General features: G+C 36.7%; 1 protein-coding gene across 1 annotated transcript; it reads left to right on the top strand.

The window, feature by feature from the left end:
• Positions 1–28,020: 28,020 nt before the first annotated feature.
• LOC145583123 (squamosa promoter-binding-like protein 7) lies at positions 28,021–46,543 on the top strand. The gene is made up of 10 exons (XM_081640278.1): positions 28,021–28,824; positions 34,386–34,558; positions 35,365–35,561; positions 35,645–35,719; positions 35,819–35,926; positions 37,700–37,814; positions 38,260–38,395; positions 39,857–40,016; positions 43,276–43,854; positions 45,888–46,543. Exons 1-10 carry the CDS (start codon positions 28,301–28,303, stop codon positions 46,188–46,190), a joined length of 2,370 nt encoding a protein of 789 aa, XP_081496404.1. The 5' UTR covers positions 28,021–28,300; the 3' UTR covers positions 46,191–46,543.
• Positions 46,544–72,089: the final 25,546 nt, after the last annotated feature.

Genomic DNA, 72,089 nt, shown 5'->3' with positions numbered 1-72,089 from the left:
TGGTTACTTGGTAGATCACAAAAGGAAAAGAACAAAGCTCGGAAGCTGAGTAAGACCATTGTGAAGGACCGCCTAGGGGATAGGAAAAATCCTCCAAAGGAGCATTCAGGTGAAAGAGTTGAATTCAAGACTCCTGTTATGCCTAAGAAGAAAAGTTCTACTAAGGGTAAAGAGAAAAGAAAAGCTGACTCTACAGAAAAGAAAGTATGGGTTGAAAAGAAGCACGGTGTAATGGCTATTGGAGAAACTATCAACACCAAGATTAAGTGTAGATCTTCGAAAGGATGCCTACTAGCAAAAGTGATGGATGATGAAGAAGAAGCGGACAAGAATTGGAAAAGAGCTAGAAAAGTGAAGATAGATTAGAGCATTGCTTTACTTTCAATTTATTAGACAAATTTAATTTTAAGTCAATTTTTATTTTTTAAGCTTTATTTAAAATTCCATCAACAATGTAATTTTTATTTTATTAATGCAATTTCCAGCTCTTTTTTTAAAAAAAAAAATTAAACTGACTTTTTATATTAGAATTCTATTAAAGCAATGAAAATGTCTTGAATTTTCCGAGAATTATTCAATTACGGAAGTCAAAAATTTCTAGAAAACACCAAAATTTTCCCAGATCGACGCAGAACGTCTGGCGCTACGAATTTGAACTTATCGCCATTCAGAGTGATTGCCGTGATACGCTGCTTCCTGTCGCTGTGCGACAGTTGCGACGTATCGCGCTGCACTTAATTCCTCCGCGCCAACTGCTTTGTTGTTGACGAATTGATTTTTGTGAAGATTAAAGTGGCCGCACCCAGTAAAGGGTTGCCTACGTATCCTATCCTAAGGAATCAGGCTAAACGTAGCTCTCTTGAGTGTCCTACTCAAGTAATTATGGGTAATACTTCTTAAGATGGTCAAGATTTGTCATATTTGAGAATTCATTGCCATCCATATCAGTTAGTTTTGCAGCACCTCCTGATAGGATAGTTTTGACAATGTATGGTCCGGACCAATTAGGCCTAAATTTGCCTCTTGGGTCTAGAACATTTTTCCTTAATGCTTTTAACACCAAGTCTCCTACCTTGATGTTTCTTGTCTTGACCTTCTTGTTAAAGTGTCTAGCCATACGAGTTTGGTAGCATTGAGTATGATGTAGAGCTTCTAGTCGTTTTTCATCAAATAGAATTAGCTCTTCATATCTCGCTCTAGTCCATTCGAGTTCATCGAGTTTACTTTCCAACGCAATGCGTAGGGAAGGTATTTCTAGCTCTACAGGTTGTATAACATCCATTCCATAGACTAGGGAGAATGGCGTATTCCCTGTTGATGAGCGCATGGACGTGCGATAACCCCAAAGAGCAAAATGGAGTTTGTCGGGCCAATCCTTGTAATTCTATGTTATTTTCTCGATGATGGTCTTTAAATTCTTATTGGCTGCTTCTACTGCACCATTTGCTTGAGGTCTATATGGGGAATAATGGTGATGTTGAATACCATAATTTTGTAGCAATTCCTCACATTCTGCTTGAAAGTGAGTTTCATTGTCACTTATCATTTCATGTGGGACTCCATATCGACATATAATGTTTCTTTCGATAAAGAGTGCTACATGTTTTGCGGTGAGTTTTGCGTATGATGCTGCTTCGACCCACTTTTTGAAGTAATCGATTCCTACTAGGATGTATTCGTGATCTTCTGTCCCAGGAGGAGTAATCTTTCCAATGATATCTATTCCCCATGTCGAGAATGTCCATGGTGATGTGTAAGTGTAAAGGAGTGACAGAGGAATGTGATGCAAGTTAGCGTATATCTAGCACTTAAAGCATCTTTTTACATAGTGATAACAGTCCCTATTCATGGTAGTCCAATAATATCCTTCGCGTATTATCATTTGAACTAGCATCTTGCCATTCACATGAGTTCCACATACTCCTTCGTGGACTATTCTCATTGCCCTTTGGGCTTCCTTTTTGCCTACACACAAGAGAACTCGACCTTTAGGTACCCTTTTGTGTAGCTCATTGTCTATAAGTACATATTGGGAAGCCAAAAGTCTTAAGGCTCGTTTTTCTCTTTGGTCAGCATGGAGTGGGTATTCTCCTTTGGTGACATAGTTGAGGATGCCTGTATACCAAGGTTCTTCTTCTTCCTCTTCTCCTTGAACTACTTCATAGTCTTCTATGGCTTGAATGTAAGCAGGTTTATGCCTCTTTTCTATTGTCAAAGGCATTTGTTCGATTTCCGTGGGAATTCTAACCATCCAGGCTAGTCTTGCCAAAGCATCAGCAAATTGATTTTCATCTCTTGGTAGATGTGTATTCTACCTTTTCTAACTGATTAGTGAGGGTTTCCAGATATGTTTGGTAAGGAGCCAAGCTTTCGCTCCTTACTTTCCACCTTTTGGAAATTTGATTGATGATTAAAGAAGAATCTCCGAATATTCGAAGTTCCTTCACTTCCAATGCCAAAGCTGTTTCGAGGCCTACCACGCATGCTTCATATTCTGCAGCATTGTTGGTAACGTCAAAATCTACCACGAGGCTAGTCCTACGCCACAACCCTTTTGGTTTGATGCTTCATTGAAGTATAACGTCCAAGTATCATCTTCTGTAAGCATTAGGTTTTCATCTGGAAATCATTTTCATGTATAGGTGTCGAATCTTCTATTGGGAAATCCGCTAAGAAGTCCGAGACCACTGATCCTTTGATAGCCTTTTGTGGCATGAATCTTATATCAAATTGGGCTAAGTTAGCTATCCATCTTGATATTCGCCCATTGAGTGTAGATTTCTCGAAGAGATATTTTAGTGGATCCATCCGAGATACCACATAGACTGTATGAACGACCATGTAGTGTCTTAACTTGGTTGTGGCCCACACTAATGCGAGGCACAATTTCTCAAGTGGTGTGTAGCGTACTTCATACTCGAACATCTTTTTGCTTAAGTAGTAGATGGCATTCTCTTTTCCTTCTACTTCTTGTGCAAGCATAGCCCCCATTGTCTCTTTGGTGACTGTTAAATACAACCTAAGAGGAATTCCCGGGAGCGCAGGTGCTAGTACGGGAGGATTAGCGAGATAGGATTTGATCTTCTCAAAGGCTTTTTGGCACTCGTCGTCCCATATTACTGGCACATTCTTCTTTAGTTTCTTGAATATGGGTTCACATATCGTGGTTAACTTAGATATGAACCTACTTATGTATTGCAACCGGCCAATGAATCCTCAAATTTGTTTCTCGGTTTTGGGCGGTGGCATTGACATGATTTCTTCAATCTTGGTTGGATCTATCTCTATTCCTCTAGAGCTAATGACATATCCCAAAAGTTTTCCTGAGGTGACTCCAAAGGCACACTTAGATGGGTTTAACCTCATGTTGTATTTCCTCAGCCTTTCGAAGAATTTTCTTAAGGCTACTAGATGTCTTGGACGATCTTTTGACTTTACAATCATATCATCCACGTAGACCTTAACTTCTTTGTGCATCATGTCATGTAGTAAGGCAGTCGCTGCTCTTTGGTAAGTGGCACCCGCGTTTTTCAACCCGAATGGCTTTACCGTGTAACAGTAAGTGCCCCATGGCGTTATGAATGTAGTCTTTTTCATATCTTCCTCGGCCATGAGAATCTGGTTGTACCCCGCGTATCCATCCATAAATGAGAGAAGCGCATGATTTGCTGTGTTATCTACCAAATTGTCGATGTGTGGTAAAGGGAAGTCGTCCTTTGGACTTGCCTTATTTAGATCTCTATAGTCGACACACATTCTAACCCTTCCATTTTTCTTTGAAACTGGCACCACATTTGCAATCCATTCGGGGTATTTAGATACCTTGATAAAACCTGCAATAATTTGTTTTTGAACTTCTTCTTTAATTTTAAGAGCTACGTCGGGTTTCATTCGACGTAACTTTTGTTTTACAGGTTTCATTCCTGGAATTAGTGGTATTGTGTGTTGAGCTATTTCTCTATTTATTCTTGGCATATCTTCATATGACCAAGCAAATACATCGATAAATTCCTTTAGTAGATTAATTAAACCAGTTCTTTCTTCTTTAGTAAGAATCAGTCTGATTTTAACTTCTCTTTTAACGTTTAGATCCTTTGAGATATCCACTGTTTTAGTGTCTTCTATTACTGGTGTTTTATTCTCAAGTGTTTCCATTGCTTTAATTATTTCTTTGTCACTTTCATTGTTAGTTAAGCAATGCTCGTCATCTTGGATTAAGGAATGACACGAGGAGTAAGCAAAAGAAGACATATTATTGAATTCGGAAACCATTACATCATATAAAGAAATGTCCGTTGGGACTTGACCTCTAACTATCCTAGGAGTAGGTGCTAAAGTAAAAGAACTAAGGAGAGGTACTATAGCTAAAGATTTTGAAGACTCGATAGGGGAAGACTCAGATTCGGACTCTAACTCGGACGACTCTTCGAACATAGATCCTTATCCTGTTTTTATAGAGATCTTCCGTCCGCTTGGTGTAATCACCTTAACAGTCTTTCGCCATCCCTGGACTAATCCCTCTTCTGAAATGATAAGCTTTGAGGGGTAAAAGCTCTCGCTTTGTAATGCTGTTTGAATGAGCACGGAGTTGTCTTCAACATATTTTGGCTCATTCTTCTCATGCCCAAAAGAAGTCCCATGACATTAAAGTCGAAGCATGGAGGTGCTTTCTCCTTATAGATAGGAGTTGGGATGTCATATGAGAAGTGGCAATCTAGGAAGATTTTGAACCCAGGTTGTCTTATTCCATCTTTGACAAAGAGCTTAGGAAATTCATAGCATGGATAATCTTCACCCTCTCTTATGAATTGTCCATTTAGGGTGAGGGGATATTGATCCATTGGGATTGCTTTCTTTTGAGTACGAGCAATTCTCCACGCATTAGCCTTTTCTTGAGCTTGCTTATAGTTTTTCAGAGTCAGTTCAAAACCAAGTCCAAAAGTATCTAATTTAGGAAGGCCAGGCGATTTCGTTTGCATTGCTACTCCTTTCTTCTTTCCTAGAGTCATTTCCAGGAAAGTGTCCCTGTTTTCGGAGTATATCATTATCATATTTAATGGAGGTCGTAGCAAAGAGCGGTCCTTTCATCTTCCTCGATTAAGGAGACCTCTTTTGCGTTGAAGCCCCATAGGTCTTTATCATTGTCATCGTGCTCCACATTTATGAGAGGCTTATCAATTGCTTTGATTCTTATTTGGGAAGCATCGATTATAATAGGAATTCCTCCAACTATGGCCTTCACTTGTTAATGAAGTGATGAAGGGACGGCCTTAAGGTTGTGAAGCCAAGGGCATCCCAACATAAGTTGAAAGAAGCCTTAATATCAACCACTTGGAAAGTTGTAGCATGTTCTATAACTCCTGCGATGACATTCATAGTAATAGTCCTAAGAGTTTGGTGACGAGTGTTGTCATAAGCTCTTATTCCTTGTGTGGATGGAGACAAGTATTCATCTCTTATTCCTAACATTCTCGCAGTTCGTAGTGGGCAAACATTGATTGCTGACCCATTGTCTATAAGAGTCATTGGGACATTGCAGATTACTATGAGGTTTAAGGCCTTATTGTGTTTTTCACCTTCTGAAGGTAAGTCCTTGTCAGAAAAGGTGATTATATTGATGGGACTTGGAAGATCACTCGTGAGAAAATTAGCTAATCCCTCAGGAGTGGTTTCTGAATCTATCCCTACTTTAGCCAAAGCATCCATTACCGCAACTCTATGTTCACGAGATGTGGCTAGTAGTTTCCATACACTCATTTCTACCTTAGTCTTTTTAAGTTGTTTGACAACGTCGTTGTCTTCTATGATTGGTATGGGAACTTGTTGGGTTGTAGGAATGGGTTGTGCAGTGATGGGAGGTTGCACTCTTCTTGATCTTGTGAGAACATCTATGGGTGAATCCTCTTCATCCCAAATGTCGTCTACTGGGTATATTGTGGAAAGTGGGGTTTCTTCCACATCTTTGAGGTAGACATCGTTATCATCACTTTCCCAGACTCTGTTGATGGTATCATCCCTTCCTGGTGGGATTTGGACCAACTTTTTACTGTCAATAAACCCTTGGATTAGATCTTTGAATTTGAAATAGTGTTCTATGTTATGTCCTCCAGCTTGATGATATGGACAGTAGAACCTATATGTCCTCTTCAAAGATTCAAATGGTTTTGCCTCGAGAGGTTTGATCTTCCCACTCTCGAAGAGCATTTTGAACATTTTTGCATAAGAAGTCCCAATTGGGGTGTAAGACTTGTCACTCCTTTTGGGTGCTTCGACTACTTGGAGAGAAAATAGCCTCCTCTTAGTAGTCTCTATAGGTGTCGCCTTTTTAATGTCACGCTTATTTTGAGTCATCTTTACGTGATCAAGAGCCTCGCGACATATGACTATTGTTTCCTTTACCAGTTGTGTGAGGACCCATACTTCTTCTTTTGTAGCAAGTCGTTGCTTTGTAGGAAGATCACTCATGGCATCGAAAAAGGTTTCCTCCTCTTCCTCGGTAGCATGGGTTTCTTTAATTGGTTTAATGAGGGACGATGGGTGAATATCACTTTCCTCATCAGAAATAGCCAAAGAATCTGACAGTGGGGCGTTATTGATGCTTGGCTTCTTACTTGCAGGGGGCAATGGAAGTTTGTTGCTATCAATCAGATCTTAAATAGATTCCTTTAGCTTCCAGCAATTTTCAGTAAGATGGCCCCTACCTTGATGGTAAATACAATGTGCGTTAGGGTTCCAACTAGCCGTCCTCCTTTCGACTGGTGGATCTCCAATGGTCCAATGGGATTTATAAGACCTTTTGCATGAAGGCGATAAATACGGTGTCATAACTCATGCCAATAGGAGTAAAGTTCTTCTTAAATGGCTTCTTTTGTCCCTGATTATTCATAGCAAGGACTTCATTCAAACTAAAAGTACTAACGTTGTTTGAGTGGGTAGTTTTGGAAAAAGAAGGATTGTCGTTCTTCTTTCCTTTCCAGCCACTGTTGGAGTTGTTAGTAGCTTTTTGCTTTGCAAGGTCGTCCTCAATGTTGATCCCTATGTCATAGACAACCTTGAAAGTATTCAAATTACTTTGATACTTGAGATGCTTAGAATATTTTTCTTGGAGCTTCTTAATGAACATCCTTACAGATTCCTTCTCACTCGGCACCTCAACCATTTTAGCAGAAGTTTCCCTCCATTTATTAAATAAGGAAGTAAAACCTTCATTCTCTTTTTGTTTTAACATTTCAAGTTCTCTATGATCAGTTTCAACTTGAATGTTACATTTTTACCTATCAATGAAAGCGTTTACTATCCCATCCCAAGTAGAGATCTTTTATTTGTCAAGGGAAAAGAACCATTGTTGGCAAACGGTTTTAAGAGATAAAGAGAAAAAAGAGTGAAAGACTTTCCTATCAATCCCCTTAATGTTCATTATGGTTTCGAAAGCTCTTAAGTGGAAATAAGGATTGTCAGTAGGTTTGAACCTAGGGATGTCATTGGCATTGAACTACTGCGGAAGAAGCTCCTTGTCCACTGAGACCCCTTGTGAGCTAATTCCCTGGAACTTATAGTCATTGGAGAGCTTGTTCAAGCTTTCCTCCATTCGTTGCATCTGTTGCTGTTTCGCAGGGTCATTGACTTGAGAGCCATAGCCTTCATCATTTCAGTTACATTGGCCAAGTTCTGCCTAAATTCATTGACCTCTTCTTGAGTTGCCATTATCCTCTTAGCTTTTCTCTTTTGACGAATCGGTTTATCAAAAAGTGAGATTTGAACAAAAGCGTTGTCCTTGACTAGCCCCCCTTCTCTTCTTGACCAAGCGCTGTAAATTAAACCTTTTATTTTAATGACTTGACTCAAATTGACTTTAATTTTATTGGTTTTTAAAAGGCAAAAAAGTAAAAATAGGGTGTATATTTTTGGGAATCGGTGTATAGGGTTCAAATGGGAATTAAGTATAGGGTTTTTAAACAAGTATGGTTTAATTGGAGGATTAATATCCGACTTTCCCCCCTAAAAAACATGACGAAAAACACGCGCATACAAGACTCTCTAGACATGGTCAAGGTGAAATATACATGTAAAGTGTTTGCTTTTAATAATGAGTGAGAGTGACATGCTTTGACACTTGTGTAGGACCATGGACTATGTGCTTAGACTCAATTAAGGACTAAATATAGTTTCTGCCGTTTAATAAATTGATTAATTAGACTCAACGTGAGGACTCGAGCAAAAATCTAGACTGTCGCCGAAGCACTAGGACTGTCGCAACACGCCAGGACCAGCGCGATGCGACAATGCTGTCGCATAACGCTGGACACTAGCGTGTCGCACTACAGGCCAAACTTATGTGCCATTACTGAAGCAGTAGTCTAGGCCTGTTTCCAGTGTTTTACTCTAAAAGAACAAGCGTATAGTCGTACTAAATCAGGTTTGATCAATTTATTTAGACTCATATTAATTAATTAATTAATTAAGAAAAGTCCTTTAGTAATTAATTAGTTTATTTAGACTTATTCACAAGTCAAACAAACGGTTAGTGTAAGCACACATAGGTTATGCATAAGCAAAGAATGCACAAGTAATCAAGTAAGCACAATATGATGCAATGAGTTTGCAACCTAACCATGGCTCTAGTTCTCTAAAGTTCAAGGATAAGGGGTTAGTCAAAAGGGTCCATGGTTATGAGTCCGGATGCATAGCGCGGAAGCCTTACCTTTGGAAGGGTTGGCGCGTGTGGATGGGACCCCGCGAGTTAAACTCGCTTCCACGATTTGGTGAATTCAACAAACTCGGATGTACCCTTCGTTGCCATGAGCGTTCAATTGGGTAGACGGAGCGTGGATCCCTAGAGGGTTATGGCCATATGTAGAAAACATATGGGTTCAGAAAAGTGAGAAAAACTCAATCAGGAAGTAAAACCGAGCAAACAGTACTAGAATCGGTCGAAACAAAGAAGGTAGATTTCTGGCTCGGTATTGGATGAACAAGGCGCGAGACAACAGGGCCTGTCGCCAAATGACAATGCTGTCGCACGACGAAAGAGCCATCACATAGCGCTGGCACTGTTTTCTCGGCGCCGGTTCCTACATGCCTCAGCAGCTTTCTATTCTTTGAATTTTCCGATTTTTCGTAGCGTTTTTTTATTCTAGTTGTGAAAAATATTTCCCAAATTTCCTACGTGTAAAAATTCTATATTTTTGACGCATTACAAATGGTCTATCCAATGCGGACCTTTTTTATGCATATGTCAATAATGTTAATCAAAATTACGCACATGAATACTTAGAACGTTCCAAGTCTCATCCACTCATTCTAAATCATTGCCAAAATAAGTATTAGGAGTAAAAATAGAAATCTTCCCCAGTGGAGTCGCCAAAAAACTGTATGGAATATTTCAAGCATCCCACACTTGAGCCCCACTATGATCATACACTTAAACATGGTGGCGTCCAAAGGGAAGGAAGCTAGAGTAAAAGAGTCGCCAACAAGTTTTAGGAACTTGTAAACTGTTCACAGGGTGAAGGTTACACCCCTTCACGATCCATGAGATCGCTAACTCCATAGTGGTCTGGAACCATGACTGGATATTCGGGGACGAAGGTACAAATCCAACCTAAAAGAGATTGAACCTGCCCTAAAAATAGGCCTCTACTTTATTCTTCTCATATTCATGTGCGCTTTCTGACTAACATACAATCAATATATTAATCCTAAACCTGTTTATCTATGTTGGTTGAATATTAATGCACAAACAAAACTATTATTGGCGATCACTTGAATTATTATCATATTAGCCTAAACAAGATTATTAATTATCTTATTAAGCGTGAGTACAAGTACAAATTCCCTTTAAACCTACAAGAGAGGGTGTGATCAAGCAATAACGATAAATCAAGCAACAATAACAACAATCATCATCATAATCTCAATCTCATCAAAGCATAATAATAATAGCAAGATCCTAGGCATGATACTAACAAGATTAATAACAAATCCTAGCATGTCACTAAATAATGAAGATCAAAGCTTTATCCCTAACACGATACTAACATGATAGAAGAAAATAGGAAGCAACCTAAACATGATACTAGAAAGCAATAGAGACATCCTAACATGATACTAGGAATTAAAATAATTTAATCATGATTTCTATATCTAAAGAATAGTTAAGCAATTAAATTACTTACATTGAGGCCTCGTATCTCTTTCTAATAACAAAATACACACGTTAGTAACTTCAAGGAAAATATTAAATTAAACAATTAATTCAAATAATTGAAATAAGTTTTGGGACCAAACCCTCAGAAATTATCAACCTTTCACGTCTAGGGCAAAGGCAACTTCGAACTTGGCTAGGTGTGTCTAGAACTTGTGAATGCGGAATGTATTTGGGAAAGGTTTGAAAGAGGGAAAAGAATAAGCTATTGCTTGAGAGAATTAAGGATGATTGATGATTGTTGAATGATTCTGCGTGAATCTCCGTGAATGAAAACGGGGAAATACGACCCTATTTATAAAGAAAATAGCCCAGATTCGATAGAAAAGAACCAGAATTTGAATTGGAATAAAACTGACCCTTCTCGCCAGTGACAGAGCCCAGCGCGAAACTACAAGCATCACGCATGGCGACAGGCTCTGTCGTTTGGCGCTAGTTAAAAGATAAAACGCGCTTTTGTACGGAATCCTTTTCTTAATAAAATTAAGCAATTAAACTTTGTGTTTATCAATTTTAAAACAAATTTTATCAAAATAAAACACTTGTTTATTTCAAACCAAATTCATTATTTTTCGAAAGATAATTATGAATCCTAACGACATTAGAACTCAAAATAACCTTCTAGACTACTCTAGAAAATTAGAATTAATCCTAATAATTTTAGGCATAATAATTAATGGGCCCTCCACTAGATCATTGAGCTATAAAACCATTTCAGACCCAATTTAGTACTTTGGCCATAACTTCCTTATTATTCATCGGAATTGGGCTTATAATATATCATTGGAAAGCTCTTTGTGAGCTCGACCCAACTACATTATTATTGGACCCTCGTCACGGACCAAGCTAAATTGGACTAGTTATTTTCATAAATAGAGAAGATTTTCGAAAACAGAAAGAAAAATTTTCATTAAAACTAACCGCATCACAAAACTTTTCACACTTTAACCTTATTCGATAAACAAGCGACGTGAAAAGTACTCATCAATAGGTTCGGTTTTTGGGGAGACACATTTAGGTGTCTACTGATTATGCATTTGGTTCTTTCCTTTATGCTTTTGCAATTTTAGACCACTTTTGAGCATAATTACTTGGTAGTAATTAGTGCTTATTAGTTGGCTCAAATTTTCACATAATTGCAAATAAATTGCTTTAAGTGTGAAAAGTTTGTATCTTGAGGCTCATAAGTACCAAAGATTCAATCTTTAATAATTTTAAGTGATTGGAACTTTGTGTTACTAAATTCCATGTAAGTTTGTTGAACTTTTTTTATTTAATCATTTATTAAGTTGATTGGAATCATAAAGTTTCTAACTTGTGATAGAATTTTAATTAATCTTCATATTTGAAGAAGTAATTTTTCCAGGATTCACAAGTTAAAGTTGGAATCTTTATTTGAATATTTGTGTTCATAATTCCAACTCTCTCTTTAATTTTGTCAAATCTCATAATTAATTTATGTTGGTTAAATTAATAGTGAGAATAGCCCTTATTCATTTTGTTGCATCAAGTTGAACCAATTTTATTAAAGAATAGTTCTTGAAAATAATTTTGGTTTTGTGCACTTGAATGAATTTATTAAGTTGGACTTGTTATATTTTTCATTTTTGCTCATTAAATTAATTCTAAAATTAATTTAGAATTTATTACATAAGTCACACAAAATTCGGAATTAATCCCGAGAGTATAGCACGCAAACCAAGGTAAAAGCCACCCTTGGCTAACCGGGCTGTACAGAAGCCCACATGTGGCTGCCAAGGGCTGGTTGTGCTTGGTGCGTGCGCCAGCTGGTTGTGCTTGGTGCGTGCGCCAATGTGTGGCTGATGCTCGCAATGTAGCAGCATGGCACAACAACAGCCGCATGTTGTGCACGCCATGCGTGCTGCGTGTGTGTGCGTTGCTTGGTGTGGCTGGGTGGCTGTGTGTGTGTGCGGTGTGCTGCTGGCTGGCGGCATGGTGCACACACAGCAGCAAGCTCAAGTGTCCTTTGTGGCCACATGTCGTAAGCACGCCCCGTAGGGAGCATAACGCGTAAGCGATGCTTTAGGCTATGGGTGTGATGCTTGGCACGGGCCATGGCTGTGCGCGCAACCCCTCACTAGGAACCCCTGCCTCGGTGCCTAGCACACCAAGCCGAAAGGCTTGATGTTAGGCACTTTAGGGTTTTAGGGCTATGTTAATTTTGCGTTTTGCCAATTTTAATTATTTTAATTATGTTTAATTATTTTAATTAAATTTTGGAGGCTAGGCCTCGGTTTTGAGCGGCACTTACAAAATTTTATTTTGGCAAAATTTTGGGTTTACCGGCTTAATTAATTAGATTAATTAAGTTGGATGCGGAATTTAGTGGGAGCTTCAATTTTTTTAATTGCGCTTAATCACATAGTTGGTTAAACAACTTTGACTAGTTTTAGTTAGGCACATTAATCGGATTAACCACCTAAATTAGTTACTAGTTTACGTGTGCTTGTGCATTGTTACTTGTTTATCATTGTAAAATGCTTGGGCCATTCACATATAGTGAATGGATGAATGGAATGTATATTCTCTCACAGGTTTTATGAAATGGCAACTAGTGGGGGCCGATTAGAATAGAAAATACAGACTGTGTTCCATCATATATTTTTGTAAATCTAAATACGGTCTGCGAACCGTTGCGTATTTTTGTACCTTAATATTTAGATTATTCCTAATCGTAGATACTAGTATTTGCATTATTTTGGTTATGTCTTGAAAACGGAAGTTCTTGGAAGACGAAACCATGAAGTTGCAAGAAAAGACCCTTGAAGATATGAAGACTCAAGGGGTCATGCTAGTTGCCAAATGCATCATTTACTTATGTTTTCGATATATATTTATGCTTATATATATGAATGATATGTTAGATGCATGTTTAGGATTTCGAATGTTGTGATGATTAATTAAGTTCACTTAAATAAACCAACATAGAAACCCTAGGTCCCTAAAATATTGAGTAAAAATTTGTCATTTCAAAACAGCACTTACCGACCTATTGAGAGTAGTGATGGGCTACGCCAAAGCAAGGCATCACTATTACTCCTAGGAAACGTAAGGCATACCGGGTATGCATGTTGGTTTTGGTTATACTCAACGATATGAGTGATGAAGTCCTAACATGTCGTGGCGAAGTGGATAAGTTGTTAAGAGAGCATTAGATGCGACGATTTATCTAACCAAGAGTGGCTTGGAGTCATTAGCAAAGAGTTTCTTACCTTATAATATTAAGTGTTAAGACAAGCCAAAGCATGCTTAACTACTCATTGATTAGATCTTGGAATCGTCTTATTCTCACCAAATGGGGGACAAATTTTTAATGTGTGAATAAGACGTTTAAATAAGGTTTATGAATATGCATGAATTCAATCTTATTTAAGTATTATGAATGGTTTTTCATTGAAAATTCTTTCTATTGTAGAATCATGTCTTCAACTAACAATGACAACAACCTAATGTGCCCGGAACTTCCCGAAAAGTTACCATTTTCCTTGAACTTGGTGAACTTTAAGGAGTGGGAAGAATAACTCCGAAAGACCCTCCGAAATTGCTACTTAGAGCACATTCTCGACATAACCTTCCCGAGTTTTTACTCAAAAGGGGTTATGAGCGATAAGGCTCATGAGTAATGGAGTTGGGATTGCAAAAGAGTCTCACGACTTATGGCAAACTCCATCCCGAAACAATGGAAGGGGAAGTTCTCCAACTATTTTCCGGACATGCTCCTCAAAGCTCTAGAGGATATAGTCAATTTGAGGGTCACCAAGAGAATCAAAGGCAACTACTATAGTCTCGTGGAGGAAGTGACTAGGTCACTCTCCAACATGAAGATCAAGCCACCGCACGAGGGGTGCCTTGCCAAGGAAAGGCAAGAGGTATGGACACAAGTCTACAATGCTAGACTAAGACCCGGAATGCCACTTCGAGCCCACGTGCTCCGAATGACAAGGCTCTTCACTCACTTGCAGCTCATTGGCAAGCCAGTAGAGGATGAGCAAGTATCTCACATGCTATTAAGTTCTCTCCACTCGGGCTATGTTGCATTGAAGATGCGGCTAACCGCCAATCAGAACAAACTCTCTTTGATGGAGGTTGTCCATGAGCTTCAAAGGGCCGATTCTTGCGGAAGTACTAAGCTCAAACTTGCTCTAAGGGCAAAGAAGAAGGAGTTCAAGAACAAGGCAAAGATGCGATGCTTCTACTGTAGTAGGCAGGGGCACTATAAGAGAGAATGTAGCATGTACCTAGAAGATGAGGCAAAGGGAAGAGAAATCTCTACCTCAAGTATCTTCTTTATAAACTTACACTTGAATACAAGCAATTCATAAGGTATTAGATACCGTTAATGACTCACTATATGCTCCTATTTTAGGAACCAAGTGAGAAGAGCTTACCAAGTGGATGTGGATATACAAGCGGAAGAAGAAAACAATCTTTCCGGAAAGGCTTGTAATCACATAGTTTGTCTTGACATAGAACTTGCTTAAGTTTTGTTATAAACCATATATTGATCTTTCGACGTTGGACGTCGTTTTGTTTTGATCACAAGACTATTGTTTCAAAAGTCTTGCTTATATGTTTATGGCATGACACGTTTTATCTAAAATGTGTGCTTTTATTAGAAAAACAAGTTTATAATGTTAATAATGCCACCAAGAAAGCTAAGACCATTGAGTCAAATGAGACGTACTTGTGGCATTGTCGTCTTGGCCACATTTACATCAAACTCATCAAGAAATTTCTACAAGAAGGTGTTCTTGACTCATTCGATTTACAATCGTTTGAGAATTGCGAAGGATGTTTATTAGGCAAGATGATAAAGTAGTCATTCTCCAAGTTGGGAGAAAGGGCAAGTGACTTATTGGGCCTAATACACACCGATGTATGTGGACCAATGAGCACAACCATAAGAAACAACCATCGATATTTTATCACCTTCACAGAAGACTATAGTAGATATGGATATGTCTACCTTATGTCGCACAAATCTGAATCGTTTGAAAAGTTCAAAGAATTTCAGAGTGAAGTTGAAAATCAGCTTGGCAAGAAAATCAAAGCCCTTCATCGAATCGAGGTGGTGAATACTTGATCCAAGAATTCGATGACCATCTCAAAGAAAAGGGTATACTTTCAGAATTGACACCTCCAGGAACTCCACAATGGAACGGAGTATCCGAAAGGAGAAATTGAACCTTGCTAGACATGGTACGATCAACAATGGGTCTTAGTGATCTTCCTATCTCTTTCTGGGGACACGCACTTCTAACCGCGGAGCTAACACTTAACCGTGCTCCATTAAAAGCTGTGGAAAAGACTCCACACAAACTATGGATGAAGAAACCTCCAAGGTTGTCTTTTCTCAAGATATGAGGATGCGAAGCATATGTCAAGAAATTAATTTCTGACAAACTTCACCCCAAATCTGACAAGGTTTTCTTTGAGGGCTACTAAAACAAACAAAAGGGTATTATTTCTAATACAAATCCGAGAACAAAGTGTTTGTTCTCGCGATGGTGTCCTTTTGGAGAAGGAACACCTTTCCAAAATGAAAAGTGGGAGGAAAATCTAACTCGATAAAGTTCGAGAGGACGAGCAACAAAATCAAATTGACAGTCAAAGTGCTCAGACAGCATCTGTTGACGCTGATCAAAATGTGCAAAGTCAAACCGACAATGCGAATGCTCAGTCCGTTACCCTACGTAGGTCGTAGAGACCAAGGTCTCAACCTAATATGTATCTTGGTGTCGTATTAACCGAGAATCATGACATCCTGTTAGTGGATGGAGACGAACCGACAACCTACAAGCAAGCGATGGCGAGCACCGACTCTGCTAAATGCTAAGAGGCCATGAGATCTGAAATGGATTCCATGTTTGAAAATCAAGTATGGGACTTGGTAGACTTACCTGAAGTTTACACACCTATCGGATGTAAGTGGATTTTCAAATTGAAAACCGACAAAGATGGAAATGTATTCATTTACAAAGCTAGAATAGTAGCAAAAGGTTACAGGCAAATTCATGGTATTGATTATTGAAACCTTTAATCCGGTCGCAATGCTTAAATTCGTTCGGATCATCCTAGCGATTACTGCATATTACAATTATGAAATATGGCAGATAGACGTCAAAACCGCCTTCCTCAATGGAATTTTGGAAGAAATTATGTATACGACACAGCCTGAAGGTTTTGTCGACCAAAACAATGCTGAGAAAGAATGCAAGCTTAAAAAGTCCATTTATGGGCTAAAGCAAGCTAGAAGAAGTTGGAATCTGCAATTCGATGAAGCCATCAGTAAGTTTGGTTTTGTCAAGAATATAAATGAATCTTGTGTTTACAAGAAGGTCAATGGGAGTAACATCGCCTTCCTAGTCTTATATGTTGATGACATATTGCTCATTGGAAACAGTATTCCGATGTTAGAATCTGTAAAGGCTTGGCTTGGAAAATGTTTTTCAATGAAAGACTTGGGAGAGGCTCAATACATATTGGGCATTAAGATCTATAGGGATAGATCTAAGAGGATGATTGGATTGAGCCAGAGTACTTACATTGATAAGGTACTGGCTCGATTCAACATGCAAGAGGCCAAGAGAGGTCACCTACCCACGTCACATGGAATAACCCTAAGCAAGAAGCAGTGTCCAAAGACACCTGATGAACGGGAAAGGATGAATCAGATTCCATATGATTCGCTTATTGGATCGATCATGTATGCCATGATATGTACAAGGCCAAATGTATCGTATGCCTTGAGTGCTACGAGCCGATACCAATCAGACTCAGGAGAGGCACATTGGACTGCGGCCAAGAATATCCTAAAGTACCTGAAAAGGAACAAGGATAAATTCCTGGTATAGGTGGCTCAGATGAATTAGTTGTTGAAGGTTATACCGACGCAAGCTTCCAAACAAACAGAGACGATTTCAAATCACAGTCTGGATATGTGTTTTGTCTAAATGGAGGAGCGTTTAATTGGAAAAGTGCCAAGTAGAGCACAACTGCAGATTCTACAACTAGAGTCGAATACTTGGCAGCTGATGAAGCGGCTAAGGAGGCAGTTTGGATTCGTAAGTTCATTAGTGAACTTGATGTTGTACCCTCCATCAAGGGTCCAATAGCCCTCTATTGTGACAATAATGGAGCTATTGCTCAGGCTAGAGAGCCAAGGGAACATCAGAAGGTCAAACATGTCAAGCGGCGATTTCACATGATAAGGAAATGGAAGTCAGAAGGTGAAATCAGGATTTGTAAAGTTGGAACGGATGTAGCTGATCCACTTACTAAACCTCTTCCTCAAGTGAAGCACAACAAGCACGTTGAGGCAATGGGAATCAGGCGCGTTGGAGATTGGCTTTGATTTCCCTGTTTAGTGTTTTAATTAATTTTGAACATTTTAATGTAAGACACTAAGATGAACCATTCAAGGTTTGGAGTAATTTAATTTCATGCAATTTTATCACTCCGTTTCTATTTAATTGTGGTTTAGAATTAAATATTGAGTCCACTCGATTCTGAGAATATTCAAAATAGGGTATCAAGACCAGTCTTGGATAAAGAAACGCCTATTAAGTGAACATTGAATATTATAATCGAAAATAATCCCTAATCAAGGTCATTTAAATGATGGACGATTAATGACCACTTGAGATTAGTGTGTAGTTTGATTTATAGCACCGTTTCTTGTGCTATAAGGACATGATTGTCATAAATCATTTGCACATGTATTGGTTTAGAACCATACTGGATCGACCTATGAGAATACTTTAAGAGACTTAAAAATCGTCATAAGTATACTTCTCATTATGGCTATCGAAACCTCTTTCCTCGACCATGAGTATTGTGAGTTCTCTTGTTTGAGTACTAGTCCGTTTTGATGTTAGTCCAACGTCTGCCGTATGTGGAGATTATAACGGCAAAACTCGGGTGACTAGGTCCTCGTAGTAAGAGAAGCTAACAGTACAAGACTGGGAATGTCCCCCTATCATCAATAGGGAAAATGTCTTTGTTGTTTACAAGGCCTCTCGAAGAGCGAGACTGTGAAAATGCATGGCCATGCTCAGATGGATTTTAGAAATCATCTGTTTATTGGCAGTCAAACTCAGATTTCGAGAAACACTTCTAGACGTAATAAGGATGACGAATAATCTTACCTTATAGTTCATGAAGAGACATTAAGTGACATAGGAAATAGGCTATACACAAAACCGCAATTGTCCGGAAGGACAAGTGGGAGATTGATAGAAATGGTGTCATTCGAACAAGTGTATTATTCCGATATAGGGTTCGGAATTATTAGAAGGCTAATTATTCAGTAAGGTCTAGTGATCGGAATGCCTAGTTGGAGGCCGCTTTCGATCAGTGATATTAATGTATAATTAATATCACAGCTTAATCTTGACTGAACCCTTCGGGTCACACGCAAGCAACTAACGATCAAATATGACGAATTAATCCGGAAGGAATTAATGAGTCGCTCGAGTATTATATATTTTGACGTCAAAAATCGAGCTAGGAGCATCGAAACCGAGCTTCGCAAGTCGAGTCGAATTAATAAAAGACGAGACGGTAAAATCTATAATTAATCAACAATTACAGAAATACCCATAGCATCGGAATGCCCCAAGCGAACCGAGTGCTAGGGGCAAGTGGTGCTAGCAAGCGCACCGCACCAAGCCGAGGGTGCTGGATACGCATAGCTAGGCAGCTGGCGCATCGCTAGCTAAGCTAGCAGCACCAACCGCACACAAGTGCACCAGCAGCCCGCATAGCATGTGAGGCTTACTATGCGTGTGTGCGTGCTAGCGCGCTGGCCAGCTAGCATGAGAGCAGCGCCATAGCGCGCCACGCCCAGCAGCAAGCAGCAAGCAGCAAGCAATGCTTGCTCGACTGGCACGCGAGAGTGCTGGCAACAGCGCCCAGCAGCCCGCATAAATGGAGGCATGTGCGCTCACTGCAGGCCAGCCAAGGGGCCAGGCAGCCAGTTGGGCAGCCTTGGCGCCCACGGCTGGCAGAGCTTGCTGGTGCACCATGGTTGGCTCCATGTGGGTGGTTGGGGATCCTTGGGGGGCAAGGCTTTTGGTCCCCCCCTTCTTGTGGTCCTCGCCTACCCTCTCCCTCTATGTGACACTTGTTGATTAATTATTGTCTAGTGTTTTCTTTTTATTTTTTATTTAAAAATAAAATGAGAAAATTGATTTTACCAACTCTCCCACATTGATGGGAAAGTGGAATTCTCACATGACATTCTCTATAAATACCCACCTTGGGAGTTGGAGAAAGTCACTTGAGTAGGAACTCAATAAGGCATCTCCACTTGAGAGAAAACCTTTAAGTTCATATAATACTCGAGTAGTGTTTTGGTCCGACTCGGCTAAACTCCGAGTAAGAGACCGATAGGGTCGAGTTGCGGGTGGATACCGTAGGAGGTCTCTGCACTTGCAAGACTTGGCTTTAAAGTAAGAGCTCTGAGTGTGAGTGAAGCACGCGGCAAGGGTAAGATCGTCTTTTCTCTCTTTCTTATTAATTATGTCATTTAGTTATATTAATTGTGAGTGGGTCTTGGGGTCGGATTTTGTTCTGTAGTGAGTTAGACTTACCGAAACCCAACACTATGCACATCAGCAAACCAAACTTAGACCATAAATCCATGCACCATATAGTAGAACAACACTAAAACAGTACTAACACAATAAGTTTATTATAGCAAAACACAACAGAAAACAACAAACAAACTACATGCAACAAGCACTATTCCATGAACATATGACACAGACAACACTAAACATTATTAACATCCTCTAAACACAAAATAAATTTATAACAAAACATAACAGCAAACAACTTACAACAAAATTTGGGGCAACATCTTTTGAAACAGGATCAACCTGCCAAAAAATGCGAACAAATACTTGTGAATATCTTCCTTGGCAAGTAATTATTTCATTGAGCTAACAACAGCATCAATCTTAAGCCATAAACCATAACCATCAACTTAACAAAAGGGTATAAAACATGCAACCACAACTAAGCTAAAGCAACATGCCACTACAATCTCCATAAACCCTTTTTAAGGACTATAAATTTTTTTTATATTAACAGTAAGTAGCATACATTTCTGACTAAGTTATGTGTAATTAATGATGATACTAAATTAAACAGCAATTTAACAAGTAGTTTGTCGTTGGTTTAATGTCTAGAAATTAGAGGAATCAGTTTCTTGCTCAAAGAGATTCAATGCAAAAGTCAAGCACATTAAGGAGTGTATATTAATAAGTTGTCCTGAGTATATAGTTGCCAAAAGCAAGTTATCCAAACATAAGTCAAGAAATTCCATGGTTCTAACAAGAAGTAAAGCTACCATAAGAGCAATCTCATCACCAAAACAATTAACTCAACTGTAATTCCCATTTTACTCAGTTATCTGAAGCTTACATACAAAGAAAATAGATTTCAACCCCTCCATATATATATATATATATATATATATATATATATATATATATATATATATGCTAAGCAAAGACAGCACATCGGATAATAAAAGCATCAAAGCACCCCCCAATGAAGAGCACACATAAATACACAAAGGAAATACAGCAGAAACACAATGAATAATATAGTGCATCAAACCACTTTCCAAGAAACTAAGCATGCACTATTATCTTTGCAAATCAGTCATTAAGGCATGTTATGTGAGGCCAAAACAGGATAAAAAAAAAAGAAAAAAAAATTGTCCCCATTTCCCTAAGCCAAAGCAAACACCTCCCAATGAATAGCAAACATAATTACACAAAGGAAATACGGCCTAAACACAATGGATAATAGAATGCATCACAACACTTTCTAAGAAACTAAACATGCATCACTATCCTTGTAAATCAAGTATTTTAATCATCTAAATGTAAAGCTAAAAGAGGGTAACAACAGATGAAAAACCCATTAAGTGCATAAAAAAGCATACCTATTATTATACATATTCATGTACCGCTGGGTAATAGAACGCCTTATCAACCTTAGCCTATCACTAAACATATAATTAGCTTAGAATATAAATTAGCACACTTACATTACCAGGGAAATTTCCAAACATTATTAAGGGAAAATTATTAAGGGGAAGTTAGACGACTACCAAATATAGCAAACAATTTCACAAAATTCCTACAAAATGGCTCTCCCCTGAAAACTGACAAACTTAATTAAGCCAAAAATCCCTAATAATTATTCACAAGAACATAATTAACCAATCAAATCCTCAATTTCATAAACCCAAAAAATGCCACAATTGAACTTAGCAAACAACTTAACAAAATTGTACGATAATTAGCCCTCTCCAAAAAAATTGACAAAGAACAAATGAATTCCTAACTAATTCAGAACTCCCTAATAATTATTCACAAATATATAACAAACCAATTAAAGCCTCAATTTCATAATCCCAAAAAATGCCACAATTGAACTTAGCAAACAACTTAACAAAATCGAACGATAATTGGCCCTCTCTAAAAAATTGACAAAGAACAAAAAAATCCCTAAATAATTATTCAGGAAAACATAATTAACTAACTAAATCCCTGATAGTAATTCAGAACTCCCAAAAATGCTACAATTTAAACAAACAGCTACCCAAAAAAAAAAAAAAAAAAAAAAAAGTAAAATGGTCCCAAAATCATAAAGCATGGCACGTGGAGGACAATGGCCAGCAAAACATGTGCATATTTTTAGGGCAAAAGAGGGAAAACACTGTAGATAAGGAAAGTAGAGAGTAATTATGGGGGTAAGATGGTCATGACACTGTAGATAAACATTGTCCTTTTGTGGCACTTCTTATTTGTAAGTTGGGGCTTTTAGAGGTTAGGGATACGTATAAAAATACGGGGTATTACATTCACACCCATGGGGCCGATTCTTGGGCTTTGTTGGCCGTTTGAAGGGAGTTTTCTACTGGGATAATTACTGGGACAAAGGATGAGATTATGTCGATGGAATGGATAAAATTTGGGCCTGTTGATTTTGCTATTCTGTTTCAGGAAAACCAAATTAAATGCAACGAGTTTATGGCCACCATGTATGCTATGAATAGAGTAAGCATCACTGACCACCTAGAATTAATCAACCGTCCACCATATTCTGAGGAAGGGTTTCCTCCTGTGTACGTGGATAATACGGCCAATTCTATTCTAACTTACACCAAGAAGGTTACGGACAATTTGCCAATTCTATTCAAGCAATGATGATGATGATTGGTGGGTTTTTTATGTCAACTTCTGATGTTAGGGGTTTTCGTTTCAGCTAAGTGGTGTAACTTAGTTTGTAGGCCTTTTTTCTTTTAGACTTAGATTATTGTGTTGCAATGTTTAATTAGGGAGGTGTTTAAATTTTAATTATTATGTTAAGATGTTTAATGTATTATTATGTTAAGTATTTTGTTTCAGCTAAGTTATATTATGTTGTAAATGTTGGATTATTCGCAATCCAAAAGTCCAAACCATGTAGTCCAATTCACCTCATTAAATTGATCTGAGAAATTATGGAAGTTTATACCTTGATTAAATGTAGTAGAGGGAACCTTTAAGAATGTGAAATAGATGAAATGATGAAATATAGTGGATTCAAAGGTTGAATTTGATGATGATGTTCAATGAGTTGCTGGATTACAATGGTGGTAAGGAAGTGGATTTACTGTGAATTATGATTTACTGTGAATTATGATTTACAGAATGTGATAGAAATGCATAACTACTTGACTAGTGTGTATGAAGAAGGTGATGCTAGATCAGCACTTATTCAAATGGTGCAGTCATTGCACCATGCTAAGAATGGAGTCGATATAGTGTGTGAAAGTCGGGTATATATAACTTCTGTCATCAATATAGATTGATTTTCTTATTATTGATTACTCTGCAAGCTAGAGCCTCTAACATGAAATATGCACAGATAAGAACACATTTTGCAAGACCTAACTGGAGGAAGGTGTTTACACAACTAGGTGCCTCACATGAATCACAGAGAATAGGTAAAAAAAAAAAAAAAAAAAAAAAAAAGGAGTTCAGCATCTGAATAATAGAATTTCTTTTTAAGACATGTAAATATTATAAGATTTCAGAAGTTTATTGTCTGATGTATAGTAAGTTGTGTAATGAACACATATAGTAAGTACTGATTTTATTGTGCTGGACTACTAATGCTCAAATTTGTTGCATGATTATGCTGCAGGTGTTTTCTATTATGGAAGCCCGAATCTGACAAAACTGTTGTGGCAACTGTGCCAAGAGTTCGGCCTTAGTAGTTCCATCCTTAAACTCTAGCACTCTATGATTGGATACCACCCTTAAACTTTTAGGTGTAGCACTAAGGGAAGGAGGGGAAAGGATAGCTCAACTCTAGCACTCTAGATTTGCAAAATAATGACGATGAGTACTGATAGAGTCCCATCTAGACAAAAGGATTAACATTATAACCTATCCCTTAATGTTGATATGATTAATTATTTTCCAAATGATTGCTGATGTTTCTTACTATAATTAATTTTGATATGATTAACATTTTAGGCTCATATGCTTCATAACCTCTCCCTTAAACTCGATACTTAAATTGGATAATAATTAAATTATTTATCCTATTTTCTCCCCAAACCTTTTTATTGTTGCACTTATGACATGAATAGTATGAGTAATTAATTTAGAGATTAAGAGTGACAAGATATATGACATTTATTCTGTTTGCATACCTAAAGACTTACTCCATCCAAAATACCCAGGTCCTTCTCTTGGACGCTTTTTCACACCTTGAGTGGATATAAGTTCATCCACTACATCCTCCTCTTCTACATCAACAACTTTCATTAACACTTCAACAACCGGTTATCAAAAATAGTATTTCAAATTACAATGTACCACCAACTCCAAACAACATACATGCAATCAAACACAACTCATCTCTCACCTCTGCAACCACAGCACTTCTTTTCACTGGCATACAGTCCAATGCAGCCCTTTCATGTGGCCTCCCATACGCTGCATAAATAGACTACACACATTTTAAAAAACCACCACAAGATGATATACAACAACAACAAAATAATAAAAAATAAAAAAATAAAAAAAATAAATAAACAAAAATAAAAAAAAAGGTTTTACAACCACTTAACTTTACTTTACTTACCCCCAATTTCCCAAAATCACCATCCATAATACGATTAGCCTTCTTAGCCTTATTTATCTCAGCTTCTATCCACACCTTCAACTAAGGAAACACGCCCCATTTGACAGGGGCCTTCTCAACCGATCAAGATACATCATCTACAACACACAAGGTTTCATTAGTTTCATAAAAAAACATAATTACAGAAAAACCAAATTAAATTACCCCCATAGGCTAGAACTAATCGCAAGAAATATTGTACATCATCCACAACCCTTGGAATACCCCGTAGGGTAGAAGCTCCTTTAAAAGCTTGAAATAGAATGCATAAGTTTTTCCAGCACTAAGGAACACCAATCATATGACTCAGGGTCCACTGCTGCAATTGTTGTTGGAAGTAACTTAGGGCACAACCTATGGGATGTTGTAGGACACAGAACATCCACTAGGGCTAGCAGCAAGAACGCAACCTTAAACTCAAACACATCTTCAAGTGGAGCTTCAATGGCTTGTACTAAGTTTTTCCTCAGAATCCCATTCACATTGCTCGGGGTAGTCGTACTGAATCGAGAAAGGACACCTTCAAGAAACTGCTTCGTGGCATCATCTATAGCTTCTTTCGGAACCGGCAAATGCCCCTTAGAAATCCCAAGAACCCAATGGACTTGAACAGGGTCAACTGTAAACTCTAGCCCATCAGGATTTATTAAGCAATATGACGGAACATCAACCCTCGTAGCAAGCCAATAACACAACTCCCTAGGAAGTTGCCTGTCAACTAAACCAAACAGTCCGGCAAATCCCATCTCCTTCACTATCTTCCTTTTCTTTTCAAAAAACTCATTAAGAATCATACCAAAATACTCCACCCGACAATTTACATTTTCAGGCTACATATAACAAAAAAACACATATCAATGCACACATGTCATGGATGTAACTAATTATTGAATTAACACCACTAAAGGCTTTTTACCCTTGTGACCTCCGCCTTGCAACGTTCAATGACTTTACCAATTTCCTTCATCTTTCCGCCTTCACTAAGTTTATTGTCCTAAACAAAACCAAAAAAAACAAAAATAAATTCACCTACAATGGCAATACAATAACAAAACCTGGACAATACAACGAAAAACTCACCCGGTACACAGCTTCATCAAGTTTCTTACACACTTAAAAGAAAAAAGCAATTAATTATCATCGCCCTCCAAACAATTAAAGATCAACTTCTACATTTGTGTATGTTACCGATAAATGTGATACCCTTACCTTTTGCTTCCTGCTAGAAGATTCTACTTCAGACTTTACTTCTCCACCATCCTTCAAATTGAGTACATAAACAATATTATAACCAAAATATACAAATGCACGTAAATTTTTCACAAAATGCAACCAAAATATACAAATGCACGCAACTTTTTCACAAAATATACAAATGCACGTAACTTTTTCACAAAATAAAATCCACCCCACGAACTTACGCATGTAAGTTAGAAAAAGGTATGATGACTCAATAACATACAACTATCAAGTATGCCCACACCACTTATAAATGAAAACCCCACCAAATAAACTATCACAAACTTCTTAAATAGGACCAGACATTGACATCATGAGAATGAGGGCCACCATTCTGAATAATCCTTCAACTCTAATCAGATCAAACTTTCAGTATCATACCCCTCTTCGAAATGCCCACAACCAATATGCCATTGATTTTATATGCCATTTTAATACATACCAATCATCATGTCCAAAAGAATATAAGACTTTAAAGTACTCAAAATCTTTTCAATATACTATATAAATAAATATTCAATAATAATTACAGTAATAAACTTTATTCAACAACTCACCATTAAATCTTTTCAATATACTGCATAAACAAAGTTTATTCAAGAACCACCATTAAATAGAAATGACAAAAGGGGATAACAAATCAACTACGGATGCCAGGCACTTAGTTAAAGTGAAATCACCAAACTTAGAAAAATTGAAGGGTGGTAGCCACTATGCCAATCAACACCATTTTCGAATATTCAAAGTTAACAAATCAAATTACTAACTGAACAACTCACAAAAGCAAATTATCTGATATTTATTTCACTGAACATGTCTAAGTATTCCTAGATATTATTCATACTTTTATACAAAGAACAACAATACATTTTACTCAATTACTAAATTCCCTGAATACAACTTCTTAAATTCACCGCGTGTACCTTTTCGACTACACCACCGCGCATACGTCCACCTCTTCTTGCACCCCTACGACCACCCCTTCCACCCCTTATACCACCTGCTACAATTAACCCCTTAGTAACATAAACCCTACAATTCTTATGAATCCTTTATATAAAAATAAATAACTTGTATTACCTGACATGCCTCCATTGTTACGAGAATGAACACCGTCTACACCGCCCACCTTCGAATTACATCAAACACAGATCTCTTCAACAAAAACCTCGAATTTCACGACAAACCTTGTCACGAGACAACCTAGACTAAATTTGGCACTTTTGAGGCCATTTTCTGACGCTAGGTTTTGGCAATTTTTAGCTTATTTAGGCTAGGTTTCCGATGAAGTTTTCTGGTGAGGAGAGTTTTAGAGAGAGAGAGAGGAAATTTTTTTTTACAGCACAGTGAATTTTAGAGAGAGGAGAGAGATTGTTTTTTACAGTCAGTTTTTTTTTTTTTTTTTTTTTTTTTTTTTTTTTTTTTTGGGATGTTTAGAGAGCCACAAGGGCGGGGGTGAGAATCGATCCCAAGATCTCTTGGAATCGAGAGGGAACTCTAACTACTTGAGCTATCCCTCAGCGCAGTGAATTTTAGAGAGAGGAGAGAGATTGTTTTTACAGAGATTGTTTTTTACAATCAGTTAAACCATGAGTTACTGTCCTTCTTTTATGGCACTTTGACGGATTTGCCCCTGGTAAAGGACACACGTGTCCATAACGGGTAGTGGTCCATCACAGCTCCTTGTTTGAGTACTCTACTTGCAACTCTCCAAATGTTAGTACTCTAACTCCAACTTTTCTCAAACACCAATAGTCTCCATTTTAGTTTACTCCAACAACATTAGATAATAATACCAACCTAAACACTAAATCTATAAATACACTAAAATAACAACCACTGACATCATCACTTTTTAAAATTGTACACATGTCAAGCTGTTGTTAAAATTTTCCCGCCTAAATCAATTGCTGACATCATATTTTTATTTATTTTTTTTACTTTAAATTATTACAATATTTGTTTTGAAGACAATTATTATTATTATTATTATTATTATTATTATTATTATTATTATTATTATTATACTCCATATTTTATATTCTGAGTTTATGAGTGACTATCTGACTTCAAAATATAATTACTCTCGGTTAAAGAGTACTCCATAATACATAATTTGCTTAAATTTTTACTCTTCTTTAAAATTAATAAAATCTAAATATCATCATTACAAATGACAATTAATGATTATGTTTTTATAATTTATTTCCTATAAGATACTTATCTAGTTTGCTAATATTTTCACTTATTAGGGTCCTACAGAACGCGCGTTTTAAAAGGTTGAGAAATTCTCGTTGGTGTGTTGGGCGTTAACACCACGCATAGTCTAGGATAGAAAGGGAATCAATCCATCAATTTATGAAATCAAATCAAAGAAACAAAAATGTCGTCATAATTTTAGCTAAATTGATTACTTTTTACACCAAACAGATAAAATAAAATTCAGAAATTCAAAAGCCAATCATATTTTCAGACCAACAAAACCACCTAATCGCTGACTTCTCACCTACAACTTCACCTGCTGCTCATTCCTGCCTTCCACCCTTTCCAATTTTCTCCACCTAATTCCCTCATTTTCAATTTCCCCCAAATCTCCTATTATTCGATTAGGGTTAGGGTTAGGGTTTGTGTTATTCCGCCATGGATTTACCTCCGTTGACTGGCGGAGGTGAAGAATCGGTTGCGCCATTTGAGTGGAGTGATCTCTTTGACTTTACAATCGACGATCAATTACTGCTTAATCTGGATGTTTCCGATCACCCGAAGGAGCAGCCACCGGTGCTACTACCGCCGGTAACGAACGCGGAGGATAATGGAAAGACCGTTGCGGTAAATGGAGGTGAATCAGGGTCGTCTGATCGGGTGCGAAAGCGAGACCCGAGGATGATTTGCGAGAATTTTTTGGCGGGGCGGGTGCCGTGCGCTTGTCCAGAGTTGGATGCATTGATGGCGGAGGAGGAGGAAGAAGAGGCCGGTCCTGGAAAGAAGCGGCCGAGGATGGGGCGGACACCGGGTGTAGCGAAGTGTCAGGTGCCCGGGTGTGAGGTCGATATTCGTGAGCTCAAAGGGTATCACCGGCGACATCGGGTTTGTTTGGTGTGTGCTAATGCTTCCTCGGTTGTGATTGAGGGTGAGAGTAAAAGATATTGTCAGCAGTGTGGCAAGTAAGTTAATTTTTAAGTGTTGGGTTTATTCAATTTGTTTATTTACTTTTGTTTTGAGGATTTAGTTTAATTGTTCATTGGTTGTTTAAAAGCTGTTTAGTTGTCAGGGTTATGATTTTCGAAATTCTTAAGGATAGGTGATGAGAATTTTGAGTCAGTTGAATGGTGGAGGAATTCAAAATTTCGCAATTGAAACCCAAAATGTAGAAATTTAGAGTAATTATATTGCTACAGTGGTTGGTGGATGTTGATATTAGTTGCTAATAAGTTTTGATATTAGTTTAACCGTTAAAGAATTGTTGGTGAATGAATTTATATTTTGTACTTTGTATTTTGTAATCAAGCCAATGTATTTGGTAAGGCTGCACCGAATAACTAAGCTGTCAATACGTAGTGCTTTATGTTTTCTGTTTTTTTCTTTTTGTTTTCTTAAAACAGAATTGAATCTTTTTCGGTGGCTCAGTTGCAAAAAACAACTTTTATGTAATTTTTCCCACCTTTCTTGTTAGATTGTTTGTAATTTTAGTTGCAATAACCTTCTCCATATTGCAAAAAAATTGCCAAAACTCCTTAAAAGTTCTGCCTCCACTGCCATGGGATTGTGATTGATGACTTAAGATTATGATTGTGTTTCATGGATAATTCAATCAAACTTCTCTCTGTCCAAAATTGATTGTCATTGTTCAGAATTTGTGCTCAAAATGAACTCGCTGCCAACAACCGTTGACAGCTATCCCTGACTCTTCTAATATGTGTAGCTTGTTCTTGTGATAAAAAAATTTAGCTTTGTTTTGATTCCTACCAGAATTGTTGTGATCCAAGTGATGTTTATATGAGAATAATGGATGTGGCTGTCGGAAAGGGAGAAAGGGTGGGTATGGTCTTGGTTGTGTAGTAAGGGGAGGGGGGGTGGGGGAGTATAATACTGGTCTAAATTCTTCATTTTTTAGAGTTAAAATCATGACCCATCGGTTGAAATAGGTTTTGTAACAATTTTGAAAATTTTGAAATTATGAGCATTTGGCATCGCTGTGGTTTTTTGTTTTTGTTTTTTTTTTTTTTTCAAAAGCATATGATATATGTAATATAATGAATAAAAAATTAGTCAAACTTATTAAAATCATAATAATTTTGAAAACTGACAATAGAAAAGTGAAAACACATTTTTCTTTTTTCCTTTTTTTTTAAAGAAAAAAAAACAGAAAACAAAAAACGATGCAAAATAAAACAGAAAATAAAAAACGATGCCAAACAATAATAAAAAAAAGAAGCTTAAAACAGGAAATTATACCGCAAGCCCAAAATCTAACCAAATACATCTTATAACGTAAATACCTCAATTTCTACAAGTGTAAAAATTGTTAAAACTTGATATTAATAAAATATGCAATGAGTCCGCTTAACTAAATTATCTCTTATAGATTAATAGATATTTATGGTCAAAGTTTTAAAAGTTGACCCAATTATTAGCAATGGGGCTAAAAAAATAGGGAGAGAGGTAGTATGTGAACATACATGAAAATTAATTCTACTCAATAACTAATATCTAAATTGGATCACCTTAGAGATATGAAAATATTGTTACCACTTACCATTACAACAACATCCCAACCAGCTATATCATTACTATCATCTAACCGCTGCTGGCTTTTGCAAGTTTACACTACCATAGTGACTGACTTGATTATTTGAAATTTCTCTCTAATATGTGCTTTTGGAAGATTTGTATCTTGCATTTAATGGCTGCAATGCCTGGGGGAGGGTGTTGGAGAGAAGGATAAAAGTTTTGAGGTAGGAGTCTGCAAAGGAAGAAAGGTTAGGCTATAGGTGTAGCCATGTAGGATTTTGGATACTCCATAGTAAAGAGGGCAAGGTCGAGGAGAAGAGAAGAAAAGCGGAAGGTAATCAGTTGGGGAAGGAGAGAGGGCTTTGCCTCGCTAGAAAGCGAGGGAGACTAGATGAAGTGAGGGAATGGGATTTTAATTCTAGGAATCATTATTGATGTACATGTGGGTTTATCTTCTCACCTGATGGTGAAGTATTGCACAAAAGGCCCCCTTAATTATTCTTAAAACATTGTTAGTTTCTATAATTAAATACTAGATTATAAGTTGGAAGACAAAGATGTGATGTTTCAGTCATGTTTATAAATTTGTAGGATCCATTCAATTTTGTTTCTTCACGATACGAAGTAATTGTTTGTCATCCCAAATGCTTTGTAACTTATATAACTATTGGGTTATGATGGTGATGTAGGTGGAGACTAAGTCGACTCAAGAAGTTAACTTTGGATGATCTAATTTAGTGTTGAAGTCAATGTACTCCTTCCTCTTTTATTTATTTATTTTTTATTTATTTATTTTTCCAAGTGTTACAATTTGATTGACACATTCTTAGGCAATGTAAATGATTTTTATATAATAAATGTAAATAAGGTAGTTAGGTGATTAAATATTGTACAATATAATTTTTAGGCAATGTAAATGATTTTTATATAATAAGATGTAAATAAGGTAGTTAGGTGATTAAATATTGTAAAAAATGATATTGAAGTTAATAATTTATTGAAGATTAAAGGATATGAGAATGGAGAAATAATAATAAATAAAAGGTATGAATTGGTAGTTGTGGGGACCATAAGAAGAAAAAGATAAGATATATAATTGTACTCATTCTGTTCTTTGATGTTCTACTCGGTTACTATTGATATATGCAAATAAGAAAATATTGGAAAGGTTAAGTATATGTAAGATTAAGTAAGAGAGAGAAAGTAAAAAATTTGATGAGAGAAACAAGAAGCTAAATAAAGTAAGAGAGATTGTGTGGAAAGGTGTAATTGTTGTGGGGTAAAAGGGGTAATATGTTAAATGGAAGATTCCTATAATAGAATAAAACAAAGTAAGTAGAAAAAAAAAAAAGAACAGACCAAAGTGTAAAGTAAGTAAAACAAAAAAGAATGTACAGAGTAGTTGTTTACCAAAAAAGGAACAGCAACACCTAAAATAAAGGCCGATTAAGGGGCAAATGTAACACATGAAATAAAACAAAACAAGGGTGTTGGCGTCTTCCTTTTAGGGGACTTTAATGAGGCTCGCTTAATTAATATTTATTGAAAAAAAGCTGGAGCAAAAGTAAAAGTTGTGAGCCTCATGTGTGGCTCATGCTCCTTAGGTGTGCCTCCTTGAATGTGCTTTGCCTAGCTTAATAGCACTTCAGCAAAAGGCGCACAGAAGAAGTTGTTGAAGACATTGAAGACACAGACATAATAAGCTTGATAGTGTGATAGTATAGTATTAAAGTAATGGGCAAAATTATTAATTTGTGGATTTAATTGATTTTGCAAAAAATCCTATAGCACTATTCTCTCCACCTATACTTGGTTGATACGTTCTACATTTATTATAACTGAATCTCTCGGGCCGACTTACCATGAAAGTACTCTTACGCCAATTTACTACTCCGTAGAAAAAAAAACTATATTATGAGGGATTTTGTTGTGCTTGTCTCCATGTGTGTTTTCCAAAATATCTCATAAAGTTTACTTATTCAAATTTAGAGATATTTGGTCATAAGTAAACAAATGTTGGTTTGGTCACCGTTAAATCTTGCGAGTAATTATGAAAAGAATATCCTTCAAAGCTTGAGGACAATTACATAAGGTTAACCTAACTATCCTTTTTGAAATAGTGTTACCCAATTAAGCAACTTAGATTATGATGGCATGGACGAGGAAGTATTTACACATATGCAGTCATATGGGAAGAGATATGATCAAGATGTAGGTGATAAGTGATAATGAGGGAGTTACTTCACTTTAGTAAAAAAAAGTGCAATCAACAATACTAAAATATTTTAGTTTTGAAGAGGCATTTGATTGCTTCAACTAGGAGGTGCTAAGAGCCTAAGATCCCATCAAGGGGTTGCTAGAGAAGAATTCCTCATTGAATCTACTAGTTAGTTACTACCTCCATTTCATATTATGTGCAACAAAGACATTGACACAGGCTCTTAGGTAAAATTTGCTTATGAGTGTTAAATGAAGAGAGAAATATAAACATGCATGTGATAAGGAGAGAGATAGAAAGAAATGACAACTTAAAAAAGAAAGAAAACATTTGTTGCACATAATGTATAACAACCATTTTTAGTAAATGTTGCACATAATATGAGACAATGGTAGTAAGTGGAATCAGGTTACTAGTTCACACTAGAGTTGCTTTTATGATAAATTATAAAGTTTTATGTACATAGTTATTTTGTGTATGAGTTTTATATATTTTGTTTATGAGTTTTATATATTTTGGCGGAGCTAATACAAATGAGATAGCATACTTCCTCTTTTTTTAAAAAAAATAAAATTTGCAACAATTACCATTTAACGAACATCTCAAATATTGCATTGTTTCTCTTTAAGGAAATCCAATATCTCATTTCACACAACAAATACTCAATGTAACCTTATTATACATTTCTAAGCTACTTATTCACATGTTTTGTGGGTATTTTGTATTAGTTTTGTGGTACCTTATATCTTATACCCACTTTCTCTAATCTTGTGCCTCTTTCCCATATATACTTCCTCCTTTTTTTTAATTGCATCATTTGTGTTGGGCACAAAGTTTAATAACAGATTAAAATAACAAACTTACCCATGTAACTACAAACAAAGGAGAGAGAATAAAAGTGAGGTAACAAGGGTAAATATCAACCGTGAGTAAGGGTAAGATAGGTATTTGGTGTATGAACAGAAACAAAAAGTGTATGAAAGTATACCCAATTATAGATATGATGCAATTAATATGAAACTTCCCTTAAAGGAAAATGGTAAAAAAAAAAAAAAAATGGACGAAGTATTAAATACATAGGATGTACAATTTATTTTAGAAATATAATATTCAAGTGCCAAATAGGTAAATGGTGACAATGCCCTATAAGCAACTATCAATAGCTAAGGAATATGGTCGATTAAAAAATTTAAAGTTATGTAAGTCAATAATATTTTTTTTTCCTTTAGAGCAGATTTCCTCCATTTTTTTTTTAATATAATTGGAAAAAATATTCTCCTTTAATTAATTTATTTTTTTTAAGACAAAAGGACTTAGAACCTAACTGAAGCCAAAAAAAAAAAAGATTACGAGATCGGCACTCAAAGTGTTGTTAAAAAAAAAATCTGATTGCATGGGCATAAGTCTAGTTATATCAATTATATTCAATTAATGGTTCAATAATGACCCTTGAATGATGCTTCATTTTTGGTTGTACATATATCACTTAATTATGGAGTTCAATTTAAAGTTAACTTTGATGAATCTTGATTGACATGTTCATTGATGAACCTCAAATTGCTAGTTAAATCGGGGTCGTTTGCAGATTTGGTAATATAAAGGGTGTTCTCATATGTAAACTTTTATTGATGTTTTGGAGTTAAATGTCAATAAACAAGTGAGATCGTAGAGTTGTGTTAGTTATGGTAAAGTTTTGAAGAATGTGAGGAAGTATATTGTTCGATAGTATAGTGATTGCTTACATGCTAATTAATCATCCTCGGTGCTTTGTGGCAGGTTTCACTTGCTGTCAGATTTTGATGAAGGAAAACGTAGTTGTAGACGTAAATTAGAGCGCCACAACAATAGGCGGCGAAGGAAGTCTGTTGATTACAGAGGAACTGTTGAAAAGGAACCTCAGGGTGATGTGCAGACAGGAGATGTCTTTTCTGATGGAGAAGTAGGGAAAGGTATCATCAAAATCTAATTTGTATTTGTAGTTAAATTTTTTTTCCTAGAGTATTTTCTTCAAACAAAATAGAGCCCAGATACAAGTTTAGGACATCAGCAATCCACAGATCTAAGTTGTCTGAATCAGAAATTTTATGATATATATGCCTGCCAGCAAGTATAAAACATATAAGTCTGCCAGCATTGCTTAAAGTTCTAGGAGTTAAATGTCTGACTAACCCCTTTTTCTTTCGCAATTATATTGTGAAACTAACATTGCAAACGTGGTAACTTATACAGTCTGAGAGACAGGCCAACGTATTAGAAAGTAGATTTTCGCTTCAATACCCATCAACATTTTTCTTTGGTTTTTCCTTCATGTCCTGAGATTCTAGAGAAGTGTATAAAGGCTCCATGAATAATCTTGATCAACATGTTACCATCCTTTCAAATAACCTGTCTTTTGCAAAACACTGATGTGAAAATCCCAGGTTTCTAACATTTTGTTCAATATCAATATCTGGGCTCCTCTTTAAATCAGTTATGCTCCTACTCAGATACTTTACTGCTACACAAACAAAGTTACAACGGGTCTCTCTATCTTAACCTTTCTTTGCACAAAAAGGCATAGAAGGAGGACCAATAAAAAACATTATATTGTATACAATATTATGAAGATTATATCTAGACGATAATATCCTTATAGCTGTTGTCATATGTGAAGATAATCTGATATCTGGATTTAATCAATGATCATCTGTGTGATGAATATGCTTCTCTAGCAACATAATGTAATGTCTTACAAATCACGTGTCTTTGATGACAGGGAATGCATGGTCAGGCGGCCAAATTGAGAAGGAAGATTCTAAAGATAAAACTTTGTCAAACCTTTGCTCTGCTCTGGAATCTCAGAACATTGAGAGTGACAGCAATTTAACTTTTACTCCAGTGGATAAAGTAGTAGATAATTTGGAGCGAGAATATTCCCCACCTTCTGATACTAAGAGTGCTTACTCATCTGCGGTAGGTTCAGTTTAGCCTTTTTCATTGTTGGCTTATTCAATTCTCCCAACTAAAACTTCATTAGTTAATAATATTTGATGTAGTGCCCTACAGGTCGTATCTCTTTTAAACTCTACGACTGGAACCCTGCAGAATTCCCTCGACGTCTACGGCATCAAGTATTTATACTTTTCATTCTGCAGTTTAGAAGTGAAATTGTTGTTTCTTTCTGAATGATACCTATCACATGTAGCTGACTTGGTAGCATATTTCTACAGATATTCCAATGGTTGGCCAGCATGCCTGTTGAGTTGGAGGGCTATATCCGTCCTGGTTGTACAATATTGACTGTCTTTGTTTCAATGCCACAATATATGTGGGTAAAGGTAAGGTTTAAATGATATGATGTAATGCTTTGCATTATACTTTGCATTGTTCATATAAGAGGTAGATTTTGATGAATATATAATTTTCTTAAGTAGTAGAATAGAAGATACTTCCTCCGTTTTTTAATAGTTGCAACACACATTTTTTCACGGTATTTAAGAAAAGTGGGGTTCACATGTTGTAATACACTTTAAAATGGGGTGAGAGGTTGTTAAGAGTATAATTTAGTGAGACATGTGCTTTAAATAAGGGAAATAGTACAACATTTCCCCAAAATAACTTTCCAATTATAGTGTGTTGCAAGTATTGTGACATTTTCATTTTAGGGAAGTGTTGCAACTATTAAAAAACAGAGGAAGTAATATTCAACAAAAAATACTACGTCGGTTTTTTTTTTCAACTCACTTCTATTTATAGTTTTTTTTTTTTTTTTTTTTTGTTATACTCACTTTTACTTTATCTTAAAGGCAAACCCCTTTTACTTTCTTACCTCTCTTACCCCATATATTTATACCTTTCCATACACTCTTGTACTTTGTCTGCCTTTTTCTTACACCCACCTAGCTTTTTACTCCATATCTCATTATTTGTCCATGTTGTTCTTGTATTCAAATTTGCTTTTTCGATTTTTATCTGTGACAACTAAGTCGAACCAAAAAAAAGTTCAAAAAGTTTTGTGAAATCAAGTCATTGGATCCTGTTTGATTTAAAATTGTTTGGTATGGTTCAGGGTGAGCTTTAGTATAAATGAAAGTAATGTAGGCATGAAGGTGAACAAAACATACGCACTGAGAGTAAAAGGTTTATTTGGGACCTCAGTACAATATTTAATTTATAATTCTTATTATCATTATAATCATTTTCGTTATTATCTATTAAGGAAGGATTTAATATTACTCCCTCCGTCTTGAAAATTTTGGGTACTCTCTTTGTTTGTCTGGTTCAGATTAGTTTAAACAGTTCCAATTTAGGAAAAAACCCACTATTATTTTGATACATCTCTCTTTCCTCTACCAAAAAGTTATAGCCCAAACCTCTCTAACATTCAAATAAAAAAGGCCATCTATCTTCTCTCACATCTAAATAATACCCCACTCTCTTTTATCACATCTACTTTCCTGTAAGTAATAATTAATAACGCCAAAACAACTTTATACTTGAACTCTATGCCCTCAAAAGTTTTGGGATGGTGGTTGACTGCGTGTGCTAGTAATTACTTAATTTCTTTGGAATGGTTCATTTGTAATATATTTGTTTGGTTTTTCTGGCTGAAATAGATTGTTTGCACCTTATAAAACCGCTAAGGAGTATTCTTTCATAAAATCCAACTCTACTGCCTTGTGAAGTAAATTTTATTTCCTCTGTTTTTTTTTTTTTTTTTTTATTATTAATTTGCAAATCACTACTTTGGCACGCACTATAAGATATTAGACTAGGTTTACAGACAAATTAACTGAAATAACTTTACCAACGATAAGAAGAAAGTGTTAAGATCTTGCAGTTTAAATTTTATAGTTTAATCCATCCGTTTACCTTTTCAAATCACTCTCTCAATAGTGTGCCAAGAAGGTGTGTTGCAAGTAAAAATAGTATGACTTTTTGAAGACTTAGTTCAAATGTATATAAAATAAATTTTTATTTGATGTGCCTTGGTTGCTCCAAATCTTTCCTATAAAAAACTCTGTATTCTCTGATATTGCCAAATTATTTTTACACTAGATTCACCTATTCATCTTGACTTGTTATTAATAAAAAAATATATCCTTGTGCAGCTGTTTGAAGACCCTGTTTCTTATGTACAAAACTTTGTTGGACATGGAGGAATACTGTCTGGGAGAGGCGCTGCCTTGGTTTACTTGAACGATTTGAGTTTTCGTGTTATGAGAGGTTAGTTGATGCTTTGCTATTACAGGACCTATAATTGTTTCTTCTAATAATATTGGTTTGTGATCCTTGCACTTGGGATTATGTATAGGCTTCCTGCAAAATTTCAGAACATCATAGTCACAATTATCTGCTGTTGAAGATTGAAAAAATAATTTTCCAAGATGGTTTTGTAATTTTTTATGCATGTCTATGCTTTTGGGAAACCTCAGCTGAACCTGTAAATTGTTAGACTTGCTGAAGGGTAGTTTTTTGTTGATAACTAGATATGGATAGAAACAAATAATTTTGTTACAGATTGTTGCTTATAATGTCTCTCAATGTTCTGTTAGTATTTTAGGAAACTAAGTGTCAGATTTTAGAATTGTTCCATCACCTCTTATTTTCCCAATAGAAACTGGTGGTATAGCCTTTGAATTTTCAAGCATATGCATTTTCTCATGTACAGAAGGAGCTTCAGTGATGAAAGTGAAGGTTGCTGTTCGGGCCCCAAGACTTCACTACGTCTATCCTCCTTGTTTTGAGGCTGGAAAACCAATGGATTTTGTTGCCTGTGGAAGCAATTTACTTCAGCCAAAATTTCGGTACGATGAATATTTTAGTGCTTTTTTTCTTTATTTAATTAGTTGTTATTCGTCATTCTAGATTTTCTATATGAATAATTGCAATAAATTGGTGGTTGTGCTTAATTTTTTGTCCATTATTTGCGTCAATGTTTGTCTCTTTTCTTTTACACTTCATTCTCTTGCACATGACTTATCTGAATTGGGCCAGGGGTTGCTGTTGCATCACCTGGATCTATAAATACTACGTATGTTTTATTTTATTTCTAAGCCTTTACTGGTATTAGAAATCTTAACCATTGCTTTGAATGTCTGTCTTTTGTTTCCAAATTTTCTCTTTTTCCCCTTCTCACTTATCGTTTCAACTAATTTACTACAAAATGCAACTCTGCACATGAATATTATGTAATTTACAACTTTTGCATGGCGATTTGCAACACTTTTTATTGGTCCTCCAAAGGATGCTAATTTTGTTACTAATTGTTTGAAATTTGTTTTACTACTTGAACAAGGGAAGGGAAGGTAGTTTACTGCATAGCTGATTATGTAGGTGGTATTTGAGGGTGTATAATTTGATGTATATTTTGGTATGGGTTAAGAAAATAGCTGGATAATCATTGAATCCAAAAAGGCATTAATTGCGTTTAGACTGTTTTATTCAGTTTTTTTAATTCAAAATTATGTGGACTTTATCTGAACTTGTCTTGTCATAAGAAGTTTATATCGTTGAAAATAAACTTATTTGTGTATGAAGCTGGTAAAACCATATTATGTCTTAAGTTCTTAATAAAGCAGAACAGTACATGGCCATAGAGTTATTAGTTTGTGTTTGTTGAAATAGTGTTCTGAACATTGGCTGGTGGTAAAATTAAAAGAAAGTAAGGCAAACTTAGTCCTAAAGGCTATGTATTAAAAGCTAAAGTTGCAGTAAACACATATCAAGCATTGAATAAGATTGAATGACTTGTATTTTTTCTTACGTATGACATTAATACATTTTTTTGACATTTGATTAATGCTTATGTATAGTCCTTAGGGCTACGAACGGTACAGAAAATCCCTTCATTAAGTTTTGTGAAAGACTGAAAGTTAATAAAGCCTATTTATGGTTTTGAAAGAGATCATTATTTCTGATTGTTTATATATTATATGTCCAACATTTATCGGTCTTCCTAGATTTGGATGCTTATATATGATCCGTACATGTTATAAAAAGATTTTCGTGATGACTGTCTTGTTAATGGCATGTACTCAGTCTGTTTTCTTTTGATGAATAAATACCTATATTTAGAATATATAAATAAAAACAACTCAAAACGGAATATGGGTAAACCTTTCGAAATGGAGGAACTGCTCTAGATATGTGAAATTTAATATTTGAGTCATTTAGCGTCTTTATGAATGTACTTTAAAAAAAATCATCTGGTACACATAGTTTATTTGTTAAGGGATTACTTTTGACCAAAGTGGTTTTGCTAATAGGTCTCTCGTATCGTTTGCGGGAAAGTATCTGGCTCATGATTACTATGTCGCTTTTCCACGTGGAAAAGAAGACAAGCCTGCCATTGATTATGATTATCAGTTCTGCAGAATATATGTGCCACACACTGAACCAAGTTACTTTGGTCCTGCGTTTGTTGAGGTTAGTAACAAATGAAGCTCATCTCTTCTTTGAAATTGTATGCACTGTTTATTTGGGAGCTGTCTATCACTTGGTTTTGTACTTTCTTGTTTAGTTTTCAGTCCAAGTATTAATAGCTGTGTAGCATGAAGACGGATACAAATGCGTGGATGGGGACGAAAATTGCAAAATCAAAATTTATAACATGAGTTCAGTGTGCATATTGCCAGCAAAATAAAAAATTCAAGAATTTGTAAATTCAAAACATCATACAAAAGTCACTACAACAAATTACAAGTGAGTTGCATATTTAAGAGAGAGTAATTAGAAGATAAAATCTTGGAAACGTAAAGGGAGAAGACAAATGAGTAGAGTAGCAAGAAAAGTGACGAAGTGAAACTACAACTTTCAACTATTGGTCATGGTTGCCTGCCTTGTAGCTGTTCGAGAGAGAAAGTAGGCGATGTGACTAGGTACCCTAGTTCAATTTTCAATCCTTTTTTTTTAATTTTTATTTTTACAAGCCAAGTAAAGAAACCCTAAGTGCAAGCTTGGTTCCACTCCTTGTCTCACTTTAAAGAAGTGAGGGCAAAGGATGAAGAAAAACAGACTGGGGGGGTGGGGTGGGGGGTGGAGGGTAAGGGCTTGTAGGAGACATGACAAGTGAAAAAAAACGAGGAAAAAAATCTCAGAGACAGTTTTATCAAGTGTCAACCTATTTATGAACCTATTTATATTTTATTTATATTTTTTTTATATATTTTTTGTATTTTATTTATTTATTTATTTATTTATGCTACCTCTATTGAAGGAAAGGCATAGACAAATTATTAACGGAGTAAAAGCATAAAGTATTTTCTCATGTAGAAGGAGCCTTAATTTCCTAGTAATTCTTACAAATAAACAACAATAACAACATTAATTCCAATATGGTGAACTTTAAAATCTAGGCTCTAAACAAATTTTCCTATTTTGAAGTTATAGAATTGGAGAATGCTCAATCGTCAAAGCTCTGTATAAAACATTTAATCCCAATATTTTTTAGGAAAATTGGAAACTAATAATCTCACCTTTGCCATTTCTACTCAAAACAATCCTACCTTTTCGAATTCCCAGAATAATCCCACCTTTGACTTCCATCTTCTCAAAATGAGCCTTTTACTAGTTTGTGAAATTGGTAACTTATTTTAGAAGGTGACTTGCCACATGTCACCTTCAGATTGGTACAATTTTAATTTTTGCAATTAAAAAAAACAAAAAATTTTAAAAAAACCCAACCCAGTCTGGCCTCGTCGGACCCCACGCAACCACCACCCTAGTCGCCGCCAGCCACCAGCCTCGTCGAACCCCTAAGCAACCACCACCCTAGTCACCGCTTAGGTCGCTACCATCTAAACCGCCATCCCCTCTCCCCGAAACCCTCACGCAACCACCAATTCCACCCCAAAAATCATCGCCCTGCCGCTAATTCCCCCTCCCCCTACGCCGCTAATTCCCCTCCCTACAATGTAATTGCTTGAAAATCGTTGCGAAATTGGGGTTGCGGTTTTGGTTGATTTGTATTTTTCGATTGAAATAGAGATTGTTTAGTAGTTTCGTGGTCGGTGGCTGCAGTAGGGGTGGCTGCGGATGGGATGGCTGGGGTGGGTGGGTTTCGTGGGTTGGCTGCGTGGGTTGGCTGGGGTTCGTGGTGGGTTTTGTGGGTTGGTGGGTTTCGTGGGTTGGCTGGGGTTCGTGGTGGTGGGTTTCGTGGGGTGGTGGGTTCGTGGTGGTGGGTTTCGTGGGTTGGTGGGTTTCGTGGGTTGGCTGGAGTTCGTGGGTTGGTGGGTTTCGTGGGTTGGCTGGGGTTCGTGGTGGCAGGGGTTCGTGGGTTGGCTGGGGTTAGGTGGTGATGTGGTGGTTAAGGGTGGTGGTGGTTATGGTGGGTAGCTAAGGTGGGAGATGAGAGATTGAAAAAAAAAGAGTAAAAAAAAAAAATTTAACTATTAAACAAGTTGTGGGTTAAAAGGCTCATTTTGAGAAGATGGGGGGTCAAAGGTGGGATTATCCTGGGAATTCGAAAAGGTGGGATTGTTTTGAGCAGAAATGACAAAGGTGGGATTATTAGTTTTCAATTTTCCTATTTTTTATTATAATAAGATTTACTGTCTCTGCTCTTTAATGTTGCCTATCTGACTTTTTCACAGCTTTTAATTCTTATCTTTGTATATATATATATATAAATTAATTATCGTGAAAATTTATTTTTAACTACACATGAGCTAAATTTAACAAGATTCAACATGAGTGTGGCTTAATTTATCGCATGATCAGCTCTTACCAGTGCCCGTGTGGCCGCACAAGGCTCAATTCTAATTGGAGCCTTAAATCAATATATAAATACTATATACAGCAATAAATATGCATACAAAGGCACAATTCTAATTGTGGTATAGTGGTTTAGTGTTTATGGATACATAGCAGAGGTTTGAGCTTTTCCCTATCGATTGCCTTATTTTTTCCTTTTTTCCAAAAACAATTAATGCCTATGTAATTTGCTATTTATTATTTTTTTCTACCACCATTTATGCATTTTTTTTTTCTGCCATAGTAAATAACTAATGCCTTCATATATCATTTTTGCAATAATATATTTGTTCTTCTGGGCGGGGGTAAAACAATGATTTTGTTTCTTTGTTAGTAATATAAAAATAAGTCGGGAGTATAGGAGGCTCATTTGCCAAATTTTATACTCCTTATTTGCACAGGGCCTCTGAAAAGGCTGTGACAACCCTGAATATATCCTAAAACAATAGCCTTAAAATTGTACAATTGAACTTTGGGTCTTAATCCCATAGCTGTCGAGGAGTTACGTTTTATATGCTCTAAGCATTCTCATTTCAAAACTTCATGTATTAAGAGAAATTGTGTGATCTTACAGGGAGTTATTGTTTGTCTTGTTATAAGAGCACTTCTTGCTACTTTTTGGTTTTTGTTGAGTATGACTTTATCTACTTCCGTTTTTTATTAAGTGTAACATTTCCCTTTTTCGAAAGTTGAATAATAAGTGCAACATCAATACTTATGGAAATGAGCTCTCTCTCTCCTCACCACTTGGGACCACTTTATCTCTATCTCTCTCTCCAAAAAGATTGTGCTTCCCCTACATGTTTTGCACTTAAAAAAAATAGAGAAAGTATATTAAAATAACTTGTAATACTTTGGTCTTAATTTTAAATTGCTTTTGAGTAACTATGATTCGCATGTTTATTGACTAGTGTTTTGTAAATAATCCATGCAGGTCGAGAATGAGTGTGGTCTATCCAATTTCATACCTATACTCATTGGAGATGAGCATGTCTGTTCTGAAATAAAGATGATACATCAGAAGTATGATTGTTCGAATTGTAGAAAAAAGTCGCAATGTATACCAAGTGGTTCTTCGTATGGAACTTGTGAAGTTTCATGTTCAAGACAAGCTGCATTGTCTGAATTTATGCTGGATGTTGCATGGTTGCTTAAGCAGCCTTGTTCTGAGAAGCTTCACTGCATATTAACATCTTCTCAGATTCAGAGATACAATTGCTTGTTAAAGTTCTTAATAAGCAACAAATCCACTTCTATCTTGGAAAAAATTCTACAATCTCTGCAGATTGTGTTTGATGGGATGAATTCCTGTGATGTGATTAATAATGATACTGATAAGGATAGAAGGTTGCTGAAGGAATATATTGCTCAGGCTAATGATTTTCTTCGCCAAAGCGCTCACAACAAAGAATTGATCTTGAAGCAGGGTGGGGAATGTGTCTCAAATGTTGACACATGTTTGGGAAGTTTCTCTCGTGACGACATGCTGTCTGTTGATCATACTGCTTGTCAGGTAATGTTCACCACTTTATCAGATGATCCAATAAACTTCTTTATGAAGAATTTAAAACTACATCATTATTGCAATGTTAACTTGTAGTTATGGTTCATTCTGAACTAGTCAAGATCTTATCTCATTGCATGTAGCCATCTGTCTCGACCTCCATCTCATCCTCCTCTCCGTCATTTTTCCAGCCACCACCTTAATATTACTAGTAATTGGAAACTAAGGTGGTACATTCTGAACTTGATCAGATCTTATATCGTTGCATGTAGTCATCTGTCTCCACCTCCATCTCATCCTCCCCATCATTTTTCCTGTCACCACCTTGATATTACTAGTAATTGGAAAACTAAGGCTGGTTGCAGAGGGTTAATTTTTTTGTAGAATGATGAGAACCGAGTGCATGAGGTGAACTATGGGTAAAAAAGTGATATTTGGGAAGTGAGGGTGAAATGAGAGGAAACTGAAAGGTAATTTATGTGTTAGATGGTTTGTTGATTCATGCACAGGCCAACTGTTTGATAGTCTTGTTTCTTCAGTTTTTAATGGGCCACATTAAACAGCACAATTTTATGTTTGGCTCGTCATGAACTCATGATCCTTCTAATAGTATTAAATGGCCAGGCCTTGGCCTCCCGTTAGGTGACGGTTTAGATATTTGGTCTCAAGTTGGTATGTCCCTTGTTTAGCATGCCAAATTTAACAGATTGTCCCATCCTGATGAGTGGCTTATTGCTTATGTATTTTTTAGGGGGTTTATAATTAAATTAATATTGGCTCCATCTTGTTGCCATAGCTTAAGCCGAGTGCAGTGCCTTTAGTTTCTGAGCTTCGGACTGAGGTAAGCAGAGCAACCCATGCTTGCCTCGGCTCATTATCTACCCTTAAAGTTGTCTTTGTATTAAAAATACCTATGTTTCTTGTTTTGAGTTTTTGACCATTGTGACCCTGCCTTAATTGCAGTTCTTGCCAAACCCCAATCTGAAAGAATTTATCTTTGTTTATCGGAATTAGGGTAGTTTTTTAGGCCTGTATTTCTTATACTCAAAAGGAGGGTAGTGCGTTACTCAGCCCCGCTCACCCTCCACCCCTCTCTCAGGAGTAAGTATTCATAGGTACAAGTATTCATTTTTCAACTCTCTCATGTACCGGCATTGACACGCCCTGTCTCTCTCTTTGAAATTTCTCCTTTGATAGTGGCTTTGATATGAAGTTTCCTCGTAATAATTGAAAGTGAATATCTGGCTATATTCTACAATGTTTATCAGTTTTTAGTTCTTGGATCTGCATTAGATTTGCTCGTTTGTTATTGAACTTTGTTTCATTTTTTTTAAAAGATTTTGCTTTTCTTGGTTTTGATAATCAAATTTGATTATTTAGCTTCGTGATCTTTTTATACTCCCTCAGTCCACATTAGTTTGAACTCATAGCACTACACAAATTTTAAGGAGATTAGTTATTGTAAAATTAATAGAAAGATATAAAGGGGGTGTTTATGAGGGGGGTGTTTGTATTTTAATTTTAAATGGAAGAGTAAGTGTGAAAAAGAGATAGTAGGTCCAAAATAAAGGCAAAAATCAATACACAATTTGTGAGACCATATTAAATTTAAAAAAAAAAAAAAAAAAAAAAAAAAAAAAAAAAAAAAAAAAAAAAAAAAAAAAAGGTGTTTAAAATATTGTTGGACAGATGAATTAACTGTTCTCTTTTGGTTATCAAAAGAACTTTTATCATAAAATTTGTTTTGCTCTTGGCAAACCTTGTCTAAATTACTCTGAGACTCCCATGGATTCTCTCCCTCACTCTAATTTGTCTCCTGGTATCAATTGCCCCTATACAATGTACCCTTTTAATGAATCTGCCCGTAAGCCGACTCTCGTTCTTTGGACTAACCTATGACTGAAATGGGTACTAGGCAAGGTAAGTTTAACTGCTTGGTGGATTTTTTGACATCAAGATCTCTTATAATTTGGTGTATATAAGTTAAAGCTGCAATGCTTGTTCATGAATTTGCTGACCTAAAATTTTTAATCATTTCACAGGTTACAAAATTGAGAGCAGAGATGAACCGCACATTTTTGGAGCATTCAGATTCTCAGGGTGAAGGGGAATCTGTTTCACTTATAAACAGGGAAGTTGCAATGAATGTTAATGACAGCAGAGATTGGCCAAAGAAGTCATGTCACAGCGTAATTTCAAAGAAATTCACCAGTACTCGGCCTTTCATTTATGCTATTGCTGTAGTTGCTGTTTGCTTTGGTGTATGTGCAGTTGTATTGCACCCTTACAAAGTTACCAAATTTGCAGTAACTATCAGAAGGTGTGTATTTGACAATTCTTCATAGTTGTTTGGCTAAAATGGTCATCAACCTGACCATCTCTGAAGAATTAGCCTGGATGAATATAGTCAACAGAGCCCCGATGTGATTATATTAATACCACAATTCCATTGTAGAAATCAATTAGACGATTTCACATTGTTGTGGTTATAACTGCAAACGAGCTCCGAAATGTTGTATATCATGCAGAAGCTATTATTTTGTATGAAAGTCGCTGGCCAGCCTGGTGTTGTACATATATATAACACTCTATATATATAAGCATGTCAAATGAAGTTAGGGTATTTAAATTTTGACATCTTTAGTTTTATGTATCATATACTTGCCAAATGAAATGAGTAACAAATATTTTGCCCCAATGCAGTTGATGTTGTAACTCATAACAAAAATTCATTGGAACGATAAGATCAATTGCATTCTGTCTTCACATTATGAATGTAAATTAAATTACTTAGGGAAATTCTATGTTATGGCCCTTTACTGTTGACTTTTTCAAGTTGTGTTCCTTCTTTTTGAAAGATATACATTGTTACTCTCAAGTGTGTCTGGCGCAACATCACAAGTGAAGATGTCTTTAAACTCTTTTAGCAAGTCATTAAGAGGCGCGCCAAACTGCTCAGATGTTGCCACACCGCTTTGATTGTCCGCTTCGGCCAAGAGCATCTAATTCCAAATTTATGTGCTTTCCTGCCGCCTAAGGCCTCAGTGCCTCAAGCCCTCAAGCCATCATTTAGTTGCTATTGTGGTTATTGCTTAAATTTTCTCTTTTTGCCGACCAATTGTTGAGGGATGGCTTTACAAGCGTCATATAACAGTCCCTGTACATCTATTGGTCATTGTACATTGAGTTAATCCTGCCATCACTGCATTCAAACTTCATTAACATAAGGTAAGGGACTATAAGTATAACTGCTCTAGCCACATTCAGTGTGGATCAACCGAGTATGATGTTATAGGTAGTTAGGTCCTTCGTTCACCACCAAAAATTATTTTACCATGTTTCTGCTCATACTCGTCACCCAACCGGACGGAAAGATCTATCCGACCAATAGGATGAATTATCCTTCCCTCAAAACTAACTAGGGGTAGAAAACATTCCCGCAACGTGCTCTCATCAACATTCAAATTCTTCAAAACAAGGTATATTGAGTATGTCACATGAGCTAGCCGTATCAACGAGTATCCATCTTACTTTCATATTGGCCACCTCCAGCTCGACCAACATCGGATCATCATGCAGGGTTTGGACTCGACCCTTGTCCGACTTGCATATTATGACTTTGGGGATTGGGGAATGACTCTTCCTTAGTGCGACCAAACAACATGACCTGCTCCAAACTCTAGCGTGATCCTTTGCACCTTCAATCATCAGCCGCCAGCAAAGCCACTCGAGATTACAACCACGTATCCTAAGTCAGGGTTGTACCCATCATCTGAGTTTTCTTTTTACTTTTCCTTCTTAGACTTCTTGTCTGTACGAGAGTATGTAAACTTAGATTTCAAGACATATGGATTGAGCAGGCCATTCTCCATAAGCTTGTCCAGCAACGCTTCAAATTTTCGTAGTCATTCGTGTCATGTCCCACATATTGACAATACTTGTTCTTGTTTTTAAATTGGGTCGGCCCCCTCATAGGCTGTGTAGGATCAAACTGGAACTTTTTCTTAGTCTACATGAGAATTGAATCGTAATCCTGTTGAATTCATATGCTGGCTCGTATTCTTTCTCTATCTTTTATGTTCAACATCACCTCCCGACCCGTCCTGACCTCTTTCCTCTTCTTGTCCTCCTTCGTCGATTGCTTTGGCTGACCATCTTGGTTTTTACCAAGTTTGTTTTCCTTTACCATCGGCTCTCTTGTGGCCGAATAGATCTCAGTAGCGTGTATTAACGCCTCATCTTTCTTCAACGTCTCATAGATGTAGTGCCCGAATCCCTTTCTTCACCAACTTGAACTTGAATCGACTTCTCCGCAAACCACGTACCAGGTAGCCGTATATTTTCGAAGTTAAAACACTGCACATAGGACTGAAACCCTTCATCCTTCCCTAAATTGATGTTTGCCAAGTGCATAGTTGCCATCCTAGCTGTCATGTTCATTACAAAGTTGCTACATAACAAAGTGCCGAGCTAGAAGAAGTAACTGATACACTCAGCTAGCGGTAGACATGATAATCACGTCTGCGCTATGCCTTTCAGGGTAGCTAAGAAGTATCTACACCAAATACCGTCGTATACTCCTTGCAAATACATCAATTTGTATATGCTGCCAAGTGCTACTCTAGATTGCTTGTGTTGTCATAAGCATCGACCAGCACATTCTTTATTCTTAATCGACAATTTCCACCATCGTTGATCTAAGAAGGAAAAACAATTAAGAAATAGGCTATTAATATACGCAGAAAGAGGAAGAAAACAACAAAAACCCAACGAACAAAGTAAAATAATAAACAAAAATATTCATTACGGGTTATTGTAGCATCAGCAGTGAATTTTAGCTGAAACCAAATGTGCACCTTTAATTCAAATAACCAGTAAAAGGAAGGACTAAAACATCCTAACTATGCAAAACCATTTGCATAACTATTATCCCCTTGAAGTGCCTTGTATTAATAAGTATTCCATCCGTCCTTTTCATTTGCTCCCAAGGGTGAAATTACTTTTTTTTTAATTTCAGGTTGAAATAAGTTGACGAGAGAGAAAGAAATGGGAATTAGATATTGTTTTGGATAAAAATACCCTTGCTACGTGGCCCAATAAGAAAGGGACACACGTGGGCTACTCACGTCCTGACATGTGGCATCCCTAATCAGCAAGGGAAATGGCGGCCTTCAGGGCCCAATTAGGTCGGAATGACCTAGGGGGCGCATATTCCAATTACCCTATAAATAGGGAGATTTTCCCCATTTCTGGGGCATATTCATTTATTACAATATACCTGAATTCTCTTACATCAGAGAAAACACCTGATCTCGGAATCCGAGAATATCTCACTTTTACCTTTTCCGCAACTTTTTATATTCTCCGTAGACGTACTTACTTGATCGTCGGAGGCGGAAATCCAACCACCCGGAGTCTCCGTTGTTTTGTAGGTATAGACATCGGTTTCCAGACTTAGTGACGTAACACTCCCGAGGGACCAGAAAAACCCAGAAACATTTGGTGTCGTCTGTGGGGAGAGTGCCTCTAAGATGGTTTAAGAGTCTGTACCGAATTCTGATCCTAGCCGGCCTCCAGTTGATGGGGAGGTCTTTTCAGACCATGACACTGATAACGATGTTGAAGTCGAAACCCATGTGGTCCCTGATGGGTCACTCAACTCTAAACACATCCGTCCCAAGGATAGTTTGGAATGGGACGAAAACCAAGCGGGTCCAAGTAAATCCTCTGGACAACCGGCAGGGGAAACCAGGCGGCAAGAGGGGCGGCTCCCATCACAGAGACAAACTCATGAAATTCATAACTAGTTTCAAGGGGGAGATCAAAGCCCTCATCAACAAGAGGACGGCTAGCTCTAGCAAGGGTCAGTCGCCCAAGAAATCTCCTCATGCCGAGAGGAGAAAGCCAGTCTGTAACACCCTAGAAATTCCTTTCTTTTAAAATACCTGTTTTGCTCTATTTAAAACTCAAAATAGGAAAATCTAAGACATTACCGCCACCGTGAAAACGACTAAGGCAACTATCAAAGACACATAGCGGAAGACTATCTTTAAAAACATTTAAAACGACTCAACTTAAAAAGTCAACCGACGAAAGTAAAGTCAAACCAAAGTAAAACAAAGTCAACCTACAACTTGGAACCTATAGGTGTTGCTCGAAGTGCGCCTACTTTAAAGCATGTTGTGAATATGCTTGGCACTCATAGGAAGTGGGAATTGACATAATACGATTAGGGACAAATAAAGTAGGGAGCCGCCAACAAGTTTTTAAGGAACTTGTAAACCGTTCACGGATCATAAAAGGCAACCACGAATAAGGGACAACGATAGGCAACAACGATTAACCCGTGAAAGTTACACCCCATTTATAATCCATGAGATTACTAACTCCATATGGTTCGGAACCACGAAAGGAGGATCGGGGATGATGGTACGAAGTGAGTCATGGAAACACATTCGCCCGTATTGGCCTCTACTCGATTCTTATAGTGAAAAGTGATTCCTGCGATCTCAAAGACATACAAACAAAAATTCAATTTGCTCCAAACTATTATTAAGCTAAATTGGTTGAATATTAATGCAACATATAATTCTAAAACATTGTGATCACTTGATTTAATAACAAGATTAAAAAGGAACCTAAACCGATTGTCCAAATTATCTTATTAGGCGTGATTTTCAATTACATATTCCCTTTAAACATGCAATGTGGTGATCATAAATAGTAATTAAACAAACATTAATATTGGAAGCAATTTAACAATAATAGCGTTAGTCAAATCGAATATAAAATAACCTAATCATGATACTAGCAATAATAAAATGAGAGTAACTAAATTAATTAATTACTCACATTCCGCGCGTTCCTTTAAATTGCTACATCATGAATAAACTGTTAGTAACTTCAATAAATAATAAATCAAATGGAAATTAAATTAAATAAATGTAGATTTGAATTGGTCCAAACCCTCAGTTATTTGTACCTTTCACGCCTTGGTTTAAGGACGGAACCTCGGGTTAATTATGGACTCCTTGGAGTGCTTAAGGGAAGAATGGTGTAATTAGGAATATGGGTTTAAGGTTTAGAATATGGGAGAGAGAGAAGAGAATGATTTTTGGTGTAAAAGAGAGAAAGAGAGAAGGATTCAATGATCAAGCCTGTTGATGATTGAAAAATGGTAGATATGACCTCTATTTATAAGGAAAAAAGAGGGTCGAAAAATCAAGAAAAGATAAGAATTCGAATTGAAATAATACTCTTGCAATAGACAACAATTTTTACGGTTTTTGTTTTTATCATATGTTTTGATCCAGAAATTGGAATAAGATAAATAATACATCGTTGGAAAGCTGTTGAAGTCTACTTTCTAACCCATTTGGAATCAGATTAAAATCCTTTGTAGAATAAAAGATATGGCCGAAATAGTGAGACGGTGTTAGTTTTGGATAGAGTTTGATATTTCATTCATATCTTTTCCGTTATAGCTCGGAATTGATATTATAATACATCATTGGAAAGATAATTTCAAGGGCTATCCAACCATCTAATATTTGGATAAAAACTATAAGGCACGAAAATAATATCCGTCTATCTTTGAACGTCTTTCAATTCGGATAGAATTAGGACTTTCAAAAAGAAAAGTATTATTAATTTCAAACTCTTTAATCTTATCTTTTCAAAAAGGATAATTAAGATATTTTAGAAACTTATAGAAGCTTCTAATTAATCCTAATTGGTTTTTGAAATGGGATTAAATTATTTAGACCCTCCACATGATCATTGGGTCGTAGGTAAGGTGGGCTTAGGTTCGCTTTGGGCTTAGTTTAATATTTTGGTCATAACTTATTCATTATAACTCGGATTTGGGCTTATAATATATCGTTGGAAAGCTATTTTCAAGCCCCATCCAATTATTAAATCATTGGACCCAGATTATGGACCAAAATAAACTGGATTAAACGTTTTTATAAAAAGGACACGAAATGAATGATTTTAAAGGACACGAAATGAATTATTTTGGGTTTAAAGGCATGAAAAGAGGAAAATAAGTAATGGTTTGGGGAAATGGGTTAGGAGTTGGGTTGGTTTATGAAATGGAAATATGGATTTAAGCACTCCAAGATTAAATACGCAACCCGACCAATAATGGCGGTGAAAGGTTGTTCATCATCGGGTTTGGTTTTGGGGAGACATTTTTAGGTGTCTACAGAACCATTGTAGGCCCTTAAAAAAACCGAACCAATTCAAAACCTTTGCGTTAGTCTCACAAATATAATATAATAAAATAATTAAAGCAATAAACATATCATAAACTTATGGAAACTAGCATAATTCGCTCTTCACTCACGCCCATCATGAATATGCTTCATCACTTGAAAAACTTCTCTCTACTTGTTTCCACTACTATCCATTAAAAATGGGTCATCATAGAGCCAAGGTAAAGGCAAGGCCAACAAACACACAAACACACAATCAACAAAGCTGAGTACATGCGTAATTAAACACACTAATATGCTTTCACCTATCAACACACAACTTACCTCGTTGCAACCTGTTTACAAGCACACAACATACAACAAGACTTCTCAACTAAGTAACTAAATGATTCATTTAGCATTGCTTACGCATCGAACGGGTTTCTCCCCTAACCTGCCCCAATAAAGGGGTACTAACACGGGAGCTAACCGTGCCAGTATAAAATAACCACTCGTAAGTAGCGGAATTCCTGCGTATAATAATAAAAGGAAAATACAGCGTCCTGTACTCCCAATAGAAGTTATGGTTAAATATAAAACCCCATAACTCCCCCCATATGTTCATACTCAAGGTATATATGTTCCAAGCGTTTTGGTGCATAATCTCTTTTACTTTACGTTATTTACATATTATAAAACTTGGTGATAACTCTCAAACCATAACACAATCAAGCATTATAATTATCCAAACAATTAAACATTTCAATTTAATTCTTGAATAATTAGTGACCACATAAAATTTAATGTTGAACCCTTTTTAAATCTACCTCGATGTCAAAGATACCTTAAACGCGTAATGCGCCACAATTCCTATCCCTCGGTGTTAGAAACACCTTAAGTGCACTAAGGCACCAACATATAATTTATTCCTCGTGTACATAGACACGTATATAGCTCCTTTCTCATGCTTATAGCATCAATACAAATTATATGAACCATAATAAAATTCCTTTTTAATATTCCAAACCAAATTAAACATTTAGTTTAATTAAACATGCTCTCTGTCATGCCAATAATAAAATTGTGGTTCATATATAACATGCCAAAATAATTATTTCTATTCAATCATCCATCACAAATAATCCATGCTTCATAATTCAATCACCAACATCAACCAAATAATAAATTCGAACCAAAAACCATCATAGTTCTATTTGGAATCAATTATTCAAAGCCTAGCATGATCCTATATCACCAAATAAATACCAAGTACGCGAACATACCTTGAATACGATCTTAAAATCACCACGACTAATAGAAATCACTCACTTCAAAGTCTCCTACAATCAAAAATCATAATATGGCATTAAAATCTACTCCACACAAATTTCCAGCTATATATACTCTTATTAAACCACTCATAATTTAATTAAAATAAGCTGAAAATTAATTTAAAACCACTTACTTTAATCCAATTAAAGGGTAGTCAAAATTTCTTCAAGAAACTTAATTTTTAGCTTACTAACAAAAATTCCAGCAATATTTATTCATGAAAACTTGTTGTAATTATACTTTAAAACCCTCAAATTAAAGGTTTAAACCACCCTAAATCATATTCCTTCAATAATCAATTATTTATAAATCTAGGGTTTCAAAATTGGGGCTTTTTAATTAAATTTAAAATCTAAAAATTAATTTGCATCATACTTAAAATCAATCATCATAAAACCATCACAAAACTCATAATTTATAATTAGATCTAGGATTAAACAAAAGAAAAATAAAAAAGAATAAATTTTTTTTTCGAAGGGGGTGGCCGGACAGCAGCCACGGCACCATTGCTGGTGGCGCCGCCACTGCTGCTGGTGGTGGCCGGCAGTGGTGCGTGCAAAGGGGAAGGGGAAAAGAAAGAAAAAGAAAAGAAATAAAGGAGAAGGGGGAGAAAGTTTACCTTAGGTATTCTCCACTGTAGGCAAAGTTTAATTTTCCCAAGTGTTGAATATTTATACTAAAGGAATTATGTTTTCGATAAGTGCAATTACTAAATATATCAAGGATCACTATTATGGAGATAATTAGTTCATTCTATAGGGTCGTCATTGTCTGGTGCTAGATATGGCAAATGATCTTTGGGCTAGTTAAATAGTCTAAAGCCCAATAAAATGGATCCTACAAGGTCACACAACAAAGGTATTGGGTCAAACAAGTAAGAGGCCCATCAATAAGCCTCATGAGATCATGATATACCATAAGGAGTGTTGGGCTAGAGTAGTTTAATTAGGAAAAGGAGTTTGGGCTTGACATGGACTCTTATTTAGAGATGTGATCTATAAATAAGATCCATGACTTAGATTGACAGTAAAATTCACAAGTTAGTTAATTCTAATTCAAGCAACCAAGTCCCAAACCCTAATCCCTCTCTCTCTCCCTCAGACACGGCCCTCCCCTCTCTCTCCCTATCCGTACGGCCGGCCACCCCCCTTGGTGGCTCGTGGTGTTCGTGGTGGTGGATCGTGGTTAGTTCGTGTCTCACTTCTCCGTTGAAGGTCGATTAAAAGGGTTTAATCACAACTAACTAGCATTAGTGGAGGTTTGATCTGTGCCTGTGGACTAAGTAGAGGAATCACACTTGGGGTTCTTTATCTCCCGTTGTTCTTGCTTGATTGCACGTGGATTCATGCTTTAAAGGTATTATTATTTGTTCTTTATGTGTTATGCATTGATCTTGGTGTTTAGATGCTTATGAATAAGATTCATGCAATTTCGTTTATTAGTATCTAAAGTCCTACAGTGGTATCAGTTAGCCTATGCATGTACACATATTGAATTATTAATTCTTTGAATGTCCACAATTTTAATTCAATTAGGAGGGAGAATAATTTAATTATTATTTTAAATGTGATTTAACATATGGAATTATTAAAAGTTGTTTAATTTTCTCAAAATTAGCCATCAAAAATCCGAAATTTTGCCCTAGAAACTCAAAAAAAATTCGAACCCCTATACCCAAATTTTCGAAACCCTAAACCCTAAATTGTGATTTTTTTGTTTTGGTTTTGATTTAATTTGAATGCTATGTGATTTATGATTTTAATCTATTTGATTTCATGTTAAATTATGAATTTTTCATGATCAAATTATTTAATTTAAGAGTTAAATTGAATTGGGGATTAATTTCAAGATTGAATATAATTTAATTTTGAAATTAATTGGACCACATTAAAATTAATTTATTTTTTAACAAAAGATTTGTTTTTATTTAAATTAAAATAAAAAAAGAGGGTGTTTTTGGGTACGGCAGCCGCGGCTGGGTGCGCAGCCACGGCGTGTATTACCCCGTATTTTTATGTACTTTTTATAAAGTATTTAAGTATTAATAAAATGTATTGTTAAGGGCTCAAGTATTTTAATTAAATATTTTAAAGGGTTAAAGTATTTTAAGTATAAGGTTTTATAAAAGTAAAATATATTTTGGACCAAACGTTTATTAATTATTGGGCAATGTAAATTATTCCTACATACTCTTATTGGAATAACCCATTCCAAAACCCACAACTTAAGCCCTATCCCATAACTTAAGCCCACATTTTTATAAGCCCAAATTTAACCCTACACTCCCTTATCTATAAATACACCATGAATCCCCAAAAATTTCCCACACAAAAAGGTTAGTCTTATTTTCTTTCTCCTTTATTTTATTAATTTGTGGTTTTGATTTTATTGTTTGAAATTAATTTAATTAGTATCAAATTGTATTTTGATGATTAAACTTTGTAATTTCAGATTTTATAAATGTCATAATTTTCAGATTTTGTAAATTTTATAGCCAAGGGTTTTTAATTATTGAAAATCATGATTTTAGGCTTTTTATGAACAATTGATTTAGTGCTTTTATAGTAATGATGTTTTGAAATTTTGGTGATTATAACTAATGATTAGATTAACTTAATTCCAGATTATTTTGAACACGTAAATTCGTGTTTTAATTTTTAGATTTCCGTTCGTTAATATTAATCCCGTTTTAATCCCGATCAGGTTCTGAACTCATCCGATTTTGATAAAAAAAAGTAGTGTTTTCCATGTGGCCAAATTCAGCCTCTAAATATGATTTTCGGGCAGTTTTTTATTTTTAACGAAGTTTTTTTTATGCTTCTAAACCTATAAAATAATTATGGTGAGTATTTTGTGATTGAAAAAGCTTTGAACTTTATATTCTAACTTTAAAAATAATTTTCAGATTTCATACCTTTTATTTTGAAGCCTCTAATTGCATTGAATTGATATATTTTTGGGTTTTTAACACACTAACTTGCTATATAATGACTATTTCAAGTAATTATGCTTATGGGGTTATTTTATATACTTAAAACAAATTTCCAGATTTATTTACCCACTTTAAAGTTGCTGTACTTTGATATAAAACACTATATTTTCATAAATCTAACATATAAACTTGAAGTTGGGATGTTATATTACTAACCTTGATTTTGGGGACAGTTTAAAGACTTTATTTTGATGATTTAAGAGGTTTTAAAGTAGTTTAGTATTGCTGTAATTTTAATTGCTTTGGTATTGATTTATTTCTAATTGTTTGGTTTAGGAGAGGACTTTGTAGAAGGCGACTTCTAGTTTTAAAGTGGCCAATCGAATTGTTTACTCAAGGTACGTACAAGTTACGAAACCTTGCTTGTAGGTGCATGTTTAAGGACGGATCGAGAACTTAGTATCATGTATAGGATTGACTGGGTTAAATTGTCTGGTTATACATTGTGAATTTCAAATGATGTGCACTAGTTTATAATGCAAGTATTATGTGTGCTTTAATTATGCAAGGTGCGCTTAAAGGCAAAGGTATGTGATTGGTGTAAAGATCAAATTATTACTCATTCATGATTATGTAAACAGGATGAGTAAAGGAGAGATTCAAGTCTTGTAAGATGAGGTTAAGGTTTTGGGGTGCCGTATGCACTCAAGGTGTTTATACACCGAGGTAGTAATGGAATAATTAATAAATGTTGTTTATCACTAATAAATCAAGAATCTAAATTGAGAATTTGCCATGTTTGATTGAATTGTTTGGGATGTTTGTATTGAAATGTGTATGAGCCATCACCAAGTCTAAACCTGTAAATCACGTAAAGTGTAAGATGGATGAGCAATAAAACTCTGGAATGGTGCACATCTGGAGTAATGACAATCAGGGGTTGGGGTACATGGGGTATTAGCCGTGTACTTTTAACGAGGCCGTCTGATCTACGAGTCTCCTCTTTCAAATATTATTTTTCTAAAACTAGGAGTTAGGTGAGATCTCATACTAACTACGGTCACGGAGTCGCACCCGTGGTCGTTGAATGTTTATTGATGTTTCCGAAAGGAGGCATGGGGTTTTTCTTTATTGATGTTCCAAATGGGACATGGGTTGGACAACCTTGTCTATTGCTAAATCCAATGAACTAATTAAATGAGTCAGTCAGTATCCATTAGTGAGGTCTTAATAAATTTAATAGCCGAGTCATGAATTGAGTCTATATTTAATGATGCTTGTGCTTGATTATTAGTAGCATGTTAGGTATTTTCTTAATTTGATTTCGCAGCTTGTATGTACTCAGCTTTGCTGAATGCGTGCTTTTGTGTGTGTCTTTCTTTGGTCATGGCCTTCGCCTTTCAATGACCCTGTGACGATCCAATTTTTACACTTATAATATTGGGGAGCAGAATAACCACAGGTTCTTACACATGCAGCATTCATCAGGGTTGTGGGATCTTGAGTAGAGAGTTGGTTGTTTGCATTTTATTTCTTTGGCAAGTTTGAATTTATTTTAATTCGATTTTATTTGATACTAATTCCTTTGGGTTTGAATTTATTTGAACACTGAATTTAATCACTTACTACTTTTATTGGGTTTTAAATAAGGGCCTTAATGGTTCCAACTTGTAATACTTATTTTGATTTAATTCCTTTGTTTTGAGGTTTATTTAAAACTGTTTTGGTTTTCCGCTGCTAATTTCTGAGATAGCCTTAACGTTTGAACACGTGGCGGTAGCACGCCAGTAATTCTCTTGAAATTGTTCAGGTTATATACAGGTTTCTCACAGGTTTTCAAGAGAGAATTATTGGGGTGTTACACGGCGACTGCCGCACAAGGTGGTCCAGGAGGGTGGGCGGGGCTGGGCAGGACGCTCGGACAGCAAGAGCAGCCACAACAGTGCCGCGCAAGGGTTGCGTGTGCTGCTGCTGCTGCCCTTGCGTCGCTACTGTTAAGCGGCCACCGTAAGGTGTACGGCCACCGTGGCTGGCTTCGGCTGGCCACATCACGGTGGCTAACGCGGATTTTAAAAAAAAAATTATTTTATTTTGGATAATAAAAAAATCAGATTTCAAAATTAAAAAGATAAGTTTTGATTTTGAAAAGATTATTATCAAAATTAAAGTTGTTAATTTTGTTAAGTTTGGATAATTATTGAGCAAAAAGATTCTATATGGATAATAATTGATTAAATAATGTGATTATCCCATAATTATTTTAGGATAATAATTGATTTAAAATATTGTGATTGGCTAGGCAATTAGGATAAATAAGATTTATCTTCCATAATTAAAATAAGATTTGATTCCATCTCATACCTAAGATAGAATATATGACATTTTATGATTGGTAATGAATAATATGTGATATTATCTAATTGCGGTAATTTCATAAAATATGAGATATTAAGATGCCATGTTTCCATTATTATGAACATTCGATGTTGTAGTTTAGGAAAGCATGATGAGTGATTTATTATATGGCACGTTGTAATGTATGATATTATTTATTGCTATATATAGACTAGTATGGCCCATAGATTCTTAATACGATCTGCGCATCGTTTCGTATTTTTGTAATCTAAATACGATCTGCGTACAGTTAAGTATTTTTGTAATTTATTTTATTTTATTTAAGTAGTATACAGAATAGAATACTATTACAGGTTGCAGTTGATCCAAAAAGCCAATGGAGTGAAGGCCCAAAGGAGCTAGATGGATGAGATCCATGAAGGTTCAAGTGGGAGTTTTAATTTAGTAGTTTTTAGGATTAACGGGCCATACTATGTCATGTTTATTTATGCATTAGTAGATTATGCATGTTAGATTTTATTTATGTTGATTGATGATGCGCTAGAGTTCACTAAATAATCACAACATAATAAATCTAGGTCCCGGAAATATTGAGTTTGCTTTCCAATTAGATACCCAACAATCCTTCGATCGTGAGTGATGGGTTGGCCTCAACAGAGTGTCACTTGTTATCTTGGGTAATTTGGGGTAGATCACGTTCTACATATTTAATTGGTTATATTCAACAAGGTTACTTAAAGCATTTAGAACCTTGAAGCAAAGGGTAATAATTAAACATGTGATGGTTAATTATTTAACCAAGAGTTACAAGAGTTGTAATCAGTAAAGAGCTTACTCACTTTGAAAATGTAATGCTTGATGGTAGGGCCTCAGTCCGGTCAATTATTACACAAATAAAGGGTCTTGGAATCATTTAATTCAATTGGGATCAATTAATATTGAATAAAATGTTTTAAAGTTACCAATTTAATTCGCTTACGGTACTTTAATTTTATTAAACATAATTATTGAACTCTGCCTCGTTTTGATTTTGTTTGTAGATGAATAGCTTTAACGACAACACTAACTTGCTAACCAAACTGAAAACAAGGGCTTAATGTCAGAAACTTCAGGGAATGGGAAGAAGAGCTAAGAAATGTTCTTAGGAGCCACAGGCTTGAGTCTCGACTCTATATTCCCATTGAGAGCAGATTCACAGTAGGTTTCACTCCTGATAGGCACTTGAAAGATGTTTCAGATGCAGAGAAAATCAGGAATCTCATATTGGCATCTATTCCAACTTGTTGGAAAGGAAGGTTCAAGGACTATGAGTTGACCAATCTGCATAATTGTCTTCGTGCCATCTGTCGAGGTGGCATTGGGGCATTAGGAAGTGGAGGCATCAATGATCAAAATGTTAGAGAGGTCGTTAACTCGATCCCTCAAATATGCTACTCCTGGACTGACAGTGTAAGGTTTGAGACTTACAAAATTCAATGTAAGATAATGGCTATGAAACTCATTCCTGGTCAGTCAGTTAAGAACCATGTGAAGGAACTGATTGATTTATTCAATCGGATGGATATCTTAGGGAGACCATTTGATTATGACTTTGCTCATGACACTATTTTGTTCTCACTCCATGATGGATTTGATCTCGTCAAGCTTATTCATGATGATGAAGGCTCGACAGTGACATTAGTCAACCTATTGATCAACCAAACAGAGGAGTACTTGAAGGAGGAAAGCCAATGCTTCTATTGCGGTAGGTAGTCTTGCCACACACCAGTGAAAACGAAAGGTAAGGAGTTACCTAATGTTTTTGTTGTAGAAATTAACCTTACTTCCTCTTCCACATGGGTATTCGATACCGGTTGTGGTGCTCACATTGTTAATCAAATGCAGGGCTTAAGAGTGAGTAGAAGGCTAGCTAAAGGGGAGATGATGCTTCGAGTAGGAAATGGAGCAATTGTTGCTGCACTTGGAAGCTATGAACTTAAGCTCCCATCTTGACTCGTTTTGATGCTTAATAACTGTTATTATGTTCCTGCGATTACTGAAAACATTATTTCAGTTCCTGTTTTAGATACTGAAGGTTTTTCATTTGAAATTAAAGACAAATGTTGTTTTATTTCAAGGGAAAATATGTTATATCCTAGCGCTGAATTGGTTAATGATTTATATGTATTAGATTATACGACCCATATCTACAACATAGATTATAAAAAGCAAAAAACAGATGGTTCAAACCCAACTTACCTATGGCATTATAGGCTATGTCATATTAACCAAACACGCATCCAGAAATTACATAAGGATGGACTCTTTATTCATTTGATTATGAATCATTTGAAAACTATGAGTCATGCTTGCTAGGTAAAATGACCAAGTCGCCCTTTTCGGGAATAGGTGAAAGAGCTAGTTATCTTTTGGGACTCATACATACAGATGTGTGTGGACCAATGAGTTCAAAAGCTAGGGGTGGATTTAGTTACTTCATTACTTTCATTGATGATTTAAGTAGATTTGGTTACATTTACTTAATGAAGCAGAAGTCGGAAGCCTTTGAAAAGTTCAAAGAATTCCATAATGAAGTACAAAATCAACTTGGGAAAACGATTAAAGCATTGCGATCTGATCATGGTGGTGAATATCTAACCCAAGAATTTGATGAACATCTGATTAATTGTGGAATACTTTCACAGTTAACACCTCCAGGAACACCACAGTTAAATGGTGTATCAGAAAGGAGGAATAGGACCTTGCTAGACATGGTTCGGTCCATGATGAGCTTTACTGATCTTCACATATTGTTCTGGGGATATGCACTGGAAGCAACTTCTAAAGTACTAAACAGAAGCCCGTCCAAAGCGGTGGAAAAGACTCCATATGAGATGTGGAATGGAAGAGCTCCAAACTTGTCTTTTCTTAAGATTTGGGGATGTGAAGCCTATGTAAAACGTTTACAAGGTGATAAACTAGGCCCTAAATCAGAAAAATGTTTCTTCGTGGGTTATCCCAAGGAAACAAGAGGGTATTACTTCTACAATCGCGAAAATAACAAAGTGTTTGTTGCTCGCGATGGTGTCTTTCTAGAAAAGGAATTTCTCTCTAGAAAGCCAAGTGGGAGTAAAGTGGTTCTCGAAGAAATTTGAGACGAGCAATAAATGGATGTGGATAACACCACATCAGAGGTAAGGGTGCATGAGTCGGCTAATTCGACAAATCATGTGCCGGAGCAAGCTAATTCGACTAGCGAGACTCTATCGTCCCACTTAAATCTAATTCTTGCGAAAATCTTCAAAGAGTTGGAGAGAATATTTCTGTTGTTGCTCCTACCCCACGTAGGTCTACCAGAATAAAAAACAAACAGTTTGTTGAGGTTCTGTTAACTGAGGATTCTGAAATCTTCTTATTGGAGAATGAGGAACCCAAAACCTACAGACAAGCTTTGGTTGCAAATGGGGTAAAACCTATTGGTTGCAAATGGGTTTACAAGATTAAAACAGACAAGGATGGAAATGCCTATATCCATAAAGCAAGACTGGTTGCAAATGAGTACAGACAGATTCATGGCATTGACTATGATGAAACCTTTTCCCCAGTAGCTATGCTTAAGTCCATTCGGATTCTTCTAGCGATTGCTGCATTTTTCAACTATGAAATCTGGCAGATGGATGTCAAAACCGCCTTCTTGAATGGATTCTTGATGGAGGAGGTGTATATGATACAACTTAAGGGTTTTGAAGATCTAGAAAATCCTAGAAAGGTATGCAAGCTTCAGAAATCCATCTATGGATTGAAGCAAGCATCGAGGAGTTGGAACCTTCATTTCGATGAGGCAATCAAACAATTTGATTTTCTCAAGAGCGAAGAGGAACCTTGTGTATACAAGAAATCCAGTGGGAGCAGCGTAGTTTTCTTAGTCCTGTATGTAGATGACATACTACTCATGGGAAATGACATACCAATGCTTGAATCAGTTAAGGAATGGTTGAAGAGTTGTTTTTCCATGAAAGACTTGGGTGAGGCTGAGTACATTTTGGGAATCAAGATCCATCTAGACAGATCTCGAAGGATGATTGGACTAAGTCAAGAGACTTATATTGATAAGGTTCTTGACAGGTTTTCGATGAAAGACTCTAAGAGAGGATTTCTCCCCATGTCTCATGGCATTACGCTCAGTAAATCTCACTGCCCTAAAACGCCGGAAGAAATGAGACGTATTGTTGATAAACCTTATGCTTTGGAAATAGGGTCAATCATGTATTCCATGATATGTACAAGGCCGGATGTTGCATATGCTCTAAGTATGTGTAGCAGATTTCAGGCAAATCCAGGTGAAGCACACTGGACAGCTGCTAAGAACATCCTTAAGTACTTGAGAAGGATAAAGGATTGTTTCTAGTATATGGCGGCGAAGATGAGTTGGTTGTCAAGGGCTATACGGATGCGAGTTTCCAAACAGACATAGATGACTTCAAATCCCAGTCAGGGTACATTTTCTGTCTGAATGGAGGAGTAGTGAGCTGGAAGAGTTCGAAGCAAAGCACTATCGCAGACTCTACGACATAATCAGAGTATTTGGCTGCCGTTGAAGCAACTAAGGAAGCAGTTTGGATTAAGAAATTCCTCACAGAGTTGGACATTTTACCAAGTGCTTAAAAAGGAATAGAGTTGTATTGTGACAACAATGGCACCATTGCTCAATCAAAGGAGCCAAGGTTACACTTCAAATCCAAACATGTTGAGAGGAAGTATTATCTCATTCGAGAAATCATTGGCATAGGAGATGTCAAGATGTGCAAAGTTCATACGGATGAGAACATTGCTGATCCACTTACTAAACCCCTTTCACAAGCTAAGCATGAGGGTCATGCTAGAGCTACTGGATTGAAGCTAATGATGTAATTTAAGTTGTATTTGTTTTTGAGAAAAACTTATTACATATGTAATACATTCATTTGCAGAATTATGTTTAATCAGAAATTTATTATTTCTCTTATTTAATAATGGTTTTAATGTTAAATAAAATGTCCAAAATAATTATGGATTGATGGGCTCATCAAGTTGATGACCTGGTGAATGAAACCCCACAGGTAAACAAAATCCATATATTATTTAAGTTCCTAGTTCGAAATCATTAAATTGGACATAAATGATTTCATAAAATGGACTAGCATGTAAGATTAATTGGATAGCGCAGTTTCATGGGCTATAGGGGCATAGTGATGATGCTCGGTCAATCACATGGATATGCATGAATGATGCATGATTGAACTATAGACCTACTTTGAAGTTCAAGTATAGAACTTCCGGATATATTAGTGGATTCCTTTGACATGAGTGGAAAATTGATTCCATTCAATGGTTGTCTTAACTGTGGTACATTCAAACGGCATGCCGTAAAAGGGGGCTATAAAGGATGTTTCCCGGTTACTTCAAGAATTGAGTGGTAGCTTTGGTTTCATAAGATTGGATTGAGTCTACCTATTTAATTAGGGATGTGTCTTGGCCCCTTGAAGAGGGAGAATTCAAAAAATGCATGGCCGTGCTCAAATGGATTACACAGTAATCATTTGTTTTGTCATTCTAACTCAGATTTCAAGAAAAGATTTGTAGATTAATATGATCTCGACATGAGATGCAATCATATTATCAAATCGACGCACATTGACTTAAGTAATTTATATATTGCGCACTTGTCTCAGACAAGTGGGAGTTTGAAGGAATTATGTCTTCTATAATTGCAATTACTAGATATATCAAGGATCACTATTATGGAGATAATTAATTCATTATATAGGGTCGTCATTGTCTGGTGCTAGATATGGAAAATGATCTTTGGGCTAGTTAAATAGTCTAAAGCCCAATAGAATGGATCCTACAAGGTCACACAACAAAGGTATTGGGTCAAACAAGTAAGAGGCCCATCAATGGGCCTTATGAGATCATGATATACCATAAAGAGTGTTGGGCTAGAGTAGTTTGATTAGGACAAGGAGTTTAGGCTTGACATGGACTCTTATTTAGAGATGTGATCTATAAATAAGATCCATGACTTAGACTGACAATAGAATTCGCAAGTCAGTTAATTCAAATTCATGCAACTAAGTCCCAAACCCTAATCCCTCTCTCTCTCTCTCTCTCTCTCTCTCACACACACACACACACACACGGCCCTCTCCTCTCTCTCCCTATCCGTACGGCCGGCCACCCCCCTTGGTGGCTCGTGGTGTTCGTGGTGGTTGATCGTGGTTAGTTCGTGTCTCACTTCTCCGTTGAAGGTTGATTAAAAGGGTTTAATCACAACTAACTAGCATTAGTGGAGGTTTGATCTGTGCCTGTGGACTAAGTAGAGGAATCACACTTGGGGTTCTTTATCTCCCGTTGTTCTTGCTCGATTGCACATGGATTCACGCTTCAAAGGTATTATTTTTTCTTTATGTTTTATGCATTGATCTTGGTGTTTAGATGTTTATGAATAAGATTCATGCAATTCCGCTTATTAGTATCTAAAGTCCTACATATACCCATTTCTCTAGAAACCCTTCTTACCTAAAATTTCCTTTTTTTAATCTTTCCTAATCCCTTTCCTAATAAAACTTAACTAAAATAAAACTTTCCTAAAATAAATCCCAACTTAATAAAATAATTAATTAAATAAAACTTTCCTTTTATAAAATATTTCCAAACTTATTTAAAATAAATAATTAAAATGCCATAAATAATTTATTTCAAATTATTTAAATACCTCACAAAATACTTATTTCAAATAAAATACGTATAAAAATACGGAGTATTACACAGTCATGGACAGGCAGCCTACTCCACACCCTAAGGAGAAGGCCGGGACCTCGATTGACTAGTCCAAAGTTCTTCTGCCCCAGACGGGCACAAGGAAAGTCATCCGACAAGTTCAACTGGATGGCAGCAAAAAATCTTTTTCTGATGCTCGACATATTATCAAGAAAAAGAGAAATCAGGCGCTCTCAGACTCGGCTTCTATGTCGAGCTTCCCAGACAGCTTCAGAACCACCTCGGCAAGGTGTTTCCAATCCTTACATAAGAAGCATATAGACGGCAAGACCGTCCACACGGGCCCTCAGATGATTGGATCAATCCCGTATGTGCCTCACATGCCATACGGGTAATATGCCCCACCTTATGATGGAAACACCGTATGTGCAATGTACAGACCACCCAATCTCACGTAACAAATAAGCTAAGTCCAAAAACTTAGTGGCTAAACGTCTATCTTAAAAAGACAAAATGAGGCCAATGGCCGGATGATATCAATTAAAAAGCGTCTACTCCAACATGAGTTAACATCCGGCGACGCCCATCCGGGTGAATTCGTCGCAAAGAGCATCTCCCATTTGGATGGTACATTACTCTATAAACATATACACACGGCAAAAATTTATTGGCCTAATTGGCCAACTCATAGCTATCTAATCTAAGTAATCTAAAGGGAACGCAACCGGGCTTATAATGAAACTGTGTGTCTAGAGGCACATGCGGTGTTCAAGCAAAGTTCTTACTTAGATTATAACTTGAAATTATTTACCTCTATAAAGTCCTCCTAATAGGGCAAAAATACGTTGAGTATATAATTAGATTACAGACACCCCAAACGGTAGGAAAAATAGTTCATTAAAACTACTTACCGCATGGACCAACAACCTACCCGCCTGCAAAATGGTCGGCTGTGTACTTGGTTTGGGGCAATCACTACTGTGATTGATTGACTTAAGAACATGTCATACTCTTTAAAGTATCAAAAGTTCCCAAGTCAATCAATCAAGGTTTGAAACCAACCACACAGCCGCCCAGGGGCAAAAAGGCCAGTCGGTTTGTTAGTTGCCGCATGCCATTAATAAGTTAAGCAAAATTTATGTATATATGAAGCAAATCAAAAAAATTGCAAAAATTAAAGCAAAATTGAACGAAACCGACTAAGTCGTGTAGGGAATATTTCAAGCATCCCACACTTAAGCCCCACTGTGATCATACACTTAAGCATGGTGGCGTCCAAAGGGAAGGAAGCTAGAGCAAAAGAGTCGCCAACAAGTTTTAGGAACTTGTGAACCATTCACAGGGTGAAGGTTACACCCCTTAACGATCCATGAGATTGCCAACTCCAATAGGTCTGGAACCAAGACTGGAAGTTTGGGGATGAAGGTACAAATCCAACCTAAAAGAGATTGAACCTGCCCTAACAATAGGCCTCTACTTTATTCTTCTCGTGTTCATGTGCGCTTTCTGACTAACATGCAATCAATAGGTTAATCCTAAACCTGTTTATCTATGTTGGTTGAATTTAATGCACAAGAAACTATTATTGGCGATCACTTGAATTATAATCAAATTAGCCTTAAACAAGATTATTAATTATCTTATTAAGCGTGATTACAAGTACAAATTCCCTTTAATCCTGCAAGAGAGGGCGTGATCAAGCAATAACAATAATAAAATGTCAAGCAACATAATAATAAAAAAAAATAATAATCATCATAATAATAATCATTATAACAATCATAATAATCATAATTATCATAATCATGTTAAAGCATAATAATAGCAAGATCCTAGGCATGATACTAACAAGATTAATAACAAACCCTAGCATGTCACTAGACAATAAAAATCAAAACTTTAGCCCTAACATGATACTAACATGCTATTAGGAAAGAAAATAGGAAGCATCCTAGAAATCATAATTGATATAAGCAAATCACCCTAAATATCATACTAAGGAAAGCATCCTAACATGATACTAGGAACCAAAATAACAATCTTAACATGATTTCTATGTCAAAATATCAATTAAACAATTAAAGCACTTACTTGGATGCCTCGTATCTCTTTCTAATAACAAAATACACACGTTAGTAACTTCAAGGAAAATAATAAATCAAACAATTAAATTAAATAATGGAAATAGAGATTTGGGACCAAACCCTCGGAAATATCAAACCTTTCATGTCTAGGGCGAAGGCAACTTCGAATTGGGCTAGGTGTGTCTAGATCTTGTGAATGCAGAAGTTTGTTTGTGAAAAGTTGGTTTAGAAATAGAGAGAGAGAGAGAGTATCAAGAAATTCTTGATGAGAGTTGGTCATTAAAAACGGAGGTTTAAGGAGGCTATTTATAACGAAAATCAGCCGGAATATGATAAAAAAGAATCAGAGTTTCAAGAAGAATAAAACACGACGATGTCGCTACACAAGCCTCTGTCGCCGCGCGACAGGCCTGTCGCCAGGCGACAGCCTGTGGTGAGGCGCTGCAGGCAGTTTTTTCACACGTTTTCATATTTTTGATAAAATTAAGTGTACGAGGGGTAAAACTGTAATTTCATTTAAAACACTTCTTTTATTCTAAATAAAACTCATAAAACTCAATTAGCAATGCTAATCACATTAGGATTCAAAAGAACCTTCTAGAAGATTCTAGAAGACTATAATCAATCCTAATTGCATTAGGAATGATAAATCATAATAGGCCCTCCTCTAGATCATTGGGCCGCATATAAAGGTCAAACCGGGCCCAGTTTAGTAATTTGGCTATAACTTCCTCATTATTCATCGGTACTGGGCTTATAATATAATATTGGAAAGCTCTTTTCGAGCCCAATCCAATTACACTATTATTTGACCCTTGTCATGGACCAAACTAAAATGGATTGGCTATTTTCATAAAATAGGTTTTCGAAAATAGAGAGAAAGAAGAGAAATAAAAACTAACCGCAACACTAGAATTTCCACACTTTCACTTCATTCGATTATAATTCGACGTGAAAAGTATTCATCACCGGTTTTGGTTTTGGGGAGACACAAATGGGTGTCTACAAGTCGATATTTATCATATTATAATCCCAACCAAATGGCCGGGAGGGTGATTGTCATCCAAAAAGAAAAGGAAATTGTTGATTCACACTCAAAATACACGACGCGCAGGCCGAAAGTGCAGACGGCCTAAAGCCAAATTGAAGAAATAAAACTAAGACTCCTAGGATTGTTGAGTTGGAGGCACCGTCTGGTCTTAGCCAGGTGGGAGGTTGGCTTCAGTTTTCTCAGACTGAACTTGGTTAGAGTCAACCGAGGCCGCCTGATTATTCTGCTCTTCCTCTTTCTCCTCCTCCTCCACTTCCTCATCGTCTGAGGCAATATTGGCCCACACCTTAAAGAGAGGCGGTGCCTCCAAGCTTAGAACCTGGGCATCATACACCGCAGTGGCGTAGTCATACCTCAGACGCAAGTATTTGAAGTCGGCGCCCGAATGGAATGGGTCCCAAGCCATCTTCATTCGTGCCTCACAGTCCCTCTCATTCTCAGCAATCAGTCGGACTTACTCTTTGGAAAGGTCATTCTTGTGATCGCTCTGCAGTTGGACGGTCTCGTTTTGAGCCGGGTGTTATCCGCCTTAGCTTGGTGTTCTCCTTGTCTGCCACCTCTAGAGATTTTAGGTCGGACTTGGCATTTTTTAGCTCAAGCTCAAGGTTACTGGCTTTGTTGTTAGCCGTCTTCACCACAGTCGTGAGCTCCGTAATCAGCTCCTCATGTTTCATCTCATGGTCTTTAGACTTAATCTCATTCAAAGTATTTCTATATTGAGTTGAGATAATGCTATGGGTCGCCCTAACACAGGCGTCCTTTACCTCTTCTTGCTTCTTTCGAAAGGGGACCTTGAGCCCGTCTACCCTCGGCATCGCCTACAAAAGTCAGAGGATAAAAGAAGGGTCAGAGGATGCACTTTCAAAATCAAATATTTAAGAAAAACTCTTAAGTTACCTCAACCAGCAGGGCTAGTGTTTAGGGTAAAAATTACCCCCAAAACGTGGACCAATCCCATAGTGACACGTGGCCCAGTCAAAGGGCAACACGTGTCCCTATAAGAAGATGACACATATGCAAGCCCTACAAAGAGCACCTAAAAAAGAGAAAAAAGGGTCTCCTTACATCAAGAGGCCCAAATCCTGAGAAAGCCGCAAAACGGCGCCCCCTAGGACACGTGTCCTCTCCTGATTACGCCGCCAATCAGAGTGCAGAATATTAGGGCAGCAACCCTAAGGGGCACAATTCCCCACCCCTATAAGTACCCCAATCATTTAGGATGGGAGGGGTAGATTGTGACATAACATTCAATAGAGCACTAAAACAGATCCAACTTCTCTCTACTTTCTCTCTCTAGCTTTTCCGATTTCTGGTTACTAACTTGACCATCGGAGGCAAAAAATTCTGGTAATGGGATATTCGTGTTTTGTAGGTGTTCGGGCATCTATTCGAAGAGCGTGACCAGTGTCCCAAGGGAAATCACAAAAATACCCGAAACAGCTAGGATGCCATCAAAGTTAACCGTCTGCAGTCCAAGCACCTGGTCCTTATCTGACCTGGTGAGAGTCCTCAACATCCGTTTGGAGTACTACCGGAGGTCAGGCCGGCTCCGGGAAGCATTTGCACCATAAGCAGTATGTGGTAAGAAAGCAGCATAGGCGGCACCAATATTGTGCGGCTGCCCGATGAATCTCCCGATGGGGTGGCTTGAGTTTTGACTCGCATATAGTCAAGCAGCCCCGGGAGTTCAAGAGAGTCATCCATACTTGGTTTTCTGGATGGGAGGTTCCTCCATCCCCAACCGCTGCAATGCCTGTTGCAGCATCGAGTGGCACACCATTCTTCGATGCCGTAGAGGCGTCGACATTTTGCTAGCCAATTCTGAGCTTTCGCTCAGAGCCTTAAATATAGCCGGACTCTTACCCCCGGTTGTAGGTCGTTTGGTGGTTGGCTGAGCAGATGAAGTTGACTGGGAAGGATTCTTCTTCCCTACCTTAGCCGGGTTTTTCCCCAGCTCATCCCTTGTCCGTTTGAACATCTTGGAGATGGAGCGGGGAATAGTTTTTCTTCCACTCTGCAAGTGAGACAAAAGGGTTATGATGGGACGGAAAACGGTAGGTCGTTGGGCTACCACCCCACCCAATCAAACAAAATTTGTAGCTTAACTAACCCCTATTTAGCGTAGTGGTAAGTCAAGGTCGAACCCAAGGGAATGGATATCAAATGCACGATGCCTAAATCAAGCTATTTCGGAGTCAAGAAGGGGTTGAGGTAGAACTTAGGCTAAACTAGGCAATGCAAAACTTATATGAAATCAATCTAAGACACTAGAGCAATGGATCCACATGCAATCATAATGGAAACGGTAATTTGGGAGGTTGAACCAACTAAGTCAAGCGATATGAAGGAAAATCATCATGTATCCAAAAGAGCATACTAAGATGGTTCACCTAGAGGTCTAACTAGCGTCAACTACGCTAAACACTACCTAGGGAACGTCACAAAGCACCTCAATCGTGAAATTGCAAGTTTACTAATCAATGGTCCGTATCATAGCAAGCTTACAATGCAATCTAGTGTGAATAACTAGGGTGATCAAGCCTAAATCAAACACACACATGCACATAATCAATCAACCAATTTAATCACATCATCAACTCAATCAATATTCCCCCAAATTAACCTCAATTCATCATCAATACATGCTTCACCACTACCCTAGCAAATAAACTACTCACAATCCATTAAGAACAACAAAATCAAAGCTAAACTAATCATCATTCCCAAATTCATCAATTGAAATCAAATTGAAACAAGCAAAATCAATCAACTATCAATTAGTCAAATCAAACAACAATACTAATGAAATCAAACTTTGAATTGCATTAAAGAGTAAAGAATCCTTACAAACTTGATAGAAATCAAATCAAATGAAGCAATCTTCAATCATCAATCATCAAACCCACACTTTCTCTCTCTAAAAATGCTAAGAGCTAATGTTTTCTTTCTCTAAAATCTAATCTAATCTAATTCTCCCCTTTAAGATCAAAAACTTCTCTCTCTATAAAAGGAATGAAATAACTAACAATCCCCAAGAGGAAGTTGGGAAAGACGTCCAAAAATAGACCCACGTTGGTGCGGGCGCTCGAAGGAGTGTACCCAGGAATGTGCGCCCGCACAAACCTGATGTGCGGCCGCACACGACAGATGTGCGGCCGCACACTCCTCGAGTGCGCCCGCACATAGCTGCAGCTTCCTCCTTTCTTCTTTGCCCTTGCTCACGAGGTGCACGCATCCTAGATGATGATGATGGAGGACAAGGTAGGCAGCAACTTCCTTGAATTTCTTGAAGAAAATGAGCCATGAGGAAGGCATAAACAAGACTTTGAAGCATGCTCCTTGAACCTCTCATTGACTTGAAACTTCTTGCACAAGCTTTAGGCATGAAAATCAACGGAAAACTATAGAAAGGAAGCCCGGGAATCCTTGGACAATCAATCACAACCTACAATCAAAGGATAAAAAGCAAGTAAAAGGGAAAAATAGCAAGTAAACAAGAAAAAGCACGAAATAGAGAAACTAACCACAAAAAGCATAAAATGAAGAAAACAAGAATA

This window comes from Chenopodium album, chromosome 15, assembly GCF_948465745.1.
Source record: "Chenopodium album chromosome 15, dcCheAlbu1.1, whole genome shotgun sequence".
NCBI lineage: Eukaryota > Viridiplantae > Streptophyta > Magnoliopsida > Caryophyllales > Amaranthaceae > Chenopodium > Chenopodium album.
This window is presented reverse-complemented; position numbering and strand designations above follow the sequence as displayed.

What these genes read in the sequence shown, in the direction of transcription:
- LOC145583123 (XM_081640278.1), top strand. Translation starts at nt 28,301, where the DNA reads ATGGATTTACCTCCGTTGACTGGCGGAGGTGAAGAATCGGTTGCGCCA. An exon ending in AGAGTGCTTACTCATCTGCG is followed by an intron (nt 35,562 to 35,644) that starts GTAGGTTCAGTT and finishes TATTTGATGTAG; the next exon opens with TGCCCTACAGGTCGTATCTC. An exon ending in TTGATCATACTGCTTGTCAG is followed by an intron (nt 43,855 to 45,887) that starts GTAATGTTCACC and finishes ATCATTTCACAG; the next exon opens with GTTACAAAATTGAGAGCAGA.